A 72,089-nucleotide genomic window follows, 5' to 3' on the forward strand; every position below is an offset into this window, starting at 1 on the left:
GTTGAAAGATCACCTCTGCTCGACACCAATGCTCACATTACCAGACTTGCAACAACCATTTGAGGTCAAGACAGATGCCTCTAACTATACTATTGGGGTATTCCTTACTCAACATGGGCATATATCATAATGAGACACTTTCAGACACTATTCGGAAGTATCTCACTTATGACAAAGAGATGTATTCCATTGTGCAGGCTTGCTGAAAACGGAAGCATTACATTTTGGGGAAGGAAATAGTCATCCACACAGACCACTGACCCATGCAGTTCATACAGACCCAAGGGAAATTGCAGAATAATCACCATCAGAAGTGGTCCACATACCTGCAACGGTTCCATTTGAATATCAAGTTTAAGAAGGGAAGCACCAATAATTCTGCAGATTGCCTTAGTCGACCACCGATGATGGTGTTAACCACCGTGCTCAACTCTTGCGGGCATGAGACTTCTGATTGGCCACTTCTCTACAAAAGCAACCCAGAATTTGGCCACACATACCAGACACTCTTGGAGGGTTAGCATGTTCTAGATTTTCACCTCCAGGATGCCCTGTTATGCCACCTGGGTTACCTTTGTGTTCCTTCAAGCGAGTGTGCCAAGATGATTTGGGAAGCACATTGCAGTCAGGTTGTTGGGCATTTCGGGGTCAAGAAAATGGTGGCAATACTGTAGAAGTATTTCTATTGGTTGAATCTTCAACAAGATGTCGGGAAGTACATCAGATCATGTGCCACCTGCGCCATTGCCAAACCGACCATCAAGAAGCAAGGCCTCTATACCTCGCTGCCTACCCCTAGTCGACCTTGGGAATCCATCTCCATTGATTACATGCCAGGCCCTCCTTACACTAAGCATGGAAATGACTGTGTTTTTGTGGTCGTCGACAGGTTCTCAAAGATGGCCATTATGGCGGCCTGCAAGAAGAATATCACAGCCGAAGCCACTGGTAAACTCTTCTTTGAATGAGTGTGGGTACACTTTGGGATCCCACAGTCTATCATCTCAGATCGGGACAACAGGTTCCTCAATAAATTTTGGTCCAGTCTCTGGTCAATGCTGGAAACCAAACTCACTAAATCCATAGCCTTCCATCCTCAAACTGATGGCCAGACAGAGGTTGTCAACAAGATGATCATACAAATTTTGCACATGTACAACTCAAAGCATCCATGCACATGGGACGAGAGCCTCCCCTATGTTCATCACAGCTACAACTAGGCTCTCCACAACTCGATTGGCCACAACACTTTTCAGGTGCACTTGGGATTCCAGCCACTATGTCCCATTGATGTGGCCATGCCATTTGCAGCTACTCACGTAGATTCGGCTTATGTCCAGTCCGAAACAGATAAAGCAAACAATTTCATTGAGCACATCCAAAATATTCGCCATCAGGTCCATGACATTCTAGAGAAATCAAATGCCAAGTACAAGCAGCGACATGATCAACATCGGGTGCCACACAAGTTTCAGGTGGGCGACAAAGTCTGGTTTAATTTGAAAAAGGAACGCCTGACCAGAGCCTATCAGAAACTCAGACCACTCCGATATGGTCCTTACACCATTACCAAGGCTTTGGGAGACAATGCATTTGAGCTCAGCATTCTCCCACTCCTTGGCCTGCACGCAGTGTTCAATGTGGACCGCCTTCGGTCGTACTTTCCACCATTACTAGACACATCCAACATTGCAGAACAACTCACACCCACAGAGTTAAATCCAAATTGCATGGAACAAGCTGCAACTGATCGGATCATGGACACATAGATCAAGCACACTCGCTAGCAGAATATCCAACTGTATCGAGTTTTCAAAGCAGGCCAACTCCTTCACCAGGGCAAGTGGCTCACCAGGGACCAAGTTCAGCAGAAGTTTCCTCATCTCATGGAGGAACTCAACGCAATGGGGACCACTACTTCCTAAGGGGGGAGGAATGATCCAGGTGGATATCAGTGGCCACCTGCCAATTCCACTTGGACCCCCACCATTGCTTCTTTCAGTTTTTCAGTTTCCTTAATTGTAGCACAGCTTACTATTTTTAGCAACTTTTTCGGGTCCTAAACTTCCGGAGCCATTTTTAGGCCCTAAATGACGTTTTTTTGAAAATCTACAGCCAACAAATTTTTGTCTAAATTTTCTTTTCTATCATAGTCCTCGGAGATATCTTTCCAACGGGTTATCATGCGCTTCAAACAGAGATAATATGACCAAGTCACGACCCCGGGAAGTTGGTTGTCCAAATCACCCCTACGGGGCCCATAAACTCTTGGTGTTACATCTCCTTGGGTTAGGGTTTTGGTTTTTTATGGTTTTCTCTTATTGTTCAATAATGAAAAAGGCCCTTGAGCCTCATTGTAAGGTAGTTCAGAGGCATGTAGCCACCACATCTCTTCTCAGAGATAAGCTACCATCGCCTTAGCTGGTTTATTTCCATTTCTGTTTGTAAGCATATTTTAGTGTTTTACATTAATGAAATGAAGTATTATTTCCACTGCATCTCTGTGTTTATGGTTATCTATGTAATTTTTTGTGTTCCTATTTAAATCCGGATCAACGAGCATGCTAGACAATTATTGATGACCAAGGCGTCGTGGGGTCAACAGGATAGTTTCTTACTACGCTGGGCATGGGGACCTATCATCACTGTACTTAGTGGTTCAGCTACACATAGGGGTGAGATGGTCTCTACAAGAGAGGGTCATCCAGATTTTCCATCGGCTTTTCATGATTCGCTGATGGCGTGGGAGACTTCATCAACATGGCAGGATGGCCAGCAAGGGGATTTCAGGAGGATCTCATGCAAGAGAGGCTTCATTTGCATGGGAATTGAGTTGTATCTTCAGGGGGACACAATCAGAGTGCATGGGGTGGTTTATTTGGTAGGGCATCTTCATGAGGATTTGGATGAAGTTTTACATTATCGGGATGCTCTACTTATTGGTAGTAGACAAAGGGGTTCTAACGCCCCTATCTGGTAGGATAGTGAGTGAAGCAAGGGGTGATTCATGTTGATCAGGTTGGCTTGGGATCCTGGTATCGAGGGACTCCTTCATTATAGGATAGTACAATGATTAAGGATGATCCAATGGAATATTTAGGACTCTTGTGAAGTTTGCAGAGATAGTTAGGATCCACACTCAGAGAGGGAACTTGTTTAGGCACTACTCGAGGACAAGCAATTCTTGTTGCATTAGAGGAGCTTGCCAGATGAGGATGCTACTTGGGAGGACGAGCACATACTTGAGCATCCAACACTAAATTTTCTTAGGGACAAGTAACATTTGGGAGGGGAGGATTGTAATTTCCCTTCCTAAATTATTTTGGAACTAGATTAATTTCTACATTTTGGGGCCAATTTTGGAGATGACGAGCCCCATTTCATTTTTATTAGAATACTTGGGAGTTAGAATTAAGTTACTTTGGGAATTTTTTAGTAGCATGTGGGGCCACCCACATAAGAAAATACTCACTCCCTAAGCCAATGGCCTGAAATGCATGAGAGGGAAAATCAAAGGCTTGGTGAGGGACCCACGAAGGAGGGAAAAAGGCTCCACAAAATCTATAAAAAGGAGGAAACACTCTTCATTTGACATCTTTTGGCATATCAAATTTCTCTTTGGTTGCTTGGGCTACTTAGCCAAGTTACTTGTTGTTTAGCAAGAGTTATTCAAGCAGAAATCTCACCCTTTCTTCCGGGGACTTCGAGTGCCACCCTAGAGAGGTTCATCTACATTCTTTTGGTGGAGGTTTTCATTGTGATTTCCAGCAGTTTCATCCATCATCTCCAGGTCATGCGTATTTCTGGAGGACGTAGTGAGGAGAGGCCGAGTTGTGATTGTGCATCTTTCAGAGGAGCTTTGGTTGGGGGAAATTCCAAAAAGGGGGCTTGGGTGTTTGGCTGCCATTTGGGTGAATTTTGAAGCTGGAGGAGAAGGCTTCTATTCAGTGTGTCTTTCGCACTTCATGGGCCAGCGTAGAGGGAGAATATTATGCACATGTGGTAGGTGGAGACTCATCGTTTGTGGTTGATCCTTGTTGGGAGAGATAAGGGAAACATGTCTGGAGGAGATTGCTACTTTTCTGGAGCCTTGGAGGAGGATTTTGTTGGCATCTTTGTAGGCTATGTGCTTTAGTAGTTTGGAGGGCATAAGGCCTCTAAGGGGTCTATTTTGGGAGGTCAAGATACTAACAAACCATTTTTGGTCTTTTCTGGGTTTTCTAAGAGGATTCCATGGTTAAAATTTCAAAAATTTTCGGATGATATTCAAGCCTGAAATCCTAATTCTTATAACATATCGTATTGCTAGTTAACTAGGGAATTTGCACCATTTTGTGGGTTCAACTTTGGCTTGGAATCAAACCAAACCCTTTCTGGGTTTTTATGGGTTTTGGTCAATGATATTGGGGTAATTTTGCAGCATTTTATGAGCACCGGAGATGCGGTTTCTAGCAGTGCCTTTCCACCCAGCAGTGTAGTTTTCTAAGCTGCGTAGAGCATTAGAGGAGTAGTCATTATCAACATTTGAGATCATTGTCTTATCACTTTGGTTCTGTCACACTTGCCATTGAGGCAAGCTCAAGTGACATACTATTGTACTTGCTCCATTGGATTAATAAAATGGATCAATTGGTTCTTACTTTTGGATTTTTTATGAGTATTTGTTGAATGTTTAAAATTTGTGTGTTGTAAATCAATTTTTCTTTATATATCACTATTTATCCAAGTTTTGAACATTATATTGGTATTAGAGCATGATCTTGGCCTAGCTTTAGGTAACTAGTAAGATCATGGAAGAATTGGGCATGTATGCACATGACGAGTTACATCGTACACCACCCATGGCTCAAGGGAGATTTAGTATGCAGGAATTTTATGGTGGAATCCGTTGAAACAATGAGAGATTGGCTCAGTTGAGGAACGTGTCAGACCAAATCCATCCTTGTCCTTACATCAGAGACACTAGAGGTGCACAAGCCGTGGGAGTACAACCATATACACCCATAAAGTCATATGATGATGTGATGTTTGTCATTGATGAGGTGCCATTTATTGTGAGGTATCCATTGATGAGGTGTCCAGGACCATGTCTGGATTTTCAGGTGATGGTAGCCCACAGCAGATTAGGGAGGAGTCGGGAGACACATCCATTAGTGGGATGTTGATGGGAACAGAGGCACCCAGATCCGTGACAAAGTTCTCAGACGACAAATCAATTACACAAAAACCAGGTGGAAAATCTGGATGACCCTCTGGATGAGCGTGCTAGACAATTAGTGATGATGATTAGTGAAAATCTGGATGATCTGGATCACCATTGCATTCGTATCTTCAAGATGATTCTGGCAACATAAAATTTTACTTCAATCTAACCTCTAGATAAAGAGTCATGGCTCTTCAAATTTTCCTATTGTCTCATCCTGCATATGCCAAGTGTCAACCACATGGAAGCCCAGTCAGGCCTTCACCGCCACTTGGAGTGGTCATATATATATATATATATATATTATTGACCAAACTCAATGGGATGTCATCTATTGTAAGTTGGCTCTACCTTTCACCAATAACTAAACTATCAGGCTCATGTGTCTGCCAATGCAACCTGGACTTAAGTCATCTCGCTTAACTTTGAATTTGCGACCTTTGAACAATCCAAGTAATCTCTTGCCCATTAACCCACTAATTTTTAACCTATTAATGCAATAGGCATTGACTAATGACCTATTAACCTTCAATTCATTATTCCACTAAACCAACTTCAGCTTTCAAAGAATGATGTATGATTAATAGCACTTTAATTAAAGCCAAGAAGTTTAGGTTAAATGGTGGATGTCCTGCATTGGAAGGTGTTTGTCAACTAATATAGGGGTTGTGCCCAAGTTTGAAACTAATTTACCTATCTATCAAGGCTTGTGGGTGATTGCGTTAGGTTCAGCCGTATAGTGGTAGTCCCACTGACTCGATCATTGAGGTAGGTCTCATTGGTGATAGGTGGTAGGTCTGTCGATTCTCTTAATTAAAAAAAAAAAAAAAAAACAATAACAAAAACAAACAAACAAAAGACAAAAAAAAATAAAAAATAAAAACAAAACAAAACAAAAAAACAAAAAATAAAAACAAAAACAAAAACAAAAAAGCAAACTTATTTTAATTGATTATCTATAAATCCACTAGGGTTAAAGTATGTACACCTCCATAAACGTTAATAGTTAAATCACTAGTTACACAGTAAGGTGCTCCTTTGGGAAGAACTCGCTAAGCATACACTCCACATCGCTTTGCACCGCCAGATCTATTGTTAGATGATTGAGCAATGATCTGTAGTCAGATTGATTGCTGATGGGCCGCCAAAGTATTTGTTATTGTTAATGTTAATTATTGTTAATTCTTTGTTGGTTATTAGTTACAATGGCCTCCTAGGGTTTCATTTTGGGTTTTGTTTTTCTTTATTTTTATTTTTGTGCATTAGATCTCTAGGTGGTCCCAGTTTCTATCCGCATTGCATCAATTTTTTACAACAATGGATCCCTATGTTGTGATAAATAACGTTAGGTCAACCATCGAGAAAAATACGACGGCTAACACTCCTAGCATATTCTCCAGGACCCCGACCAATTCTGTGAGTTGTATCACATCCAAGGAAGAGACTGAGGTTGTCGAGAAAGAACATATGTAACCCTGGCCAATCGTTAAAACTTTGAATTCCTGTGACAAATTCATCGAGAAATCTAAAGATGCGAATGAGCCAATTGCCAAAGCCTAGGTAGAAAAAGAAATTCTGGTAGAAGATGCCAATAAAGAGGACAAATAATCCACCAAGGGTGTTAATAAGCTCCCTACAAAAGGTATAAACTAAGGTAGGTACACACTTATATGCAATAAAATAGAACATATTTAATTTGATTATAGTTTACGCAATCTCGTTTTCAGTCTTTCCTTGTTTTTTTTCCAAGGATTCAATATATTCACAATGCATCTCTGGTTACTTTTTGAAGTCTCTATTATACTTGGTTATAGTCCCTCATTGGTTTGGTTTTCTGTGGTGTGATCTAGACTTAACTCAACTTCTTTCTTTTTAAAAATTATGTACCTTGAGTAGGAATTAGGTTTTCCTTTGCACAAGGAGGAAATGATTTAACTCCCTTTGCATCCATATTTGTTGTTATAGAAATATTGTATAAAATGATGTGTTTATGAATGTCTCTGGTTTTCCTATTCATGAATTTTATTTTTTATTTGTTTTTGTGGCAGGTGCCCTCATTGAAATGTACGTGAAATATGGGAGTTTACAAGTTGCACACCAAATTTTTGAGAATACGCCTGAAAAATATTTGGTCTCATGGACTTCTATAATAGAAGGCTATGACATGCATGGGTTTGGTGATGTGCTCTCGACCTTTTTCACCAAATGAAATAGTAAGGAGTGCTTAAGCCAGACCATGTGATTTTTGTAGTTGGTTTGCTAGTGTTGCTTAATTATACCTTTGGATATCTATTTTATTTCTGTGATGAAATATGTGGGAAAAACTTGTTTGGGATTGGGAATTTGTTATAAACTGGAACTTCTGAAATGCTTTGGCACTCTTTAATTTATTTTTCATATGCTATATCCTATGAATCTTTATAGAGTTAAGACTATTATTGATGATTGTCCTTATTGCAGGCACTTGATATGGAGTCTGAGTCACTGTCATCACACATTTTTTCATGCAAAGTTTTCCTTCTAACACCAAACGCTCTAGTAAAAGAAGGTATTTTTAGTGTAGATACACAATTTAATTAAAATTACTTAGGTCAATGTCTAATTACTATGCATATTTGACTTATTATTGCTTGGTAAGTGAACTACCCAACCACCTGCCTTTTTAATGTTGGGCTCCTCCCACAGTATTTTTAATGTTGGTCTCCTCCTGCTATATTATAAATAAAGGCGATCTCCTTGTAATTATATACCTGATATACAACATATATGTAGTTATAATATTTATGGCAGTTCCTCTTTTGTTCATATGGAATTCATGCTAACACATGATCTTAATCAATTCTCTTTTTTTTTTTAAACAGATATGGTAGTGATAGGTATGGAATAATTTTAAGAGAGAGTGTGCAAAAACAAGTAATCTAGGTTTCCCCTTGTTGAAGGAAATGTAACTAGGTTCGGTCTTCATAAATGTACTTTTGATATTTGTACTTATTCAAGAAAATAAATATTATTTTTATAATATATGTAAATGTGTTTCTTGCTCATTGAAGTAGGTCTAGCACATGTCAAAGTGCTATAGGTGAGTCAAAGATTCAAATTAATTATGTTGAAGACCTTAAGGGCATGTTACACCATGTATAAATATATACTAAAGTCAAAGGGAAAACCTCCAAGAAAAGTCAATTCTACTCCTATGAAATGGCACCATCAAGAAGATCCTTCAAGCATGTTACACCACCATGGAAACTATCCAAAGTCTGCTCAACAAATCAGCCTCCAAACAACACTCAAAGTTGGCCTACAAACAAGGTGACTAGTTGGCGTTCTAGACGGCCTAAATGGAGGGACAGTCCTTTATTTATAGAGGTTGTCCACTCCAATACAACACATTCTATTCAACTCTAAAATATGAAATGTAAAAGAGGCAAAACATGAACAAATTAAGTCAAAATAAAGTGTCAACTAGGGCAGGGAAGTAAGGAGGAAGAACAATGAAGTTTGAAGAACTGCTTCTAGGGAAAACCGCAGTCACACGTGTGATAAAAGGAGGGATTTCTATGGACATATCAACAATAATATAATAGTACCATACTTGTCATTGTTTGGGCTTGAAACTTACGTCTATAAGGCCTCTCATTAAAGTGAAGAAGAGACTCTCACATATGAAGGAGAAGGGAACAAAGAGCACCACGAAACCTCCCACACATGGGAGAATTTAGGGTTGTAGTGCTACCACATCAAGTCTGCCATCTTATATGAAGAAGAAGCTTGATTGGTGAAGAGAAGAAAGGAATTATCCTATGTGAGAGGGTTCACTTAGGATCAAAGAGAAACATATCTTCTAGAGCTAGCATAAGAGAACCTATCATCAAGGAGTAGGAGAACAAAGTGTCAGAAGGAGGACAAAGTGTCGAGAAACAAAGTGTCGGAAGATGTGTCGGGGTATAAGGTGCAGAAAGGAGGGAAGACTTGGCTTGTGCTTGGAGGATATTCTTGTTAAGGGTCTATGGTTTGGCATTGATCAATATAAGTTTCAATAAGAGAAATTCACGAAAGGGTTTTCATCTCAAGAGAAGAGAGGTTTTGGCCCTAGCAGAGAACCAACATCTTCTGTTCTTGTTTTTATGTTTTGGTAGTAGTTTGATGAAGTACACACATATGCATTAATAATAAGAAGAAGAAGATTAAGATAACAAGAAAAGTAAAAATAATCCACAAATTGTTATCAAGTAATGAAGAATCACACTACACCACTTTTCCCTAGATTCTTCAACATGGTATCAAAGGCAAGTTGACACATCAAGGAAAGGGCATCTCAATAACATTCATTAAGGAGAAGAATTTACAAAGTTGAAGCATCAAGCCTAGAAGTCTCAATCACTTCAAGGACCAGAAGGGTCTACAATTCATCATTCATCAAGGAGATCTATAAAGCTAGAAGAAGAGCCTTACATAAAGGCACCTACAAAGAAGAGCAGATTGAAGCAAGACCTACATCAAGCTACAAGTCATCAAGCAAATCTCATCATCAAGCAAGTCCACTTGAAGAAGGCAACTTGAAGAACATCAAGATCCTAGGAAGGCAAGCCATCAAGTCTTCAAGGAGGAAGAAAATCCATTACATCTCAAAATCTATCAAGTAAGTACATGTCCCCTTTTGAATATACATCAATGTCTTTTTGCAAGGAAAGCAATAAATTGGTAGGTACCAATAACTTTCTTGCATGGAAGAAGAGGACTGATCTACTTCTCAAGGAGAATGAACTCCTAGAACATGTCAAAGGGAATATCACTATCCATGTTAAGGAACAAAATCAAGCCTTATTTAAGTACAATAAGGATGAGACAAGAGCTCAAAGGATTCTGATAGAATCAATCAAAGACTCTCATTCCCTATGTCTCCAAATTTGAGACTTCGAAAGAAATTTATGATAAGCTAGTAGAGATATTCTTGATATCCACAACCGAAGAAGTGGTATCTCTAAGGAATTAATTATACAATATGAAGATAACAAAGGAAGTAATAGCTCCATACTTCATGAAAATCTATGAAATGAGAGATCAACTTCAAGAGCTTGGTAAGTCATGTCTGACAGAGAGATGACAATTGTAGTACTCAATGCTCTACCTGAGGATTGGGGCAACTTCACCTCAAGCATATATGCCAAGAAGGAAGAAACCACTCTCAGTGAAATGTGGTCTTTATGTAGGATAGAGGAAACTAGACTCAAGGCAAAGGAAGAAGTGGGATCAAAGGAACAAGCATTTGCTACCATTGCCAAGAGAAAGGGTAAATTTGGCAAGTTTGGTCCATGAAGAACAAACAACAAATACATGTCCAAAATCCAATGTTTTGGATGCCAAGAATATGGACACTACAAAAGGAATTCTCCTAAGCTTAATAAGGACAACAACAACAAAAGAAAGAGGGAAGAAGCTCACATAACTCAAGAAGTGAAAGAAGAAGGAAAGAAGCAAAGGAAGGAATATCCTCCAGATCTCTACTATGACTAGGTCAAACTCTTTACTTCTAAACTTCTTTCAAAGTTTTGAGTAGTATAGGAGCATGTAGTAATAGAATAAAATTGAATGGCTAGAAACATCCTCTAGAATCTAGAATCATGATGTACATAGAGTTCTAGATACTCATGAAGATGTAGCATTTATGATAAGAACAAAAATGCATGAGTAGAAATATCTTCTAGAATATAGGAGCATGAAAAATATAGCTCAAGATATTCATGTAGAAGAAGCTTACCTAGTATAGGACCTCATCCACGATGAAAGGAAAAATTGATCATGATTAACAATCTTAGAAGACCTCCATCATAAAAAGAAAAGAAACATTTGCAAAGTAAGGATCTTTAAGATCCTATGATGGAATCTTCAAAAGAAGGTTCATGGACCAAAGCATATGTCTCATTGGGAATCCCATTCATGGGATTCAAGGAAAGGGATGATATTCAGGCAAGCTAACATGAATCAATAAGGGCCACACCAAAGGATGATCAAAGGAGAATCAAGATGAGGTATGTATGCATCAAATATTAAGTCATGGATATAGTTCTATAACATGATCAAGTATGAAAGAATATCTTTCACCAAGAACATGTTCAAAGGCATGTACTACAATGCAATAAAGGACAACAAAAGAATATGCTCACATGAGAAGTATAAGATTGCTAACTAGAAAGCAAGAAGAAATGTTGACTAGACTAGGAAGCAAGGAATGAAGAAATTCTCTCGCAAGAAGCATAAGATGGTTGACCTATCTATCTAAGAAGGAGAAAATCAAGAAAGAGATCAAGCATGTGAAGAACACCATGATCACTGAGAATCACTATCTAACAAGATACTTTGAAGACATCTCCCAAAAGAAGGCAGGACAACTCTGACAAATGAAGAAAGGACCCTTGACACTTATGAAGGCCTTGGAGATATAAAAGATGCAGATAACCTATTCTACTTTACAAAGATGTCATGATGAAGAATCCATCCAAAAAAAAAAAAGCAATGATGAATCAATATCAAGATGAAGTCATAATGGGATACTAGGTCAAAGCATGTAAACAAGCAAGTACAACGAAGCATCCATGAGAAGAATATTCTGAAGCAAGGACAAGATGACAAAGGAGTAGCCAAGATGATAAGAAAACCTGATGTATGACATGAAATCCACTTTCCATGAAGGAAGCAAGACATGACAACCCAGGAAGTAAAGTAATCGATGGATGGTTCCCTACCTAGAAGAAGTTTGAACAAAGACTTCATGACATCAAAGAAAGGAAGGAAATCAAGCAGTTGAAGGACCCCTGAAGAAGAAGTTGATGATGAATGAAAGAGTCCCTAGTTAAGAGGGATCCCTAACAGGTCCCTGATCAAGAGGGATTTTTGGATCACCCCTTCTTACAAAGGAGTGACAATTGTGTTTTCCATTTCATGGGTCATGCACTAGACCAGGACTAATAGCCGTAAGTCTAGATGAATTCCATGAATGGAAATATAGACACAAGATAGACACAACATTCTTGTCTTCACTTGGGAAGAAATAATGGGAGGATTGGGTAATCATCTGGCATCTGATACTCTTTGAGGATGTGTAGGGCATCCAAGATGAGAGTAGGCAAGAGGGCTAATATTCTTTGAGGGCTGGGAACCCAAGAAAAGAAGAGTCCTAGAAGGTCATACTCAGAGAACACCCAGGTGGGTATGTACTTTGAGAGACAATGATGAACATGTCTATAAATCATTGGTCTCGCCAGCATTTCTCTTATGTGAATTCTTCAAGATTGATAATATCCAAACACCTTGTAATGATGTTTGAATACCTCCGTAGTTAAGAGGGAGTGTTGAAGGACATGTAACTAGGTTCGGTCTTCATAAATGTACTTTTGATATTTTTACTTATTCAAGAAAAGAAATATTATTTTTATAATATATGTCAATGAGTTTCTTGCTCATTGAAGTAGGTCTAGCACATGTCAAAGTGCTATAGGTGAGTCAAAGAGTCAAAAGAACTATGTTGAAGACCTTAAGGGCATGTTACACCATGCATAAATATATATTAATGTCAAAGGCAAAACCTCCAAGAAAATTCAAGTCTACTCCTATGCAATGGAACCATCAAGAATCTCCTTCAAGCATGATACACCACCATGGAAACTATTCGAAGTCTGCTCAACAAATCAGCCTCCAAACAACCATCAAAGTTGGCCTACAAACAAGGTGACTAGTCGGCCTTCTATTTGGCCTAAATGGAGGGACAATCCTCTATTTATAGAGGTTGTCCACTCCAATACAACGCATTTTATTCAGCTCTGAAATATAAAAAGTAAAGGAGGAAAAAGCGGAACAAAGGAATCCAAAGTAAAGGGTCTACTAGGGCAGCGAAGTAAGGAGGAAGAACAATGAAGTTTGAAGGACTGCTTCTAGGGAAAACTGCAGCCACACGTGCAAGAAAAGGAGGGCTTTCTGTGGACATATCAGCAGCAATATAACAGTACCATACTTCTCATCGTTTGGGATTGAAACTTAGGTCTATAAGGTCTCTCATTAAATCGAAGGAAAGACTCTCACATATGAAGGAGAAGGGAACAAATAACACCAAGAAACCTCCCACACGTGTGAGAATTTAGGGCTGCAGGACTAACACATCAAGTCTGCCATATTACATGAAGAAGAAGCTTGATTGGTGAAGAGAAGAAAGGAATTATCCTATGTGAGAGGGTTCACTTAGGATCAAAGAGAAACAACTCTTCTAGAGGTAGCATAAGAGAACCTATCATCAAGGAGTAGGAGAACAAAGTGTCAGAAGAAGGAGGATGAAGTGTCAGGAAATAAAATGCTGGAAGAAGTGTCAGGTATAAGGTGCAGAAAGGAGGGAAGACTTGGCTTGTGCTTGGAGGATATTCTTGTTAGGGGTCTAGGGTTTGGCATTGATCAATAGAAGCTTCAATAAGATAAATTCACAAAAGGGTTTTCCTCTCAAGAGAAGAGAGATTTTAGCCCTAGTAGAGAGCCAACATATTGTGTGTGTGTGTGTGTGTTTTTTTTTTAATGTTTTGGTAGCAGTTTGATGAAGTACACACATACGCATTAATAATAATAAGAAGAAGATTAAGCTAACAATAAAAGTAAAAAGAATCCACAAATTGTTATCAAGTAACAGAGAATCACACTACACCACTTTTCCCTAGATTCTTCAACACCCCTGAGGTGTATGATCTAAAGTCTTTTAAAGGATATTACTCGTTGTCTTCTTCATCATTTTTTTCTATGAGAGGCCAAACCTAAAGGGCAATGATAAGAAGATTGGATCAAATGAATGTGATTACCCTATCATTGAATGAATGTATATATAAAAAGTGAGGAAGCCCTCTATTTGAAGTAGAGCATCTTATTGTACCAGAACTTCATCCTGGAGAAAGGAATAAAATAGTGAATAGACAAAGAAAAAGATGACAAGTTGTTCTACAGCTTCAAGCTTGATCAGAACCAGGTGGATAACCAAAAGAAGATAAGAATAAGAATAAAGTGTTAAAACAGAAATTGGCTTTGTCTTTATATGATTTTTATCGGTTTTTTCACAATAGTTTGTACTATCATGGATGCTATATGAGTTGTTTCAGAGTCTATGCAATTTTCTTATTCCAGATATGGACCTTTCCCATTCATCAGAAAAAGGAAAAAATAATTTGTGGCTAATAAATCCAATTATGCATGGTTAGAGGTGGAGGTAGGGTCTACTTAATATATGCATTATATTCCTTAGTATACACATTCTATTTCTGCAATTAATAATCATTCATTTCATACATGCACTCACTAATGTCGTTTACAATCTCACAATTAGGTATTGTGTACTCTTTAGTTCTTGTGAAGTCAGGGAGAACCTGTATGTGTCTGGGCAGAAGTGATGACATGAGTGATACTTCAAATAAAAATAATTCTAAGATAAATACTAAGTATAATAACCCAAATATTAAATATGATCTATCATTTGTTTCAGAGTCTATGGAATTTTCTTATTCCAAACATGGACCTTCTCCATTCATCAGAAAAAAGGAAAAAAATAATTTGTACCTAATAAATCAATAAATAGAAAGTTAGGTGTATACCTATTTTATATATATTGTTTTATGTCTATGGAATTGTAAGGATTGCTTAAATCATACAGTTTCTAACCCAGAAAAGAAGTGTGTACTCATTGTTTTAATTTCCATATTTGTTTGACATTTCAGAGTATATTTCATTTAGGTTTGTTTCATTCATTTGTAGCTAAGTCACATGGCACGAGGACATGATACATAGAAGACACGTAAATACAAATGTTCGACACAAGACACAACAACGCTATTTTATAGTCTATGGAATTGTCTAAAAGATAGTCTATAAACCATACAGAAAACTTCGGGTGAGATAATGCTATAGACAACTTATAAGGATTGCTTAAATCATACAATTTCTAGTCCAGAAAACAAGTGCGTACTCATTGTTTTAATTTCCATCTTTGTTTGACATTTCAGAGTATATGTCATTTAGGTTCATTGCATTCATTTGCAACTAAGTCACATGACACAAGGACATGAGACACGAAGGACACATAAATACGAGTATTCGACATGAGACACAGTAACCCTAGAAACAGGACACTAGGGACACGCTATATATATATATATATATATATATATATATATATATATAGAGAGAGAGAGAGAGAGAGAGAGAGAGAGATATATAATACTGGAATATATTGCCTAATCCATATGTTTTAGAAATTAAAACATCTACATATATGAGTCGTGATGATATCTATTTAGTACGAAGATATGCATTCATCTAGAAGAAAACATATCTTCTTGTTGAAAAGCTCTAACAATTAGTAACTTATTCTTCCAGTGGACAACTATCAATAATCTACTCTCTTGAACTTGTTTCCTTATGATGACATCATGTTGGTTGATATTATTTTATGTAGTTATTTTCATATATCATTTTGCTTGTTTTTTTGAAAACAATAATAATGGGACACTAAATACTGCTCCCAATTTCACAAGTAGTAAGATCTAGAAAAATACTAGCATCTCTTTGTTTCAGGCAAGAGAGTGAAAACAATCTCATGAAAATGAGTAGATAGAAGTACATCAATAGACAATAAATAGAGTGGTGAATTTGTTAGATACAAGTAGACTAATCACATGGTGTATGGTGATTCTTTTGAAATTGATCTCTTGTTATTCTAGGGGTTTCTTCATAAGCGACGATTTGAAATTAGAGATGCAAATTTTGTGAGGATATACAAATCACAGATAAGAAGTGTTTTGAACAATTATCACTCCTGTGGGGTCAAAATGGATCTTCCATAGAGTCATTATGGAGAAACTGCTGATTTATCCCACTTTTTAATTTATGAAGAACTCAAGAGTGCTTTTCATCTATAAACAAATATGTAGATACACATTCAGACATATGCTTATGCATATGTATTCAAATATGAACACAAAATATATATGTATGCTACAATATAAGAAAAAAAAAGGACAAATTATGACATCGACAAAATCATGTACATTGAACCTTTATATTAAAATAACTTTTAAAAAATAATAAAGTAAATACAAAATTGTATCAAATTCTATTACAAAATAATGATCAAAGACATGACAACGAAAAACTCAATGAGGCTAGAAAGTAAGAGTATGACATGGACTTGACAAGAAGTCGGCAAAAACATGGTTGATCTCATTAGTTATCCAGCAAAATTCCTCACACTGCACAATAAATTCAATTTTGGCGGTGAGAGAACTCGACTTCAACGACGAACAATGACAAAAAAAAAACCCAAAAATAAATTGTGTAGTGGTTTTAAATGGCACTTTTCGTGGGACACGTGTCCTAAGAGCCAAAAATGTTAGGGCACATTTTTGACACGTCCAAAACACATGTATCAATAAGAGGACACAGTAAAAAACAATTTTGAAACTTCTTAGGGCATGTTTCATGTCCAACACGTGAAATATGGGACATGAGACCCTGAGGGATGTGTCCTATGAATTTTGTAGAAATATCACTTAACTCTCTCAGTGTCAACTATTTATTACCATATTTGGAACAATTTCCCTACCTGTGGTCTTTACGTTGTTTCTAAAAGATCCTATCTACAAGGATTATCCATGTAATTCCAGTGATCTAAATTCCAAAGGTTTTAATTTCAATTTGACATTTTTTTATAAATGACCTCTTCTGAAGTTACATTTGGCATGTATTGTTCTTTTAAGGAGTATTGGTAATGTTTGATTCAAAGTTTCAAAACTTTCCACCTATAACCAAATCCTATAGTCCAAGAACATATGTATGCAATAATTTTAGCAGAGAGTGATAGTAACATTACCAACAACTCCACATGACCTCAAAATTTAAGATAAAGCTACTTTTCATGAACTTTATGGGGAAAAAAGCCAACAAAAGCATGCAAGATCGTCTCTTTCAAAATCCATAGAAGGATTTGAATGTCTATTGGGAGGCATATAATGCATTTTATTGAAAGAAATGTTTTATGAAAGGGGAAATAGAGGGGCAGAGTAGTGAGAAACGTACAACGAAAAATAGAACAATGAAAGGAAGAATTATTTACAGGCTGTGCACATATTTTGAATCCAATCTTGGCCCATTGTTTTCCTTGAGTATGTTTATTTTTGTGTCAAGTGGGTTGTTCTAGTCTAGGTTGTTGGGAAGGTCTATGGTCAATTTAGGTTGTGGAGTATAAAAATTAGTGCAGGATCCATTTAATTTTGATTGGTGGGAATCTATTGTAACCAGTCCAAGTTCAAATTTCAGGGCATTCCTATAAGGGCTTTACCTGGAAATTATTAAAATGAATCTTATTTACAGTAGGTATCTATGATCAGTGATTCAATCACTTCATGCAATATTAATGAATAACAAGTCCCAATATCCATAAGAAAAAAAAAAGGAAAAATGTGGGTGTTGCCAGTGATTAAGAATTGTGGCAGTTCAGTTCATGTTCTTTCTGGTTTCTAAAATGACATGCAATAAATTTTGAACACAGGGAAATTACTAGGTGATATTTGCTAAAGATATCACTGGCACTTGGGGAAAATAGACTTGATCAGAGAGTTGTGTGGCTTCCAACTACTCATTGTTGATAGGGATGCATAAGTTAGGGTGTTGTGGTAAAGAGAAGGAAAAGGAAAACTGCATGGATCTAGAAGATGATGAAAGTAAAGATCTCTCTGAACTCTCAATTCATTTGATGCCATTGTTTAGTTTAACATTAGCTATGATTTATATGTTAGTGACCACATTATGGTAATTCACTAGATATAAAATTTGGTATAAAGCATTGAGCAACCATAGTATTCATTATGGTCCTCTAAAATTCCTATCAGTAAGGGATTATTTGAACCTCTTTGAAACTCATCTACTACAGCTAATAGTGAGTACTAACATTGCTTAATTTTATTGGGGAAAGGGGAATTTGATGTATGTTAAAGTAAGACCTTATGTAAATATTCCCATTCAGGAGTTCTTTGTCTATGATGAAGGTTCATAATGTTGGGTGAACGACTCCAGTGATCTGCGTTAACCAAAAAACCCTTGCAACGTGTTGTTCTCCCTTTAAAAAATGATTCGATCATAAGTTGGATGCACAATATTGCAATATGATTTTCATCTAAACTTCTCTTGCCTATATGATTTAGGAAAACCTATATAAACACATATTTGTCAGGGTCTCCCAAATCCCCATTGAAATGTAAGCCAAACATTCAATTGCATTCAAATTTCAAACACCATGGTGTTTATCAATTATTAATCTCACTTTCAAGTTACACGATAGAATTCACTTAAGAAATCAACATATAATGGAATTCTACATGTTTCAAATTCCATTTTTTTAATCTCTAAAGACTCTTGAACTCAAAAAGGCATAGAGAAATTCATTGCATGTGTCTGGCACTCCAGGAAGACACCAGTGGTTGCAATACTACCTACTAAAGGAAAGATGTCCAGATACATTACCTAAATAATATAGAGATGAGTGACCATCTTTCCTCAGCTAACTCAAATATATTATGTTTCATAGTTGAACATTCTTTTTGTGATTAAGTTGCTCTAGTGCTTTTTAGGTGATGAGATTGTTTCTCCATGGATGCGGGTCAAGGAAATCAGCTTGATTCAGTACTAGTTGGGTTTGTAAATGGCAATTCCCACCATTTTTCCATGTCCCTCCCCTTCATGTGAAGCACATAACATGTGATATTGGGGGGATTCAACACCCTCGTTTATTTGGATATTCTACCATAAGAGCCAAAATATTTAAGTGCATAAATATTATCAAATCAGTAGATGGAGTAAGAAGTGACACAAACCTCAAATGAATAGGAGCATTGGTACGAAAGAATACATGTGCATTTTCTATATTTACTTCTTGATGAATCCATTCCATCACAATATTCATAGATCTCTCAAATGTTGTCATCACATCCATTTTCATGTTTATTGTTTCTCCTTCCTGGAAATAGCAGCCCTAGTGAAACTCTCTTTGTCAGTCCATATGGAAAAGCTGATGCGAAAATTCTAACAAGGAAAGAAGCTTTTAAACTTTAATAAAACATAGAAATAATAGAAAGAATTGTGATGTTTTGAATTAGGATTTCTTATTTCCAATGTAATTTTTAGAAAAAATACCAAGAAATATCCCCAAAAACATTTTATGTCACTTTGTGTCAGACAAACTTAGGATAACCATTAAGAGATTCTTATTTGTGGGTATGAACATACAACCAACATCAACTTTGTAGTCTTCCATGATTAAGGCCTCCAGTTGAATACCAAAGAATCCAATTTAGCAATTAAATTGTCGTCAAAATGCAAAGTAAAATCTTAACCTCTAAAGGTCTTCTCAAAGTTCCACCAATGCCCTGTGTTGAAGACTAGAATATCTACATCCTTCCAATACCAAGATGTCCAGTTAACCACATATAATTTTAGTGTAATTCTAACTCTGGGGGGGAGTTTTTAGGAGGGCAACCTTGCAAAACCAAAAATGGTGCCCTATAATATTCCACACTACAAATGAAATCCTAGAATTTAAAGGAAAAAAATCCCTTGTGCTTTGAAATGGGGCTTCCATTCACCTCATATATTTGGAGTTTGTTAGGAACTTCCTCTACTAGCATACAAATGAGTGATTCCAATTGGTTCTTCCTATTGAATCACCAACAAAGACTACTCAACAATTTGGTATCCTATTTAACATGTTTCTTGCATTGAATCTGATATCAAATAAAAGGAAATTGGTTCAGACACAAAATATATATCCACCCACAAAGGTTACCAGATTGTTCTCAATTCTATATAACATTCTAATGATGTTAAATCTGAAACTTTGTGAAAATTTGACATCAAAGAGAACAACACGAGTAAAAGACTGCCAGTCAAACTATAAAACAATGACAATAAAAGAATGTCATTGGTCTCTCTCTGAACTTTCTTGAGTCCCATAAAATTAGTATAATATAAGATTGACATGGGTCTTTTTTGGATCCTTCTAGGATAGGACAACACAAGTATGAGACTTCCATGTGACTCTTTCATATTATTCTTGGTATGAATATCAATTTTGATTTGTAATTCGCAAAGCTGAAGGCTCAAATGAAACTATATTCTTGTTAGGCCTCCATTTTCTTATTGTGCCTTGAAATATAACTTCAAACTAATTGAAATTCTAGATCAAACTCAGACAATTTACTTCTCAAAAATAATACTAACATATAAAATCTAAATAATGTTTGATGTCGCAGTCCATGTATATTAAAATCCACATGGATCCCAAGTTCAAATATAAGAGCCCAATGCTGATATAATACTTATTTGGCCTTTGTTTCTATCCATGATAGGTTTGTGGAACAAATCCACATCCAATGCCCATATTGAAAACATTGTCTCTAGGTGGCCTTTTCGTGAGTTCATTCCTAAGCCATGACTATTGGAATTCTCCTTTTAACTACTTTTCTCTTGTTGATATAACAAAGGGTTTGTAAGCTTCTTATTATATCCATGGATTGTTAAATATTCTTTGATTAGTGCTATATTGGAACATTATCCTTGGGCATTGGTGAAATTCCATGGATCATAATGTCAGAGGTAAGCACTGAAAAGGACTTGCACTTAAAGGAAAAAGAAATATTCTGCTCTTTTTTTATTTTCAAACACTCCATTTAAATGTTTTGTAATATCATTTGTATCATTTACTCAACACTTATTTTGGATGGGTTCAGATAATTCCAATAAATATGAAAGGAATTGTTGGAAGTTTGGTAACCCTTGTCAGTTGGCTTGGCTATGTTGGAAATAATACTGAGAGGAGGGGTGAATCAGTATTTACAATTCAATAATTTTTCATTTCATAATCATATTTATATACACTACTTCAGTGCAGTGAACTCGCGTGTGCACGCAACTGTTATTAAGGAAACCAACGTATATCCAGTGAACTTATGATCCAGTTAATTCATCATGCCTTGATCTTTAATCAGTGCATAAATACTTTATTAAACAGTCAGTATGTGTAGTGAGAACAGAATAAACCATCACACATAAACAACACACATGAACACCAAGATTTAAGGTGGAAATCCAATGTGGGAGAAAAACCACCTGTTGTTGTCATATTTGTCTTCTTTTTAATATAAAGAAAATATGTTTACAATATTGTATCAGTGTAGACTCATACCAGTACGCAAGCACCCCCCCTGCAGAAGGCTACAACCTTCTCTCATTCTCCAGCTTCTACTAGAATGGAGCTACAACCCCCTAGCTCTTGTACTAGCCGATATGTTTACTTCTACATAGGCGTCGACCTACAGAAGGCTACGACCTTCTCTCTTCCTCCAAGGACCATGTTTCATAAATTTTCAAACTGGATACTCCTGGTACACAACAACACAAGGCCACGTTTCATCAAATTTTCACACTGGACCCATCAGTAACATTGAATCTCAAACTCAATAATAACTGCATCAACCAACAATCAGTCAATCTGAATAGTCAGATCACTATCACCAGAACACTGTGCTGAACCTAGAAACCTATATCATCATCTAGAACCAACTGCAACCTTAAAAATCATATGGCAGAATGTATATGCTACTTCAGTGAAGGCAACCTGTGTGTATACGCTACTTCCTTTAACCAAACCTGTGTGTACCTCCAATATTATTGAATCATAGAAACCTTTGAATCAAAATTGTATCAACTAGTAACATTCTGAAGATCTACTGTCAAATTACAGAGATCTATACAGACAGCAGCAAAGATCACCCTTCTCACTTAATCAATCAATCAATCAGACTCAATATCCTTATGCATTCAATTCTACTTTCAGATCTAAGAAGACATCATTGATAGACAACATTAAAATAGCAACACTAATCAGATAGATCAGTCATTTCTGAATAATAGGCTTTTCATTTTCATATGCTACTTGGAAGAGTTGAACCAGTGTGTATACACGCCTTCACCAAGGCGAACCAACATATAGATCTACAAATACTAACTTAAAACTTCACATCTATTCCAGACTTCAGTCATACCTAGATCATAACATTTATAGGATAAAACATGCGTCAGTATTCAGATCTAGCCCAGCAATTATCAGATCATACAATGATAAGTCATTTCAGGTCTCATGATCTTAATCCAACATTGTATCAAAAGGTGCACAAGATATTTCAGATCATATCATAACCATATCCCTTACAACATAAGATATACTTCAGATAGAAGTATTCATGAAAAACTCTTTCACTTGCACACCTAGCCCTTTGATCTTCTCCTCTTTATATAGTTTTTGGCCTTTCTCAATGCCTCGGACCAAAACAACACTTAGAACCTGTGGTATTCTTGGACGGGATCAAATAACCATGGTATTGACCCTTGGTATTCTTTAATCTTAAATTTCCTTGATTTTCCAACCCATATGTGTTTTTCCTCTTGTGAAAATGCGTGCATATGTATACTCTCCTCTTGTATAGCGAACCCTCTTGTATACGCTATTTTGACAAGGTGAACATACGTATATAGCTTTAACTACCTTAAAATATCCTTTTCCTTCAACTTCTTGATTCTGATCAGTAGTCCTTTGTTCCAACTTCCTGTTCTTCTATACCATTTACCTGTTACCTCTGAATTGACCTGTTACATTGTGAGTTTCCCTTTATCAAATCTGTACTAACTTTTGAGTGATTTGTCATCAAGGACAACACCTGTATCATAATGCCAACAATCTCTATTGAAAATAGCAACAAGAAATGATAAAAAATAGAATCCAGAATATTCCAATTTTAATTTGTCCTTGAATTAAAATTGTGAATTAAAATTAAAATTTAGTCTCATCAGCTGCTTGGAAATAATTAATTAACTCATTATGGATTAATTAGTTGGAGAAATTCAAGTTATAAGTCTTTTTGAAGTCATGCAACAGTTATCCCTTAAATTAAGGAAATTATCCCTTAATTAAGGAGATAAGATTGAGTTATATTTGAGTTGTAACTAGTTACCTCAGTTTACTGAGTTAAGTCCAGTTAAATTAGTTACAAACTGTTTGAGGAACGAATTGTGAGTTATCAGTCAGTTGACGCATGCATGCACTCAACTAGTGTACTCCAGATAACTAAAGATTCTCTCATCAGAAACTCATGCATGTCTATTATGAGAAAGACCAAGTTGAGCTAAATGTCAAGGACAATGTACTATCAGTTGCATGTGTTTTCCTATAAAGGAAATTCATGCATGCAGTCAAGGAAAGGTTCCTTGATGATTGCGCAGTTCTGATAGTGTGTTAGAGTAGTGTGTGAGAGCAGTGTTCCACTCGGTGAAGGAGATCATCCCAGAGGAACTGCGCAAGGAAATAGGAGCTTGAAGGGCAAAGAGGAAAGCTTGTGAGAAGCCTGGATTGCCTATGAGCATCTGTGAGGATTTTACTGAGAGCTAGCTAGCTGTGAGAGCTAAGGCTTTGTATAATTCTTATGTATTTACACCTCGTATGATAATACAGATAGTGGGGTTTTTAGCTGACGCTTTCCCCTGAGTATTTTTTGTGTTTCATGTGCATTGATTCTTCTTCTTCTGGTTATATGTGTTCAGCTCGATCTTGCTCAATCTTTAAGCTTCCACAAAGAAAATTGATAGTAGAAGTATGTTATGAAACCAACTCACAAAAGATAGAAAATATAGATCAACGCCTTAGAATTCAGCCTCTTCGAGGGGGCAACCTCCTTTACATTACATAAATGAACAATTCTTCGATGCTACAAATGAAAAGGCCTCCTTCCTATATATAGGAGTCTAAGGAGTCATAATATAATCAAAGCCGACATAACAATAATAATTTAAAGGCACAATAATAACAATACTGGGCTTCTATGGGGCACAATAGTAACAATATAGGGACTACATGGGTACAACAATATAATAAGGGGGTTGTACTAATAACAATAAGGGGTTACACTAGTAGTATAGGGGCCTAACATGCCCCTCTCCTTCAAAAAGTGTTTTCCTCAACACTTGAGTAGTTCTTGATGCTTCTGTAGAATATTCTTGTCCTCCCATGTGGAATCTTCAGCGGGTAAGTTCTTCCACTTGATGAGATACTCTGAAATTGATCGATTTTGTAGCTGTCGGGTTCTTGTTTCTGTGACTACTCCAGGTTCCAATATGATTTTTCCTTCCTCTTCAAGTTCTGGCAATATTGTTTGAATTGGGATCTTCTGCAACTTTTGAATGAGTGGCCACACTTCTTCGTCCTTCTTCCATTCATCCCTTGCTTCATTTATCCAATCTGGTTGGATAATAGAAATAGCACAAAAATGCTTCCACATCCTCATCCTTTCTTGAGAGTGCATCTGCAACAAAATTTTGCTTCCCTTTTCTATAGATGATGTCAAACTCATAACCCAATATATTTGTGACCCATTTTTTATGTTCTTCTATAGATAATATTTTTTCTAAAAAGTATTTAAGACTGTCATGATCCATTTTTACCTTGAAGTGTCTTCCCATTCGGTAAGGTCGCCATTTCTTAAGTGCATGTAGTATTGCCAACATTTCCTTCTCATAAATAGCTTGCTTGAGATGTAGCAGTAAAAATGCCCAATCACCTACATCAAAACATTTTTCACTATGATGTTGATCTACCTATTGTTTCATTCGATTTTGCACCAAAGTGGCGTTATCCTTTAAAAGTTGGAGAACTTGTTGTTGATGCTCAATGTGATCTTTCACTGCTTGAACCTTTTTCTTCTTGATATGTCCTTTTATCTTTAGAGTTTGAGGAGTGGTAATTTCTTCCAGTCCTTTACAAGATATGGTTGGATTCATTTCTTGATGCTCGATGTGATCTTTCACTTCTTGAACATTTTTCTTCTTGATATGTCCTTATATCTTGATAGTTTGAGGAGTGGTAATTCTGACCAATGAATTACAAGATATGGTTGGATTCATTTCTTCTTTCTCGATGTGATCTTTCACTTCTTTCACCTTTTTCTTCTTGATATGTCCTTCTATCTTGAGAGTTTGAGGAGTGGTAATTCTTTCCAATGCTTTACAAGATATGGTCTGATTCATTTCTTCTTTCTCTAGGGTTGGGTCCTGGCGTATATCCTCTTCTTTTGATGTTTCTTGATCCTTTTCTTCCTCCTCTTCATACTCTATGTAAAATAATTTCTTCTCAGTACACTTATGACCTTTAGTGCATTTGCTATCACAATTGTAACAATGCCCTTTTTCTCTTTTTTCTTCCAATTGTTGTGGTGTAACCCTTGTAGGTTGTGGAAGGCTAGGAAAAACAACACTTCCATCTTTATAGTTGTGAGGTATAGACTTCCTTGTTGCCATAATTTTACTTTCCACTATGTCACAAAGCCCTTTTACTCTTTCCAATTGTTGTGGTGTTGCTCTAAAGAAGGTGTTGCTCTTTGTATCCTCATAATGTGCTATCATTTCCTTCATGAGAATTGACCACGTAACAAGTTGTTTACGAGAACAAAGCCCTTTATACCATAAAAATTGATCCGATTCTAAATATGAAGATGCAGTACATACCTTTTGTAACAGTGGTACACCATGTAGATGAAAATATTGCTCCATATGAAGTATCCAATTTACCGGATCCTTGCCATCAAACTTCCTCATATCGCCTTTTCTTGATTTTAGGAGCTCGATCTTGAAATGACTATAACTCTATAATTGCGGTTCTTCCAGTTCCAAAATTATGACTTGCAGTATCCCTCTGTGTCCTATTTCCAATGCCACCAGTCTTATCCAAATTGGGTTCTTCAAGGAAGAGTTACACACAATCTCCCCAGATGACATAATTATAGACCTTTCTAGAAGAGCGAACTTTTATGAAGTGCCACGTGTCACTATTTCAACCTTTGGCTCTGAAAAATATATAAAAGAAACTATAGTCCATCCTCTTTCTGTACTTTCTTACAAAATTTCAATCCGATGCTCAGAGAGAAAGTTATGATGATTTTCCCTAGGTCACCTGTTTGGAATGTAATTCAGGAGTTTGCAAAAAGACCAAATTCCTCAGATCATGTCTCCGCAAATATAGTGCGAAAAGCTTTGAAATTTGTACCCGAGGTTTAGCGTGATTTCCTCTAAAATGGGTTTTTTTTTTTGCTTCTGAAATGTCGCAGAAAAAAAGTTATAGCGAAAATGCCACGATGACCTATTTGGAGTAGTGAAACCCTAGAATCTAAAGCTCTGATACCAATTGTTATGAAACCAGCTCACAAAAGATGGAAAAGATAGATCAACACCATAGAATTCAGCCTCTTCGAGGGGGCAACCTCCTTTACATTACATGAATGAACAATTCTTGGATGCTACAAATGACAAGACCTCCTTTCTATATATAGGAGTCTAAGGAGTCATAATATAATCAGAGCCGACATAACAATAATAATGTAAGGGCACAATAATAATAATAGTGGGCTTACCCGGATGTGGGTGTTCATCCCAGGCATTAAAATGACAAGACAACAAGGTGGCGGACGGGCTGGCCACATGGCCCCCTGCAACTTCCCCCATGCCACACTGAATGGCATTCATAGCACCTTACAAGAGCCATTAAATGACTACACAGGCCGAGGCAGAGCCAATTCCCACATAACCATGGAGCCTGTGAATTTCTCTGTTATTCCTCCCCCCGTGATTCACTGTGCCTATCCTCCACAGGTGGGAGAGCCTAATGTCCGCACCGTCACTGGTAATAGATGCTAGCTATTAAGCTGTATCGATCTGGGTAATGGATTCCACCATTCCCGCACCAACCTCTGCAATCTTGCTCATGACCACAACTCCTTTGTAATTTCCCCGCACTGCTCCTCTGTCAATTCATCCACAATCCTTGCTGCTTCTCCCCCTGTTTCCATCCCCATCATGGTCTGCCATCGTATGCGCAGTAGAAGAGGAGGCACAAGAGGTGGAAGCTCTCGCTCACCTGCAATGCCTAGCCCCGATTCAGTTTCCCCTGCCTCCTCAGCCGATAACCCCAACCCGATTAGTTTCATGGGGCGATACCTAGAGACCCGAAGCGGAAAAGGCAAAGCATAGCTCCATGGCAAAAGTTGTGGAAATGCAACACTCCGCACTGCTACCTTTCCCCTTCCTCCGCACCCTGCTCCTCACACCACACAGTTCCATTTTCGCAGTCTACTGAATAGCCCAGTAATCGTCGCCACTGTCTTAATTACCTTCACAGAAGAAATTGAGCTGCCAGTTCCTCTAGCTAATCACGCTGAGGAGGCAACTAGAGTAGGACCGAGCAGCAGGAGACAGGACAACACTAGTGATCGGGAAGCTGATGAAGTTCAGGCCACCTTGCATGGCCAAGCAGTTGCTGGCAGTCAACATGTTGAGAAGGGCAAGCTCAGTTACACGCAGGCTTCTGGTAGTTGATGAGCCCCAAAAATGGGTAACTTATTGGGCTCATTTTGCCTACTGTTCTTCATCAATCCACCATTTTTTATAGATTATGCATTTTTTTTAGTATGTTTATGTTATTTGAACGAATAAGGGTTGTTACACAAAATATTGTCACCATGAATATTTGCAGTCAGTATGGGTCTATCATCATTCATACTGTCCTCCTAAGCAAGTCTCAAACCTCAGCTCTTCATGTCAAGCTTTGAAAATGAGAGAAATACTTTGAAAATCAATAAAGCTCTGGTTCTGTACTTTCTCTCACTGTTGCATGCGGTCCTGCACCCCTTGTTCATGTTACCTGCGAACCTGCCCGCTCTGTCTCTAAAGGAGTGGGTGCGGACCCCTGTGAAAGTAAAAAAGGCGCAAGTTTATTCTTAAAAACTCACTTTGGGTTAATTCTAGATGATTCTAGAAGGAATCTTGACGTGGATGGTTCGCTCCTAGGTGGTTCATGCATCCCAAAAGTGAAGGAGCTAATCCATTGATGAGAGGAGCTTATCCCTTTGAAGGAGGGCCTAGTAACTTCCCTCCATTGCACTATAAATTAAGGCATTGGGCTGGTTGCTAGGGAGGTTAGAAGCTGAACATTTTTTAGGGTAAATGCTGTTGGAATTAAGACTTCCTAGTTAAGCTTGAGAGGAGAGATCACATACCTTTTGGCTTCATTGGGAAGAGAGTGAAACTTGTCAAAGTAGAGGAGACTTCTTGCTGGACCCTGGGAGGAGCTTGTACAACATCAAGGCATAAGGTTGTAAAGTTCTTCTTTGATTTAAGTTAATACAATCAGATTCATTTTTCTCAACAAATTGTCTTATGTGATTTGTTTCATGAATTCCTTGATCATCATGATAAGTATGCTTTATTATATTGTCTTTTCAGATGCTATTTAATTTGTGTGCTTGTTTGTGTTTGCAGATTCTCTACAAGGGAGCTCATTTGGATCAACGGAGCGAGGCTTCCACAAACTTGCATTGGACCCAAGGTAGGCCTAAAACACTTGTTTGCCTTTATTTATAAATTGCATATTTAGAGAAAGATAGAATTTGTTTGGTTTTCTTGTCGCTAGATATCATTAGATACTAGGGAGTTCGGTCTTGTCCGCAAGAACAACTCATCCGGCCGACAAAATGGCGACTCTGCTGGGGACTTGATTTTTTGATTTGCTTTTACTTTGACTTGAGAAACTATGTTTTTGTTTCTGTTTTTGGCTTGATGTGTGTGGAATTGGGTAGGTTTGGTAGATCTTGAATTATTTTTTGTTTTTCATACTTTTGGGAGACGACCGCACCCTCTGCTTGTAACACAGTGCGGACCTATCCGCACTTTTGCTTTACACACAGAGCGGTCCTGCACCTGTGTGAACTGCGGGCCTACGGACCCTGTCAAAATTTTGAAAAACTTAAGATTTTCTCTTTTAGTCAGCTTAGGATTTGTTTAGGTGTTTTTAGCCTCTACCCAGATCTGCACATGAATTGTCAGGAACTTTTCTTAGGTTAATTCCACTGGCATTAGGGTTTTAGGTGAAATTCCTAGAAGTTTTGGTTGCCGGGCTTGATTTTCATTTTGGTCTTGTAGTAGCTCAGATCTTAGAAGCCTTAGAAGCCTCATATCACCTTGGTTTTTACTGGCCTTCTTATGAGTTTGACCGTTTCCAAAATCTGCCTTTGTTAAGGAATCCATCTTGTGTTTCTCTTTGTGAAACTTCAAAAGGACTTGTGTTAAAAGTTTTGGATTTCATTTTTAGAAAAGAAAACAAAAATTGGTTGTTTTTTGACTGATTTGTGATTCTGGACAAATTATTCCTTAGTTTGCTTATAGCTAAGTAAAAAATCCTTGAAAAGAAATCTTGTAAGATTTTACTTCAAATAGTTTTAGAATTTATAGATCTCAAGATTAGATTTTTCCATAGTTTTGAGTGTTTTATAAATAATAAAAAATAAAAAAATCTCTTTTGGAAAAAGTTTGTTTTTGTAGTGTTTGAGTGTTTGAAAGAAAAGGGAAATTTTCGTGAGCATAACTAGTTGTCTCATTTTTGATGTATTGGAAAAGACAAAAATCTCTTCTTTTGATTTGTTTGTTAAAGAAAGATTTGTTTTTACAAGCATTTGCATTCTCAACTCTTTCCTAGCTAGAAATTCATTGAAGGGAAAAGATTTCTTATCATCTTAAATGCATTTTTTAGTGATTTGGAGTCGAGTCTTCACACCATAAGTTTCATCTCCGCACCTTTTGACTTAAGAAAAACCAATAAAAATAACGCTTAAAGTAAAATCTATCTAGTAATCTTTTTATTTCTAGGGCTCTATATCACCAACATAGCTTAGGCTAGTATCTTGGAGTAGGGAGTAATTAACTCTCCAAGATAGTAAAACAAACAAGTAGCTGTATCTTGCGGTAGGAGATAAAATCCAATTGTTACATCTATGCTCTGGGAAAGCTCCTATTAAAGGAGAAGCACGAGATCATATCTGAACTAGTGTGGGAATCAATCCTTCCTCATTGGGAACGATAGAAGATATTTACGTATTAAAAATGGTAAACCTCGGATTAACCATTGTCGAGGAGTCTGGGGTCACTTGTTGGTAAACCTTGGATTATGTCAAGGAGCCTTCAAGGGGATTGAGCTTGTTACTCTGCCCTTGCGTGCGTATCGGATCGTAGACTGTTCCCCTAGGTATATTTGTTTCCGTTGGTAACCATAGTGACCATATTCTATAGGATTCTTTCTTAAGGTGACGGTGGAGGGAAGATCCCACTGTACCTGGAGCAGACGTCGGCTAGACTCACTTGGATTTTTTGGGGGGTTATCTTCACTCGAGACGGTTTAGTGGAGAAACTTGTGCTAGTATATTCATTAAGCAGGTTGCCAGGGTAACTGTTCCAACCGCCATTTCTGTATTGAACTTTGCGACATTGGATTTCATCACCAACTAGTGTTTTCAGTACGGAAAGTTACTGTTTTTGTGTGGTTTGATCTCCTAGATTCTTTAGGCGTGTGATCCAAAATTGTTTGGTTCTTTAGAGGCTTTAGGTGGTTTTCATTGAGATTTTTCTTTGTTTGTGTGTGAAGTAGTTAAAATATTTAATCATGGCTGAACTACCGAGGAAGTCCCATAGACTTCGGGGCCAACCTCCTGAGTTTTCACCGAGCCAGCCTGAAGGGTTACGAGCCCTTGTAACTCCTAGAGATAGTAGAGTTGGGTCACCTGAAGAAGGAGAGTCTTCATTGGTTGTACATCCTGATTATTAAGCTCTAGTAACAGATTATAATCCGCAATCTATTTCATTTTCTGAAATTACTGGTAGTTTTTCATCTACTAGTGATTTAGGTGAGGAACCTGAAATATCTGAACCCGAAACTGAATTGCTGCTACTCCAACATCAGAATTTTCCTCTCCAACTTCTAGTGGTCTTGGTTCACCCAGGGTAGAAAGAGTAATTACCCAAAATCTTCCTTCTGGACTTATAGTTATTGAAGAACTTGCTACTCCGGAAGAAGGTATCCCTATCCCTGAAAATCAACCAACTATAGAACTTAGGGAGCATGAATCAATCTTTTACAGTCCACCTAGGAGCAATGCTTGGTATCTTTCATTGAACAATTTTTTGGAAAACCCGAGACTAAGTTTTTCACCACCTCGCATTCCTTTTCACCCAACACCTAGGGGTTACTATCCTCCATTAAATATGTCAAGACAGTTGTCCATGTTTTCTCAATCTCTAGAAACCTTTTTATACGGCGGTCCTTCTGTTCCCTCTGGGTATCAGTCACTTACTGGTATTTTTTCGGGAGCATCTCCTCAACCTATTGAACAAGGGTTATTAACTAGTAATGACGGAACTAAGCCGTTGAGTGTAGAAGATATTCTTATGATGTCAGGTACTATTCCTAATCCGCAACCTCAAGGTGGCCAGTTACCGCCTGGGGGGCAACCTCAAAGTCCTCAATTATCGCTTGGGGGGCAACCTCAAGGTACCCAATTTCCGCCTGGGGGGCAACCTCAAGGACAGTACATACCCACAGGACAGTACATTCCTCAAGTTCAACCCCAGACTCAGTATGTACCTCAAGGTTAACCCCAGTATCAATATGTACCTTAAGGTCAACCCCAGTATCAGTACGTGCCTCAAGGTTATCAACCTCAAGGTCGGTACCCAACCCAAGGTTTCCAACCACCTTCCAGTCAATCATTTGTCCAAGGAGCTGGAAATGTACTGTTGAATTATCAACCCTACCCTCAACCCGGTTATGGTCCTCAATATTCTCAACCTGCTATGGGTCCATACCCCGGAATGAACTTCGTGTGGGATCCATCTCAATCTCAATAGATCTTGCAACCGAATGTGTAGTTGTCATCTCAAACTGGACAACCCTTGGTTTTTGGTTCACCCCAGCAACCTATCCAGTCTACTATTCAAACTTCTGCACCTTCTGTAGTTTCTCAGCCTGGGCCTAGTACGCCTCATACTCCGCCTCAAACGACTGTCGCAACTGCTGCAACATCCGTTCAATCTACCCCACCTACTTCTGGAGTATCGATAGCTCCGGTTTCTACTATCCTTGTATCAACTCCTCAGACATCTTTACCTCACTCTGGATCCACAATTCAGACATCGGTTCAAATGCCTATAGGACAACCTGGTCCAAGTACGGTTGTCACAAGTCAACCTCAATTTACTTATCAATCATACCAGGGACAGTACCAATTCGGTCCTGCTGTGCAGCATCCAGTCTATCAGTATCAACCATACCCTAGATATACATATCAGTAACCTCAACAACCCCAGTATGGTCCGGTTAATCCTGGTTTTCCGGGAGGATATAATATCCCAAATGCAATTCCAATTCCTAGTTATCCTGGATATCCTCCTCCTAGGGCTGGTTTCATGACCTAGGGTCTCAGGGACCCTAATCATCGTTTGTCATTCATTGCAACTTTGGACTTTCCTGACTTGTCGTGCTTTACGAACGATCCAATTAACTATCTTCCGTTTTGGCCGCCAATGCCAAATAAGTTGCCTAGTGATATTCCTAAGTTTGAAGGCAAATCAGGAGAGGACCCGTTGAACCATGTGATGACTTATCACCTCTGGTGTGCATCTAACTCCATTTCAGATGATTCAATCCATTTAAGGCTTTTCCAGCGCACTCTAATTGGTCTTGTGGCCAAGTGGTACATTGAGTTACCGCGAGCCACTTTTTATAACTTTAGTCAGTTAGCTACTTCGTTTTTAACTCATTTTCAGTTGCCAGTCAGATATGACAATGGCACGGAATTATTAACTTCATTAAAGTAGTCAACGTCCACTTACATTTCAGATCACATTCATGAATAGAGACGTCGACGGCGTTTAGTGAAGGTTTTTATCCCAGATTAGATCTTAGCTGAATGGTTTTTCAAATCTTTATTACCGAAGATCACTGAGGATGTAGCTAAGGCAGGAGTCGTTACTGAAGAGCAAGTAATTGCTCAAGCTCAGTACCTTGACTTAGTTTATACGTAGTCAGGTACGTTACACGAGAAAATCCCCGACCTTCCTAAACAAAATCGAATAACTGCAGCTCCTTCAGGGTCTCATGCTGCTGATGGTATGATTGGTACGGTTAATACCAAAAGTAAGAAGAAATCTTCCAAGAATTCTTCTCCTATCATAACTTTTCCAGATTCCTCGACAGGAGATTCTTCCGCGGAAATTTCCGCTGATATTCATGTTGTAGAGTCATCTACAGCCAAATCAAAATTCAACGGTAAAAAGAAAGGGAAGAAGAAAAATAAAACAGATAAAAATTCGAAAGAGAAACCAGAAAAAACGGAATCAACTGATGAGAAACGCAAACCTTGTTATCCTTGTCTCATTTGTGATGAAGAGCATTTTACAAGAGACTGCCCTCATCGTGCAGAGGTTGCGAAAATCGTCAAAGGTTCCCAAACGCTTGCTTTTTTGAAAGATCCTTTTCCTAGTCAAGACAGTAAGATGATAGGTTCTTCCTCAAATGCCTCCGAAGAACCCATAATGATGATGTCCCATGTTAGGATTGCGACTCGATCGCAAGATTATGGAAGTAAAAGTCCTGTTGATGGTAAGGAAGCAGAATCTTCTCATTTGTACCCATCAACTTCAACTCCTGGTTCTAATCCACTACAAATCGAGAAACCTAACCCAGACTTAGTAATCAAACCACCCGCCAAGGGTATACTTCGAAAGTCAGCTTTCAATCCACATGCGAGCGGCTCAGAACTATAAAATTGCTGAAGATTTGGCTATTTCACCTTCAGCAATGTCGGCTTTGGAAGTGCTGCAATCATGTCCAGCACAACGTAAATTGCTATTGTCGACTATAGGAGCTATTGACGTTCAGGACTCAAACCTTAGAATTTTCGATCTAGAAAATAGTACACCGTGCTTACCTCATCAAATGGCTTTCGAGATTCCAGTGTTAGTAAAAAACAGACCTTGTTATAAGACTGTGATTGATGAGGGAGCCTCAGCGTGTATTATGTCGATCGAGTGTTGGAGATTGCTTGGTTCTCCTACGCTTAATCAATCCCCGATGATTCTAAAGGCCTTTGATGGTCGTGGGTTTCATCCTTTTGGCATTCTACAGGATTTACCTATAGGGGTTAAAGGCAAAAATTTTAATCTAGATGTGGAGGTGGTTGATGCCCCTCTAGATTACAACCTTCTCTTGGGTCGTAATTGGTATTACGCTATGACATCTGTTGTTTCATCGGTCTTTCGGCTTATAAAGTTTCCTCATAATGGAAAGATCGTAAATATAGACCAGCTGACTTACTTTTCATCCGACCCAGCCTCTTCTGAAAGTATTCAGCATGTCGGCAAAACAACTATCCCGTATAAGGATGTTGGAGTAGGACTAGTTAAAGATTCTGGTTTACTAGGAACTTTTCCTTTTCCTCCTATCAACGCATCGTCTTCTACTGCAACCATTCATATGATTTCGTCAGACACTATTGTTTATGATGATCCTTGGATCGTACCTTCCGAATCTGAGATAGATTCATTTAGTGATGTTATTCCTTTGAGTTTCGTGGCACAGTCTTGGACAAGTGAAAATTCCTTCAAGTTCAAGGGACACACATAGATGCTTAGGACGTGGAGAGAGTCTTAGTCATAGGACGTGCAAACAGGAAACCCAGGCTCCCATGGGATTACTCCTAATATTCCAAAGCGGGGAACATTAGCTAGATTAGAAAAAGCTCGTGAAACAGCATATGAAATTGCGTATTAGGCCGTGCAGTCGTTTTCCGACCCTTCTTCAACCGAAATTGACTTAATGAATGTGGTCCATGAGGAATCACTTTCAACATCAAACTCAGATTCAACAACGTTTTCCGAACTTGTCCACACTGATGAGCAAATTAGTGAAATCCTATGTGTCGATGATTTACCATGGGAAGATCTTCATCATAGATCTTCGTTTTTACCTGAGATTGATTGCTTTGAAAATGATTTTTCATCTATTTTTACGACTGAATATGTCAAGGAACCTCAGAATCCCATGAAAAATCTTGATTCTGAGTTAAATTTGGGAAACATTTCTCGAACTATTCCTATTGATATTTCGGTTAAGCCTGGAGTTGTTGAAAACATTCATATAGGTTCCTCTTGTACGGAAGATGAAATTCAAACATATAAGGCCCTATGTCAAGAATTTCACGACGTGTTTGCCTCGTCATATGAGGAAATGCCAGGAATTGACCCAGTAATTGTTTTTCATGAAATCAAAACTTACCCGGATGCTAAACCAGTCCGGCAACATTTGCGTCAGATTCACCCGCGAAAAGCTGCTGCCATTAAAGCAGAAGTTGAAAAATTACTTAAAGCAGGTTTCATTTATCCGATTCTGTTAACGGATTGGGTATCGAATATTGCTCCTGTTAACAAAAAGCAAGGGAAAATAAGAATATGTATCGATTATAGGGATATTAATCGAGCCTGTCCAAAAGACAATTACCCAACTCCCTATATCGATCAAATCATTGATGATTGTGCCGGCAGTGAAATATTCTCCTTCATGGATGGTTTTTCCAGATACAATAAAATAAATATTCTACTTGATGATCAACCAAAACGGCTTTCATTTGTCCATGGGGGACATTTGCTTATTGGAAATTACCTTTTGGGCTCAAGAACGTCCGGGCAACTTTTCAAAGAGCCATGTCTTACGCGTTTCATGACATCAAGCACATTGTGCAACCCTATCTCGGTGATTTACCAGCTCATTCATTACATCGAGCTGATCATCTCATCCATTTACAAGCAATCTTTATGAGGTGTAGGCATTATCGAATTAGGTTGAATCCACACAAGTGTGTTTTCTGTTTAGAAACGGGTCGGTTACTGGGGTTTGTTTTTTCGAAAGCCGGCATTCGCGTTGATCCCTCGAAGGTTGAAGCTATTGTCAAATTGCCTCCTCCTTCGAGTCTTCGCCAACTCCAAAGTTTGCAAGGGAAAGCAAAATTTTTACGTCGATTCATTCCTAACTACGCCGAGATCACAAAGGGTTTTACCCGGTTGTTGAAATATAATACTCCATTCTTTTGGGATGAGATAGCTGACAAATCTTTTGATGCACTGAAACACGCGTTGACCCATGCACCGTTACTACATCCTTCCAACTACAACCAGGACTACTTCTTGTATATTGCCGTCTCGCATTCCACCATTGGAATGGTGTTAGTTTAGGAAGATGAACTCGGTAGTGAACATGTGATATATTACCTTAGTTGCACTTTAAAATACTCACATGTGAGAAATTGGCATTGGCAGCTGTTCAAGCTGTCCAACGTTTTCGTCATTACATCTTACTACGAAAAACTACAGTAATTTCTGATTGCAACCTTATGATCTATATTTTGACCAAACAATTGCTAGGGGGAAAGTACTCCAAATGGATTGTAATCCTGCAGGAGTTCGACTTGGAATTTGAAATATCTAAGTCGAAGAAATCTTTAGTTTTTGTGGAGTTGATGTGTGACTTCCCGCATGCTCACACGGAAACTGTGGCGGAGGAGCCCATTGCGGATGAATCCTTGTTTCTCATCAACACTTTAGATCCATGGTATGGGGATATCATAGTTTATCTCCAGACCCAATCCTTTCGGTCAGAAATTTCAAGGTCAGAATGTCGAAAAATACGATGCTAGTCCCAACAATTCAAAATTATTGGAGCTACACTTTATCGTCGTGGGGCAGACTTTGTTTTCCGATGTTGTTTAACTCATGAGGAAGCTGGAAGGGTTCTAAATGACTGTCACTCTGGAGCGTGTGGCGGTCATATATCTGGGTTTGCCACAGCCCAAAAGATATTGCGCGCTGGCTATTTTTGGCCGTCTTTGTTTAAAGATTGTATTAACGCGGTTCGAAAATGCCACAACTGCCAAATTTTTGATTGAAAGATGCACACTCCACCTGCTCCTCTCCACCCTATAATTGCCGTCGGTCCTTTTGCGAAATGGGGTATCGATTTTATTACATGTAACCCTCACTCGGCTGGGGGGCATGTGTATATCATCCTTGCGGTAGATTATTTTACCAAGTGGGCCGAGGCGATGCCTACATTTGAGGCAGATGGCAAAACTGCTGCGATTTTCGTGTTCAATCATATAATTGCTAGGTTTGGTGTTCCACAAGCGATTATCACTGATCATGGGCGTCATTTTTGAAAAATTATGATGACTTAACTTACAGACCAACTTGGCTTGCGTCATGACAGTTCAACTCCATATTATCCACAGGCTAATGGTCTGGTTGAAGCCATCAACAAAGTTCTAGTCATCATGATCCGACGAATCATTGGGATTCATAGGTCGAATTGGCATAACATGCTATTTTCAGCGCTTTGGGCGTATCGAACCTCAGTAAAAACGTCAACCGGGTTCACTCCTTTCCAACTAGTTTATGGTCTGGAAGCTGTGTTACCCATTGAATGCGAAATCCCGTCATTGCAAATGGCCATCGAATTACTTCCAGCCACTTCCGAAGAGGAAAAACGTTTGTTATACTTGGCTCAGCTAGATGAGAATCGATGTGATGCTGCATTAGCGATTGAAACTCATGCCAAACGTATTAAAGCTCAGTATGATCGAAATGTTACCCCTCGAAATTTTTCGGAAGGAGACCTAGTCTTATTGTACGATCAAGCAAATGATAAATTAGGTGTTGGAAAATTCGTACCCATGTGGCATGGTCCTTATGTTGTTAAGCATAAGCTGGCAAAAGGGGCCTATGAATTGGTAGACTTTGACGGGGTCTCTTTAGGTAAACCCAGAAATGGTCTTTACCTGAAGAGGTATTATGCTTAAATCTGGGTGTGGAGATTTTTAGTTAGGGTTAGTTTTCTTTCTAACTGGTGTGTTTTAGTTTAAAAGTGTGCTTAGCTTAGAGAGTGTTTTTTGTCATTATTCCTGGTTATCTTGATTTTTCTCTTGATATTGCAAATGTCAACGCCTCTCCAAACATACATTGGTTTTGCTGATGGTGCTTGTCGTAATACACGGAACATTTCTTCCGAAGCTTGGGTTATCTATTCACCCTCTGACGAGTTCGTATCTATGCATGGGGTAAGCCTCGGTCAAACAACGAACAACATCCGAGTATAGTGCAGTGATCGAGTTATTATCTAAATCTATTTCATTTGGGATTCGGAGTTTGATAGTGAGGTTAGATTCTGAACTCGTTGTATTACAGCTTAATAGAATATATGCCATTAGAAATCCAGTGTTATTGAGATTATTTTTTAGAGTTCGTCTCTTGGAACGTGAATTTGACTATATTGAATATCAGCATATTCCAAGATATTTAAATACATTAGAAGACGCAATTGCTTCTCGAATGTTAAGTAGACATTTTCAATAATCATACAAGTAAATTTGAAAACATTCCATAACATGTTTTACAAGATAAGCCAGTAATAGTGATATAGTATAGCATAGAAGTGTGTCAAATATACATCGTCTTTGATCATAGGTTGAAAAACACCTTATGATCGGAAAAAATGATAGTACAAAAAGCAAAAAATGTCATATGTGTCTACAATAGGCGATCATCCTATCACTGGTGATGATCACGATAAGAAACCACTGTACAGGCCACCTTACAAAGGAACCTCCAGAAAGGTCCCAGGACCCCAATCACATAGCGTTGTAGCCTAAGAGGAATGTCATCTATGCTGGTCTCTGGAATGTCTACTGTCAAACGCTCTAGATGGCTCTCCAATTCGGCCAAGGTCTCTGTGGATTCGTCCTGTGGGGCTGGTGCTGCTGCAGCTGGTTGTTTCCTCTCATAGGGCCGGAGAGTGGCTGGTTGCCATGGACCTACATCTGCATTTAAAACTTTTACTATCAATTTTGGGACGAGATAAAAACAAAAAAAAAAAAAATTAGAAAATGTTGAAAATGATTTTACCTGAGTCATCCCATTGCTCTCCTGGTGGAAGAGCCATGTCTGGGTCACCACGATAATCTACCCCAGCATAAGGAAAGTCCTGAATAGCAAAAATTTGGTTCTCCAACCAATGAAAATGCTCAGGAGTGAATCGAACGACTTATGTCCCCTCCTCAGGTTGACGGGCCATAACTGCAACCCAACGCATCAGTTTGGGCTCTCGGGGAAGTCCAGCTCCAACAGTGGGATGCTGTGGGACCAACATTGGGACCCTCTCCAGACCAAAGCTGACGACTAAAGCACCATATCCAAAGGTCTTCAATTGTCCGTTCTTTGCTCTAGTCAGTTGGCCTTTTATATTAGCCAACACGGCATCGCACCAGTTGAAGATGGTGCCTTGAAAGCAGTCTACTGCCATCCGCATTTGGGATCTAGTGGCTATATGTAGTGTTGTGCTTCCGCAGAGCCTGGTAACAGTAAATGCAATCACTTTCAGTTCAGGAAGGGATATGGTTTTGATATCTATCCCTTTGTCTCTAGTTTGGTCGTTGCAAAACTCTAGCCGAAGGCTATCGACAGACTGGCCACCTGGCCTAGTCCCGAATAGAGTCAAATGTTCACCTCTCTTAGGCAAGCTAGTCAAGAAGTAAATGTCTTCCAGCTCCATTTCGAGCTGGTGACCACCAATAAAGAAGCATTGGTCCTGTATGCTCCACCTGTCTACCAGCCACTGCAAAAAGTCCACCTGGGCCCTCATGCCAGGTATGGCCTAGAATTTGTATAAGCCACACGCCTTCAATGCATCAATCGAAGGTTGATGATTAATCGTGGCAAGATCTACATCCTCATGCTCCCGTTCTCGCCAATCAAGCATGATGTATACCCTACATTCAATAAAAAGGCGAATTAGAATATCTAAAACCAAAATTTTTGGGTGGAATTTGAGAAATTTAGGTTTAAAAACCCTTGCTGTGGGGACCGCAACCTCTCTGTTAGAGATAGTGAGTGGGTCCGCACTTTGTCTTCATGGCAGGTGTGGACCCCTGACTTTTTTCCTTTTACGAAAAAGTCGGGGTCTGCAGGTTACCTGTGCCATGCCTGCAGGCCCCCATGCGCGGGTTTCTAACCTAAAAATTCCTTAAAAAATGAAATCAAAGCCTAAAAACAAATTTGAAATGGATGAAATGAAAGAGTAGGATGATGTAGATTACCTGGAGGAGACGGCGTTCGATTTCAACAGATGGATTTTCCGCAATCTTCACGGGAAGTTTATGACCAAAAGCTCTATTTTCTCACTATGAAGTCAAATGGTAAAAATGAATTTACAAAAGCCCTTTTTATAAGATTTTTTGAATAAATGAGTTTTAATTTGTTTATTTTTCACTTTAAAGAGGTAACTTTTGCAGCATTTTTGTCTATTTTAAACAGGTATGAGTAATGTTTGAGTTTTTGTGCAGGATAACGGATTTTTCAGGCAAAATTGGTCATTTTCGACAAAAAACATTAGAGTCACCTTTAAGCTCTTTTCTGACTCCTAAAACATGAAAAGATTGCCGAATTTTTTCTTTTTAAACTCGTTAAAATGGAACTAAAAAGATGGTCCACTTACAGCCCTTTTCTGACCATAAAAAGATGAAAAGATTGCCGGGATTTTGTCGTTTCAAATTCAATATTGGTTATAAAACGATGTGTCATTGATCGCTTTTTTACTTTTTCAGATCATAGGCACTAATTATGAAAAGTAATCCTTGGTCGTAATGATCAAGCGGTTCTCTCAAGTATTATTTTATACTTTTTCGGGCTTGAAAGACACAAATTTACGAAAAATGACAACCACGAAGTTTTCTTAAGTTTTTTCAGACTCTCTAAAATTAAAAAACACCGAGTTTCTCCTATACTGGACTCGTTAAAATTTAAAAGTAAAGGACCTGTTCAATTACAAACAGGAACGGACCACTCCTTCTTAGGGTTCGAATTTAAACTAAGTTGGTCTCATCCGAAGGATGAGCTTATAATCAAGCAAATGTTATCCTCCTCAAGCTTGTCAAAAATAAAGAGGTACTTGCCAAAAATGGTGGGGGAAAGAGAGAAAGATTAGCCTGTTTGTCATACTTTGTAACCACTCTTGAACATGACACTTTTATTCGCCTGGGTTGGGAAATCCTTTGCCTAACAATTGATCAAACCATATTGAAAGTCTTTAGCTGGTTTCTGGGTATTAACTTTGGGTCAATTGTCACCAAACCATCTGTTGTGTCGTTATGTGTTCAAGAGGACAGTGCAAATAAATCATTCATCTGCAAAATATTTGTCATCCATCTTAACCATCCCTGAGTCAGTCCTTGCAACTAAATTTCTTCAAACTTGATCTATGATTTCGTGTTGTGGGCTTGCCTACGATGGATCGCTTTCTATCGACTTCAGCTCATTGAAAGGTGATCTAGAAATCGTCAGTACCTTGGGATCTGCATGCCTCAATGGCAGGTTTCTCGCCTTCGATGATAGGTTGCATCATTGACCTTCGATCAAAGGAATCCGTGACATGTTCGACATCAACACATCTATTCACATTTCATGGATTGTACTGAGTACTTTGAGAGCCATTGACATTACTGGTGGTTTCTCTCGCACTTGTTAACATTTTACATCATTGACTGGTAATCAAGTGGTTTCTACCATGTTTGACTTCGACACATTCATTCACATGGTTAGAATCGTACTATTTCGGGAAGTAGAAATCAAGACCCTGGATCTAGTTTCCACCATCCAGGCTGCGAGGAATTTTGTATTTATTATACAGTGGACTATTTATAAACAAATGGCTGCGTCCATACTGTGTCTACATGTGTCTATACTTGTGATGTATTACAAGATCATTCCTATATCAGAGCAATAGTTAGTTTTCTAGTTAGTTTTGATCTGAGTATGGGAATGCCTACCTTAGCGATGATATGCTCTCATATATATATTTTGCATTGAATGTTTTTACAGGTTCCAACCGGGCTCTCCACAAGATGATCCTCGAAATGATAAAGTACTTCACTCTTCTTAGATGATAAATGAAATCCTCATCTACTACAAACTTCGCACTTTAGGGGGCAATCTGTTACACAAAATATTGTCACCATGACTATTTGCAGTCAGTATGGGTCTATCATCATTCATACTGTCCTCCTAAGCAAGTCTCAAACCTCAGCTCTTCATGTCAAGCTTTGAAAATGAGAGAAAGACTTTGAAAATCAATAAAGCTCTGGTTCCACACTTTCTCTCACTATTGCATGCGGTCCCGCACCCCTTGTTCATGTTACCTGCGGACCTTCCCACTTTGTATCTAAAGGAGTGGGTGCGGACCCCTGTGAAAGTCAAAAAGGCGCAAGTTTATTCTTAAAAACTCACTTTGGGTTAATTCTAGATGATTCTAGAAGGAATCTTGACGTGGATGGTTCGCTCCTAGGTGGTTCATGTATCCCAAAAGTGAAGGAGCTAATCCCTTGATGAGAGGAGCTTATCCCTTTGAAGGAGGGCTTTATCCCTTTGAAGGAGGGCCTAATAACTTCCCTCCATTGCACTATAAATTAAGGCATTGGGCTGGTTGCTAGGTTGGTTAGAAGCCGAACATTTTTGAGGGTAAATGTTGTTGGAATTGAGACTTCCTAGTTAAGCTTGAGAGGAGAGATCACATACCTTTTGGCTTCATTGGGAAGAGAGTGAAACTTGTCAAAGTAGAGGAGACTTCTTGCTGGACCCTGGGAGGAGCTTGTACAACATCAAGGCATAAGGTTGTAAAGTTCTTCTTTGATTTAAGTTAATACAATCAGATTCATTTTTCTCAACAAATTGTCTTATGTGATTTGTTTCATGAATTCCTTGATCATCATGATAAGTATGCTTCATTATATTGGCTTTTCAGGTGCTATTTAATTTGTGTGCTTGTTTGTGTTTACAGATTCTCTACAAGGGATCTCATTTGGATCAATGGAGCGAGGCTTCCACAAACTTGCATTGGACCCAAGGTAGGCCTAAAACACTTGTTTGCCTTTATTTATAAATTGCATATTTAGAGAAAGATAGAATTTTTTTGGTTTGCTTGTTGCTAGATATCATTAGATACTAGGGAGGTCGATATCGTCTGCAAGAATGACTCATCCGGCCGACAAGGGTGGTCACTTTACCAAGGAGGCTAATACGTGGTTATTTCAGGTTTTTTGGACAAATTTTAGAACAAAGCCAAGCAATTATGAGCCAGGTGACAGCCAAGCATGAGCAAGCAAGGGTGAGGATTCGTAGGAAAGGTTGTCTTTTGCAATAAATGGCCCTTCCTTGAAATCTCCACCCTCAACTCGGAGCTCAGCAGGCCACCAAAACGAATCCTAAAGGCAGTCGAGCAACTTTGTGAAGAGTGACTGTTTATTGTTCAGTTTGAACAGCCGAGCCCCTTAAGTTAAGGAGGGCTGCTAGGACCATCATAGGGCATAAATAGGAAGGCTTCAGCCTTCGTAGTTTACTTTTTGGAGCTGTTGGGTTTTGCACTATAGTGCTATCATTATCTCAGCTCATTTTTAGCTATTGCTGTATAACTTTCTTGTGATATGATTATTTTTGAGTAATGAAAAGCAGCTTTACTTGGCATCAATTATGAGTTTTTCGTAGGAGCCTATAGCTCTTGGGGTTGGGCCCAACCCACGTGCCAAGGCTTCCTTTATGTATTGTTATTTGCTTTTTATGTCTTTGCAAAATAATTTATGTTAAGTAGATTAAAATCTTGCTGATTATCTAGGTCATTGTTGATGATTAGAAAGGCTTTTTATGTTCAGATTGAGTTGATAGGTTATTAACAGGGAAGATATCCAGAAAAATGCCATCAAGGACCTCTGATCTCACCTCTCCCTCAGTGGGATCATGAGCTGGGACAAAGGAGACCTTGCTGCCAACAAAAACACTGTCATTGCCTCACCATGCAATCATTAGTGTTAGACTCTCATTTGCAGAAGTTGATACCAGTTGTGGTTAAGCATTCAGATTCATGATTGCGTAGTTTGCATAACTATTTCATGTAATTTCATTGCAAATAAACTTATGTTCATTACCTTTGCTGTTACTTAGGCTAGATTAGAATAAAGTAGCTAGGTCATCGGTTTTTTCAAGTCATTGTTTGTTCAGTTAGAGAAGAAACTTGCAGAGCACCTGTAACACCTATCCATCTACCTATACTCCATCAATCCCAGCTGCTCCATCCCCTACCTCTGATTCTTGCCTCATATTTGCTACACCTTGACTTAGTTTCCATATTTTTGTGCAACATTGCTCCACTTCTCCTTGAACAAATCCAGCCATCCTCATCTCTCCTCAGCTCCACCACCAAGTCCTGGACCTCCTCATACCCTTATCCTACCTCCATACTCACTCCTTCACCTTTCTCTCTCCATCCACCCCCCAAAATCCTCTTTTCGGAACATCCTTTAGAACCCCTACAGACTTCCTGTAGAAGCTCACAAACGTGGTTTCTTGATAGCCAAACTTTGTGAAACTCTCTGGAAGGGTGCTAGGGACCCCTTAGGCCCTCTTCGAACCTTCCCAACCTTTTGCAAGAATTTCCTCTCGCAAATCCACCTCTGCACAGTCAAAAACCAGTTAAAAGCACATGCATGATAATTTTGACAACTTATCCAAAAATACAAAAAGATGTTTTTCTCAGATGTTACTGTAGAAGCAGCTTAGACACATGCATTTTACCTTCCTAGAAGTCAATGTCATCTCTTTCAGTAGCTTGCATCCTCTTTCTTGCATCAGTAGGGCTAGCTGGTAAAATTAGGGTTTGCTAGGGTTTACGTTTCCTTTCAGCTTTCCAGTTTCTTTCTGCAAGTAGATCAACCTTCTTTGAGTTAGCTTTTGTCCATCAGTTAAAAAGATTCTTCTCAGAGCTCATAGAAGTTGGCTTAAGCTCCTAGCGGACTTGTGCCAGCTGACCAAGTGACAGCTGCGGCAAGAGCTAGTACTTGTGCATACAACACCATCGCTTCCAAGTTTATTACGAACTACTGGTTGATAAAAGTAAAGAAGGGAGTCCCAGGAGTTGCAGCATGATTGCTGCAATACTAGAGCCCACCATCTTTTTGGCGCCGTTTCTGGGGAAGCGTCAGAGTATTTGTAATTGCTGCTTTTCTTCTATTTTTTTACTCCAACCTTCTGCTAAGTAGTTTATTTCAGTTCCATTCTGCAATTTCATTTCTGCAAAAGTAAATTAGACATTTCTTGCTTTCATAGATTAGCCTTTCAATTCCACAATTTCAATTCTGCAAGCGTAGAATAGCATTTCAATTCTGCAAGCGTAGTCTAGCATTTCATTCCTGCAATTTGATTTCAGCAAAATAGATTAGTCCTTTCCTGCTTTCATTTCAATTCTGCATTTTCATTTCCGCAAGATAGATTTTAGTTAGTTGCAATTCCATCTGTTTCAATTTTGCAGGTACAAGTAGAAAAAAGCAAAAGAAACCAAAAATCTTTTCATGCCTCATAGGAACATAGATAATACCGAAAAATTCCTACCCAACACCGCCACCACTTCACTGAGTCACCCTTCTCACTTCTTTGGTGGCAGTGACCCAGAAGAACCTATAGGTGAACCTCCTGAGATATACGAAGATCCTATAACAGAAGAAGAGCAAGAAAACATTCCTTTTGAGACCATGGCTGAAAACAAAAATGGTAGAGAAGATGATGAGAGAATAGAAGGTACCTTCCCCATCCGAGAGACCAACGGGGACATGAAGATGAAAAACATACAGCCTTACCTCATTTCCATGGATTGACCACTGAAGACCCTGATACCTTCCTGTTTGAGTTTGTTGTCCTTTGTCGAACTTATGACTATGCTGAAGACGAGCAAAAGTTGAAACTCTTTCCCTCTACCCTCAAGGATGCAGCATTACGCTGGTTCATGGGGTTACCTGGAAACAGTATCACCACTTGGGCTCAGATGCAGCAAGCCTTTAACAACAAATACTGGAACTACTGTAGGTCGAAGGAAAAAAAGGGAGAAATCTTCCAGATGACCATGGGAAATGATGAGTCCTTAGAAGACTATGAGGAAAGGTTCCAACTTAGCTACAAACGGGCCAGGTGCACACTTGACCCTGAATCTCTAAAGTTGGTTCTGCTCTGAGGAGTCCCTTAAGACCTTTTAGATACCCTCCATTTGCTAGCTAAAGGGGACATCTACCAACTACCTTATGAAGACATAAAGACTGTGTTTAGAAACCATTCTAGGGTAGCCAGGAAAAGAGGTAGGGGGAATCCGCTTTCAGCTAGTATCGCCTTCTCTAAGCATGAGTTTTCTAATCAGATGGAAGACCTCAAAAGTGAGGTGAGACAGAAAATTGCCATGCAACTTGATACTTTCCGAATCCAACAAAAGAAAGAGGAAGCTGATAGGGCTTTGGCCATTTTCTATCCCAGATGTACGAGGAAGCACCCTAAGAATGAGTGTCCATTGCACTTAGTAGAGGTATGTTTCGTTTGTGAGGAAGACCACCCCACAAACCAATGCCCAACCTTACCTGGATTTAAAGCCATGTACCAAGGGACTGAGGAAACCACTGAACCTCTCAACCTCCTCAACCAAAGGAGGCTGCATGGGCCCAGACCTTACCAGCAGGGGATGCAAGGGACATCCCAAGCTTATTATAACCCCAACCAATCTGCTCACATACCTTCTTAGGCTCCCCCTGCTCATCCTTCCTAGTCCGCACCTCCTCCGTGGTCTTATCCATCTCAATACCATACTCAACCCACTGCTCATTCGTTTCACTCACATGTCCAGCCACAACCTCAGTGGAATGCACCTCAACCGGGCTAGAGGCCCCAATACAACTCTCCTCCCGCCATTCTGCCTCCACCACCGGCTTAGCCACAACCATTACCTCCCACTCCTCCAAGACAACCCCAAATGCCTGCTCAACTGAACCAGAATCCCAACAACAGACAGGCCCAGCAGGTATACACTGGGGAGACAACATGCCCTACCTATGCTGTGGAGATCCAGGAGATCAACCTGCGATTTGGGAATGTCCTTCTAGATCGCCAACCCCCTACCCCGAAGGATGAGGAAGAGAAACAGGAAAGTGAACCCAAAGCCATCCCACCCTTTCCTGAGCAACTAACGGTAACCCTGCAACGAAACCCAGAGGAGACTGAACTTCTGGGAGAACTTAAATAGTTGTGTGTGAAAATACCACTTCTCCAGGCCATAAAAGATGTACCGATATACAACAAATTGATTAATGAGAAGTGTTTCAGGCACCCAGGCAGGCGAAAGAGAGATGCCTCGACTATCAATGTCATAGGACAACTGTCCAATCTAATGTTGGGGCAAGTAATCTGTCCAAGGTATTTGGACCCTGGGAGTCCTGTAGTTGATGTCCACATCAATGGCACCATAATCCCCCATACCTTGATTGATCTAGGTGCTACCATTAATGTGATGACTAGGGACACCATGCTTAAACTCAACCTTCAGAGTTCCTTAAGAAAGATCTCGACAGTCTTGCAGTTAGCAGATCGCTCCACTGTGACTCTCGAAGGGATTATGGAAGATGTCTTGGTCTCTGTTGACTCTTGGGAGTACCCTGCTGACTTATTGGTCCTTCAGCCAAAGGAAAAGCTCACTGAATACCCCCTCATTTTGGGAAGGCCCTGGTTAGCCACTGCGAATGCTTACATCAGTTGTCGAGCTGGAAGCATGACCATCAAGAATGGGCCTATGTCCAAACAGCTAGTTCTATACCCTCTTGCCCAACCTCTGCTAGAACATGAATTACCACTCTGGTTGGAAGAGGGAGATGAGGATGAGGTCTACTCTGCACCATTGTGCACAGTGGAAACCACCAGGGGAGGCCCTCAAACCGAGGATGACTTGATTGAGAATTTGATTCAAATTCCACCTCCCAGTGCACTGTCCTTAGAGCAGTTGGTGGAAGATACCCAAGCCAACGCTTTAGTGGACCTCTGTGTGACCGATCCGACCTCTCCCAGAGTTAAGAATGTGGAATTTGGCCCCAAAAGAACCTTAAAGATCAGCTCCTCCCTATCTCCCTCCCAGGAGAAGGAGCTGTGTAGCTTACTGAACAGTCATCTAGATGCTTTCGCCTGGAGCTATAAGGAGATGAAATGAGTCCACCCTTCGGTCTGTACCCATCACATTTACATTAAAGAAGATTGTAAACCAGTCAGGCAACCTCAGAGGAGAATGAATCCAGCCCTTAAAGACATTGTCAAAGAAGAATTTCAAAAATTGTTGGATGCAAGATTCATCTACCCCATCTCCGATAGTGAGTGGGTCTCACCTCTAGTGCTTGTGCCCAAGAAGAATGGGAAGTGGAGAATCTGTGTAGATTACCGAGAACTTAACAAAGCCACCAAGAAAGACCATTTCCCTTTGCCTTTCATAGATCAAGTGTTGGATGGACTGGTAGGGAAGAAGTTCTTCTCTTTCCTAAATAGGTTCAACGGGTATAACCAGATCTAAATCAGCCCGAAGGACCAAGATAAAACCACCTTCACTTTTCCATGGGGTACCTTTGCCTACTGAGTCCTTCCCTTTGGGCTATGCAATGCTCCTACTACTTTCCAGAGAGCAGTATTGAGCATATTTTATGAGTTGGCCCACGATTCGATAGAAATCTATATGGATGACTTTACTCCTTCTGGGTCCAACTTCCGAGAAGCATTGACTAACCTGGGAAAAGTATTAGCCAAGTGTATTGAGATGAACCTGTCCGTCAGTCCCGCAAAATGAGAATTCCTGATGACTGAAGGGACTGTGCTAGGTCATACAATTTCCCAGCAAGGATTACAGGTGGATCCTAACAAGATTGCTATCATCCAGAAGGTCCCACCTCCTCAAAAGGTGAGAGATGTTCGAAGTTTCCTAGGCTTAGCAGGATATTATAGAAGATTCATTAAAGATTTTAGTAAGCTAGCCTCGCCATTGTTTGGTCTCTTAGGGAAAGATGTTGAGTTCAAATGGATTGACGACTATCAAGGGGCTCTGGAAGAGTTGAAAGATAAGCTAATGTTCGCCCCGATCTTAAGAGGTCCAAACTGGGCCCTACCTTTCCACATCCACACTGATGCCTCAAACAAAGCCATAGGGGCAGCCTTAGGACAAGTTGAGGAGAAACTACCATATGCCATATACTTCGTCAACAAAAGCCTGTCCAAGGCAGAAATGAACTATACGGTAATCGAGAAAGAATTCCTAGCTGTAGTACATTCCCTAAACAAGTTCAGACACTACATCACTGGTTATCAAACATTAGTACACACTGATCATGCTGTGATTAGATATTTAATGAATAAGCATGATATCAATGCTCGTATCATTAGATGGTTACTTTTGTTGCAACAATTTGATTTGACTATTGTCGACAAGCCAGGTAAAGAAAATGTTGTTGCTGACTTCTTGTCTAGATTAGATTTGTCTGCAGGTGAAGAAGAGACAGTGGACGACCAGATGCCAGATGAACATCTGTTTTCTATCTCAATACTCTCTCCATGGTTTGCTGATATAGCGAATTACTTGGTCTCAACACAGTTCCCTCCACATCTATCCTCAAAGGAGAAGAGCAGAATTGTGAGGAAGAGTGCCCCGTTCACTTGGATCGGGGGCAACCTGTTCAAACATGGCCCAGATCAGATCTTGAGGTGTTGTGTTAGGGAGGAGGAAGTCTTTGACATCCTCCTAACCTGTCACGATGGGCCTTGTAGAGGCCACTTTGCAGCAAAAGGGATTGCCTTCAAAATTCTACAGGCAGGCTACTATTGGCCTACTCTTCACCAAGATGTCAAAAGATACATCAGCCAGTGTGACCGATGTCAGAGGATGGGGAAACTGACTCCAAGAGATGAAATGCCTCTCCAACCTCAAGTGACCTTCGAGCCATTTGAGAAGTGGGGCATGGATTTTGTGGGTCCTATCAACCCTCCTTCAAAGCAAAGGTCTTACATCATTGTGTGCACCGACTATCTGACAAAGTGGGCAGAAACAAAGGCAATCAAAGCAGCAAAAGAAGAAAAGGTGGTTGAGTTTTTAAGGGAAAATATCTTCTACAAGTTTGGCTACCCAAGAGAGTTAGTCACCGCTCAAGGAAGCCAGTTCACCTCTAACCTGATTGAAGACTTTCTCACTCATCACAAGATCAAGCACAGGACTTCCACTCCATATCATCCACAAGAAAATGGGTAGGTGGAAGTCACTAATAGAGCATTGGAAGGGATTTTGACTAAGGTGGTGAGCAGCAGTAGAAAGGTTGGGCAGATCGCCTGGTTGAGGCCACCTGGGCCTACAACACCACTTGGAAGACTACAATAGGTTTCACACCTTATGAGCTGGTCTACGGGAAGAAAGCTCTGTTGTCCATAGAGTTCGAGTACAACACATTGAGGGTGGCAGCTCAGCTGGACTTCTATCTCAGCCATGCTCAACGTGACAGATTACTGCAGTTGAATGGATTAGATGAACACAGAATGCAGGCCCTCCTCCACTCAGAAGTAGTTCAACTCTAGAGGAAGATATGGCATGACCGGCACCTTAGTGAAAAGCAATTCCAACCGGGAGATTGGGCGCTGCTGTATGATTCAAGATACAAGGATTTCAAAGGGAAGCTGAGGAAAAGATGGTTAGGACCGTATACAGTGGAAAAATGCAATGACAATGGTTCAGTCCTTATCAGGACCATTGATGAAGAAGCCATCCCCATGCTTGTCAATGGGCATCGATTGAAAATCTACAAGAAACCCCTTTCAAGGCAAGAGTTCATTGAAACTTTGGAAAAATCAGTGTTGGTAGTAGAGCAGGGCTCTCCCTCTATTCCACCCACACCTTGATCATAAAAAAAAAAAAAAAGGGAATAAAAATATCCTTGGGTGAAAACCTCTCTGAGGCGCCTAGGGCAGATAGTGAGGGTGAAAACCTCATGGAGACGCCTCAGCTATCTCTCAAAAACTAAAGAAATGGAATAAAAAAAGAATTAAAAAAAAAAAGATCCTTGGGTGAAAACCTCTCTGAGGCGCCCAGGGCAGATAGTGGGGGTGAAAACCTCATGGAGGCGCCCTAGTCGTCTCTAAAATAAAAAAGATAAAAAAGAAAGAAAAAGGAAAAAGAAACATGCCTAATCTCTGTAAAATTATTGCTGGTTGCAGGGAATACATTGCAGATAAAGAAGGTCACGCAAAATGAGGACATGGATCCGTACCAGGCTACAGGACATCCTTACAGACACTCCCTCCATAGCCACTCACTTTTCCCGGGATTTGATCACATTCAGGTCGAGATTCCACCTCCTATAGGAAGTTCTGGGCTTTCTACAGGTTGTTCTGCATTTCTACAGGAAACATCCTGTAGAGCCTTCGGGCAGGACAAATTCGATTTTGGAAGGGGATTTGAAGCTTGGAGTCTATTGGTTAGGCCTGCAGCCACCCCTCTCTTCCATCCATCACTTGTTTCATCTCTTTCCACCGCCATTGCAACCACCTGGTTATGTGTTCCTGCAGTCATACAAGAAATCCTGTTTTCTTCAGATGGATAGAAAATTTTCCAGTGACAAATTAAGCAGCGAAGACCCGCAACTCTACCTGTTCAAAGTTCCATCTAGACTCTTCATCAGCGAAGTTAGCCCTGCTCATTTAGCCTACATCCCAGGAGGAGAAGCAGCTACAGGACATCCTACAGGAGTCCTGTAGCCGCTGATCCCTCTAGAACACACACTCTAGAGGCAGGGGCAGCCGAAACCAACAAAAAGGAAAGATGTAAAAAGGCTCCTCCTGGACGTGAAGACATCCTCGACGGCTGAAACCAAACACCACCTATGCATGCAGCGTTGCCAACCGAGGATCGGGTTCCAAAGCCGTGAATACAACATCAACCAATGACAGAAGGAGTTCCAGCACTTGTGCACGAAGCAGCAACGAGCGAAGTAGTCGTTCCAAGTCCCAAAACCTGCAAAACACGTCCACGGCCACACAGGTAAGTGTCTAACCTTATTTGTCAAATTGCATAGACTATATTCCGAAAACTACATGTCTGTGAAATGGTTCGGATTGAACAAATTCGGTGGCTAGTCAACTGGCCACCCACAATTAGTCAAATGGCTTCGTGGGATCCGAACAAGCTCGGTTACGTTCGAATTCGCCAACGAGACGTGCGGCCGACACGTGGGAAGTGTCCAGTTGGGGAGAATCGGCGGGATTGGTAGGGTGGTGACGGTTAATGGCAGAGGAAAGGTAATGGCGGTCAGATACACGCAGAGGAATGATGGCCGTGACGTTGGCTAACGGATCGGCCTGGCCACCTCACCCCCCACCATGAATTGTGCAGTAATTCAAAAATGCTCGGCCGAAGAACTCACGTTAACCACTGTTCATTTACACTTGCAACTGTTCTCAGCGAAGTATGCATCCTCCTCCTCCGCAGTCTGTTAACCCGAGCTTCTCGGCCTATTTCAAAATTCTCCCGCGTCCCAGGCTTGTTCAGAAGCGTCGTAACATCCTCCAGAAGCCGGCAAAGCATTCTACAGGAAGAAGCTCTACAGGAAACACAGCGTAGCCTTCCGGAGCGGAAAAGTCTGGACTTTCCTTCGTCAAAATTGGAGTTTCGAAGAGAGGTAGGCTCAAAAACACCCTTCCAATGCATGGTATATGTCAAAAACATGGTGAATTGAGCTGTCTTGAATTGGAGGGTTAGAGACAAGTCTGCCTGTGAGTCAAAATAACAGTTTACTTGTGGTTGCATGAAATTTCTTCGTTGGTTTTGCGTCCAAGTTTTTCTCCACGGTTCCTGGAAAAATTCCTCTTGTAGAAAAGTTAAAGCACTGTCCGGGCTAACCTGTGTAGGAAAAATGTGAATTTTACATGGTTATATGTATGCTAGGGGTGGAAATTGAGCTCTGCACTCTGTCTGGGGAAACCCAAGTCTTCCTTCTGTACACGGACAGTCGAGTTTTTAAAACCAGGGAATTGGTGCAAGGTTAAAACATAAACACCTGAGGGATACTGTCTTCAAGTTCGAAGAAGGAAACCATAAAATAGCAAGTCCTCTCTGCTCAGAGCACAAAACAGAGCACTCTCACCATGCCAGGGGGGTTTATCAGGAAGGAACCCTCGGATTCCAGGAAATTGCGTGAACATCCCGAGGTGGTGAACCTCTTCACCCGTGCCAATTGGATGACCTTTTGTGACAGAATTCAAGGTCATGACGATGAGGTAACAGAGGAGTTCTTAATGTCCCTGCAGCCTAAATCAAAGACACTGGCCACTGTGAATTTCAGAGGGTTGACCCTAAAGCTTACCCCACAACTCATTAGTCGAGTTACTGATCTGCCATTAGGGATACCCTGGAGCAAAGAGGAGAGGGCATTGGGCCAAAAAGCCAAGAAAGAATTCTTCCTACTAGAGGAACAGTTTGCAGAAGACAAGAATGGGGTCCGGAGAGCTAGCCTACATCCTTTTTGGAGCGAAGTCAGCTTTCAGATCATGAAATACATTACCTGTGAGGGGCGGTTTAGTATTGTCTACGGCTATCACTTCCGGTTGCTGAGTGAACTCAGACATGGGATGGATTTACCTCCAGAACAGAAGTTAAGCATCCCCTATTTCCTCCTACAATCATTAATTGAGTGTGGCACAAAATTGAAGGAAGGGACACCGGATCAGCTAGCCCATCATGGGCTTATCAAGCTTCTAGTGGAAGATGCCCTCCATACCTACACTGTCCCTCTCTCCTGGGAGATTTTCCGCAACATGTCCAAGGATGATGATATTCAAATTCTGGCCAAGGAACTCACTTCATCCAGTAGTGAAGAAAGGGAACACACTGAGGTAGAAGAGAAAGTCAGTGGTAAAGAAACACAGGACAGACCACCACAGAAAGAACAAGAAGAGAAACGGGGGAAAGCCCAAGCTGCTGAGCCCAAAACTATGGGTGGAACAAAGGAACAAACACCAAGGGAGAAACGATTGTAGAGTAGAGTAGAGAGGACTGAAAAATTCTAAACCAAGGAGGGCACAACCAAGGCAACCGCACAGAAATTAAAAGGAAAGACACATCTAGCCAAGCAGACCAAAACAGTTGCAACATTTTCTACAGGAAGCATGAAAATTGTTTCTATAGGAAGCATGAAAACAGTCGACACAGGACTTTCTATAGGAAGTCTGGAAACAGAGCAGAAAAGAGAGAAATTGCCTAAGATTTTGGCCAGGGAGGCGGCACCAGTGTTGGCTGCCCTAAGCACATCTCAAAAGCAAATAGGGAAGCCAAAAAGGGAGCCTTCCATGTATTTTAAGGCCAGAAGGAGCATGCAAATAAAAACTGGCAGACCCCAGCCACAGTCAAAGGAGCCAATTACGATTTTGGACACCCCAGATAAACAAAAGGAAAGGTCGCCTTCAAAGGCATCCATCACCTATGAATGGGGAAGCCCGAAAACATCCACCTGGAGAGAAAGGATGAAAATGCTGGACACAAAGACCTCCCTACAGGATGTTGAGACTGTTCTACAGGAAACACTGGCTAGGCTAAAGGAGACTAAATAAAGGGAAGGAGAGGCAGCTAAATCACCACAGGAGGAAGAAAAGTCGGAGAACATTGTGGAACCTAGCCCCTAGCCTAGCTTGGGCTCCTACTATAACTTCTTAGAGGTCGGAAAGATCATTCCCCAAAAATTCACATTGTCACTTTTCCTTGCACTAGAAGAAGAGAGAGTAAGGACCCACACTTGGATGAAGATCGCTAAGTCCAAGGGTGTGGCAGATATAGGTCCCCTAGAGGAACAACTCAAAGAGGCGAGAAAGGAATTGGCTATTGTACGACATGTGGAAAGTAGCCAGCGAGCCAAGCTACAGGAAGAAAACGAGCTGCTTAAACAGCAGCTACAACTACAAGGATAGTACAAGGAAGACAGGCCCCACATCTTGGGAGAACAACGACAACAGAAAGAGCCCACAACAGACAAAGAAATCCCTGATGAACAGCAAAAGAGAGATGGGTTGTAGGCTGAAATTGAGACACTAACTAGACAGCTACAGGAGAAAGACTTGCAAGCAGGCCAGGAGATATAGTCTCTGAAACAAAAGGTACAAGAAAAGGAGGCCCAACTGGCCTACATGGCCAGCTGGGCGATGGAAGCTCTGCAGTGTAGGCAGCCTGCCAAATCATACGCCCTATACCTTAAGGATCAGTGATTGCAGTTTCAAATTAACACCTTGGCCCAAAGGGGCATCACTCCATTTCAAAATTATCATCAATTTGTAGCTTTATGTGATAGTAGCTCCTCAGAGGACAAGGCCAAATTATCAGAGTTTTATTTGCACAACTTAGCCCTTCTAAACATGAATTCATGGGATCCCAACACTGTGATAGGAGATGTCCAACTTATGGCCATGGCCTCTTCGATGAATCATGAGGAAAAAAGAGCAGCAGAGGTCCGCAGTATTATGCCCAGAGAACTCAATGAGCCACTAATGATCAGAGCAGAGCCGGATGACCCCTCAGCAGTGATAAGCGCCCACCAACACTTGGCCAACATCCCTCAAGATTTACCAGAATACATCAAGCAACAGGCTCAAGCTATTGCCCACTTTGAGGACCTAGAGATACTGTTGGGGGATAACTGCCTTCATGCCTGCACAAGGCGGTGGAACACACTGCCTCACAGCTTGAAGATAAGAGAATACCACTCTCCCACCAGGATGAGGGAGGCCTTGGCAAGGGTACCTCTCTACAAACAGTTGATGCAAAATCTGCAGGCCAATTGGATCGGCCTGAAATTCAGTCCTCCCTTGCTTTTGGGATTGCTAGAAGGAGTTAAGGAAGAGGAGGAAAACAAACAGTGGGAGGAAGTGGAAAGGAAAGCAGGATTCCATGACTGGGAAGAAGATATCACCGCGGAGGCTTGGGACGTGAGGGAGGCGGTCAAAGCTATAAAGGATGATGAGCTAGATTAGTTGCTCAGAGGATGAGCAACCCATTTAGCAGGGGGCGATGATGAGCCCCAAAAATGGGTAACTTATTGGGCTCATTTTGCCTACTTTTCTTCATCAATCCACCATTTTTCATAGATTATGCATGTTTTTTGAGTATTTTTATGTTATTTGAACGAATAAGGGTGGTCACTTTACCAAGGAGGCTAATATGTGGTTATTTCAGGTTTTTTGGACAAATTTTGGAACAAAGCCAAGCAATTATGAGCCAGGTGACAGCCAAGCATGAGGAAGCAAGGGTGAGGATTCATAGGAAAGGTTGTCTCTTGCATTAAATGGCCCTTCCTCAAAATCTCCACCCTCAACTCGAAGCTCAGCATGCCACCAAAACGAATCCTAAAGGCAGCTGAGCAGCTTTGTGAAGAGTGATTGTTTACTGGCAGTTTGAATAGTCGAGCTCCTTAAGTTAAGGAGGGATGCTAGGACCCTCGTAGGGCATAAATAGGAAGGCTTCAACCTTCGTAGTTTACTTTTTGGAACTGTTAGATTTTGCACTATAGTGCTATCATTATCTCAGCTCATTTTTGTAGCTACTGTTGTATAACTTTCTTGTGATATGATTATTTTTTAGTAATGAAGAGCAGCTTTACTTGGCATCAGTTCTGAGTTTTTCGTAGGAGCCTATAGCTCTTGGGGTTGGGCCCAACCCAAGTGCCAAGGCTTCCTTTATGTACTGTTATTTGCTTTTTATGTCTTTGCAAAATAATTTATGTTAAGTATATTAAAATCTTGCTGATTATCTAGGTCATTGCTGATGATTAGAAAGGCTTTTTATGTTCAGATTGAGTTGATAGGTTATTAACAGGGAAGATATCCAGAAAAAGGCCATCAAGGACCTCTGATCTCACCTCTCCCTCAGTGGGATCATGAGCTGGGACAAAGGAGAACTTTCTGCCAACAAAAACACTGTCATTGCCTCACCATGCAATCATTAGTGTTAGACTCTCATTTGCAAAAGTTGATACCAGTTGTGGTTAAGCGTTCAGATTCATGATTGCTCAGTTTGCATAACTATTTCACGTAATTTCATTGCAAATAAACTTCTATTCATTACCTTTGTTGTTACTTAGGCCAGATTAGAATAGAGTAGCTAGGTCATCGGTTTTTCCAAGTCATTTTTTGTTCAGTTAGAGAAGAAACTTGCAGAGCACCTGTAACACCTATCCATCTACCCGTACTCCATCAATCCCAGCTGCTCCATCCCCTACCTCTGATTATTGCCTCATATTTGCTACACCTTGACTTAGTTTCCATATTTTTGTGCAACATTGCTCCACTTCTCCTTGAACAGATCCAGCCATCCTCATCTCTCCTCAGCTCCATCCACCAAGTCCTGGACCTCCTCACACCCTTATCCTACCTCCATACTCACTCCTTCACCTTTCTCTCTCCATCAACCCTCCAAAATCCTCTTTTCGGAACATCCTGTAGAAATTACAGAACATCCTGTAGAACCCCTGCAGACTTCTTGTAGAAGCTCACAAACGTGGTTTCTTGATAGCCAAACTTTGTGAAACTCTATGGAAGGGTGCTAGGGACCCCTTAGGCCCTCTTCGAACCTTCCCAACCTTCTGCAAGCATTTCCTCTCGCCAATCCACCTCTGCACAGTCAAAAACCAGTTAAAAGCACATGCATTTTACCTTCCTAGAAGTCAATGCATCTCTTTCAGTAGCTTGCATCCTCTTTCTTGCATCAGTAGGGCTAGCTGGTAAAATTAGGGTTTGCTAGGGTTTACGTTTCCTTTCAGCATTCCAGTTTCTTTCTGCAAGTAGATCAGCCTTCTTTGAGTTAGCTTTCGTCCATCAGTTAAAAAGCTTCTTCTCAGAGCTCATAGAAGTTGGCTTAAGCTCCTAGCGGACTTGTGCCAGCTGACTAAGTGACAGTTGCGGCAAGAGCTAGTACTTGTGCATACAGCATCGTCGCTTCCAAGTTTGTTACGAACTACCGGGTTGATAAAAGTAAAGAAGGGAGTCCCAAGAGTTGCAGCATTATTGCTGCAATACTGGAGCCCACCAGTAGTAGCCGAGGAGACATGTCAAGACCGCATGTTGGAGCATGCAGCACTGAGGGAGGCCAACTGGCACATGGACATGGCGCGTCGGACGAGGATGACGACCCGGACACGTACGCGTGTTCGATTGTGGAGGAACCAGCCCCGGACGATTGAGTGCCAAGTGTTGAGTTAACCAAGTGGACGTTTTGTCATGTTGATGGTTCAGTTACTGTTCAGTCTTATGTGTCTTCTGGTTAGGATTATGATTTGGTTCAAATGTTTCTGTTATGTTGTGGTAAAATTGGTTACCCCTATGTGGGCTATTTTTGGACTCATACTTTTTTGGACTGGTTTCCCCTCTGTTGTGGCAGTAAAAAATAGTTATTTTGACTGTGTGATGAATTATGTTAGGATCCTCTGTGGTTGAGCCTCACTGTAATCCTTTTTGTATCATATTAAGAGATTAAACTTACTTAGAAAAAAAAATAACAATAGTGGGCTTCTATGGGGCACAATAGTAACAATATGGGGACTACATGGGTACAACAATATAATAAGGGGGCTTTACTAATAACAATAAGGGGTTACACTAGTAGTATAGGGGCCTAACATGTAGATACATCAGATTCAATATCAAGCTCCTACAAAGTGAAAAAAAGGTGTGTAGTTTTTTTTAAATTTTTGCATAAGCTTGGTTTGAAAAATTAGTTTGAAGGAATTTGAAGGGCATAGTAAAGTATTATTATCGGTAATTTATTCCCCGAGGAAAGAAAATGCAAACACCTAGTAAGCAACCTGAAAGCTCTGATACCAAATGTTATGAAACCAGCTCACAAAAAGATAGAAAAGATAGTTGAACGCCTTAGAATTTAGCCTCTTCGAGGGAGCAACCTCCTTTACATTACATAAATGAACAATTCTTGGATGTTACAAATGACAAGACCTCCTTTTTATATATAGGAGTCTAAGGAGTCATAATATAATCAGAGCCGACATAACAATAATAATGTAAGGGCACAATAATAACAATAGTGGGCTTCTATGGGGCACAATAGTAATAAGATGGGGACTACATGGGTACAATAATATAATAAGGGGGCTGTACTAATAACAATAAGGGGTTACACTAGTAGTATAGGGGCCTAACAAAGTAGATTATAGTAGGGAATTTAGACTTCTGTGATCCATAACATTGTTAAGATAGTCTTCGGCAAAATCACATAACCAATCTTTTGTCGACGCGTTTCGAACCAACCAGTGTGGTTCATCGTCAGGATAAGATTATAGTATTTTTCTTTGGTATATTGCATTATAGGGTTAATCTACAGTTAGATTTTCTACATAGTCTTAGAGTGATAGAGAATTTGCAGAATTTCTACATGGTATCAGAGCTAGTTGATCTATAGAGAAATTTCTACATGGTATCGAAGCCAATTTTATCAGAGGCAAGGTTATCGGAGCCAAGTTTATCGGAGTTGTGAACAGTATACTGATAAGAGAATTCGAAGTTTGAAGTTCAGGGTTGCAGGTGCAAATCGAATTCATATCATACTTCAATTGAAATGGGACATTATGCGACTAATTGCCCATCGAGGAAGTCCATGAATGGATCCTCGGAAGGATCGAAAGGTGAGGCATTGGCCTCTCAGTTCAAAATGGACTTTACCCTCATCGCATGCATGGTGTAATCGATGATGGGTTGTGTCTGGTATATTGACATTGGAGCCTCATTCCACATGACCGACGATAAAATTTTATTCAGTACCTTGGAGGAGAAAGACCTCAAGATGCACATAGAGATGGGTGACGACAGAAGGTATAGTGTTTCAGGAGTGGGCACGATTGCTTTTCAGAGGGAGCATGGATCTCTTATCACCTTGACAGATGTGAATTATGTGCGACGATAGAAGGTATAGTGTTTCAGGAGTGGGCACGATTGCTTTTCAGAGGGAGCATGGATCTCTTATCACCTTGACAGATGTGAATTATGTGCCTACACTAAATAAGAACTTGGTATCAGTTGCGATGTTGGAGGACAAAGGCTACGATGTTGTCTTCGGTAAGGGAAAGGTTTCCCTTAGACACATCACCATGAGACAAGTGAAATAGATCAGTTCATTAATCAAGAACCTGTATGCTCTTGAGGTTCAAAATGCATGAAAAGCCTTGAGGAGAAAGGCAAATGTTAGAGACTTGCTGGTTGAGAGGGAGAGTAAATTACCTCTCAACATGCAGTCCCAGAAGAAGTCTCAGACAATTGTGGAGGAGTCACAATTGGAGAAGTGGGCAGAGGGATCACATGCAACCATACCTCTAGGTGTGAGGTAGGGCGATGTGAAGTGATAGTCCCATGAAGGCTGAAATTGGGCGGGGTCCATTGAGAGGCTTTATCTCATGGACCGTACCTTGCTACAGGAGCCCAAAGTACATAGTAGCGGGAGGAATCAGTGGGATTGATGCAGTCAGAGATCAAAGTGACAGAGGCTAGAGCAGTCAGATACTGAAGAGTGCATAGAAGGATTAACAACAGTGCAGAAAGGCAGAGTCAGCTGAAGTGCAAAGTTTTTAGTTGACAGAGGCAATAGTAGTCAGAGACTTTGATGACAGATGCATCATACTGATTCAGGTTGGATGTTTTTTTTGTTTCTGGAGTTGTTGGAGCAACAACACTAGAGAGAAGTGTTGCATGCATAACATTCCAAAGGTTCACGATCGGGATCGAGTTGAATTCCTTTTGTGTTGAGAGGGAGTGTTGAAAATAGCAACATGAAATGATAAAAATAGAATCTAGAATATTCCAATTTTAATTTGTCCTTGAATTAAAAGCTGAATTTAGTCTCACCAGCTGCTTGGAAATAATTAATTAATTCATTATGGATTAATTAGTTGGAGAAATTCAAGTTAGAAGTCTTTTTGAAGTCATGCAACAGTTATCCCTTAAATTAAGGAGATTATCCCTTAATTAAGGAGATAAGATTGAGTTATATTTGAGTTGTAATTAGTTACCTCAGTTTACTGAGTTAATTCCAGTTAAATTAGTTCCAAACTTTTTGAGGAACTAATTGTGAGTTATCAATCAGTTGATGCATGCATGCACTCAACCAGTGTACCCCAGATAATTGAAGATCCCCTCATCAGAAACTCATGCATGTCTATTATGAGAAAGACCCAGTTGAGCTAAATTTCAAGGACAGTGTACTATTAGTTGCATGTGTTTTCCTATAAAGGAAACTCATGCATGTAGTGAAGGAAATGTTCCTTAAGGATTGCATAGTTCTGACAGTGTGTTAGAGTAGTGTGTGAGAGTTGTGTTCCATTGGGTGAAGGAGATCATCCCAGAGGAATTGCGCAAGGAAATAGGAGCTTGGAGGTCAGATAGAAAGGCTTGTGAGAAGCTTGGATTGCTGTGAGCATCTGTGAGGATTGTACTGAGAGCTGGCTAGCTGTGAGAGCTAAGGCTTTATATAATTCTTATGTATTTCCACCTTGTATGATAACACAGATAGTGGGGTTTTTAGTTGAGGCTTTCCCCTGAGTATTTTCTGTGTTTCATGTGCATTGATTCTTATTCTTCTAGTTATATGTGTTTAGCTTGATCTTGCTCAATCTTTAAGCTTATGCAAAGAAAATTGATAGTAGAAGTAGATTATAGTATTTTGCTTTGGTATATTGCATTATCGGGTTAATCTATAGTCAGATTTTCTACATAGTCTTAGAGTGAGATTTGTAAAGAATTTGCAAAATTTCTACATGGTATCAGAGCTAGCTGATATATAGAGAAATTTCTACAATCTCCCCCTTTGGACTTGATGGCAACCATATTGGTGTTTATTACATCAAGCTATAGAACCTGTTAGATATATCAAACAACACCAAGATACTCTCCCTCTTTGACATCAAGGGCAAAGGGCGGACCAAGATCTTCTCCTCCTTTGAGATACATTATGTTGTCCAGGCTCCCCCTGAGTACATGCAGAATCTGCAGAGATATTTTTCAAAAGAATAACATGACTTATGTGAGTATGACCTTCCTATCACCAATGACTCATACATACATCAATCACCCAACCAAGTGTGGATATACCAAATGTTCATAAATTATTGAAAAATTGCAATTATTACATCATCTTTCCCATGCATAGTGGGAGTACAAATTACATCATATGTCCAAAATGACTCATTAATAGACTATGACAGAAAGAGACATATTATTACATCATAGGCCTTTACATGACCTTTACAACAAATGATATGAATATCTGAAACCATAGCTAAATTCAGCAAACATGATGCCAACAATGTATAGTGTTTTTGAAGGCTAATGCTCCCCGTGAACCTATGCTACATGTGCATTGTCAACAAATCATTCATCAAGGCATATTCATCAGTAAAATAAACAACAATGAACAAAGCATATCAATAGACTGTAATCAATAATATAAGACTAAACATCCATGTCAGAAACTAATTTTGAGTCTGACCCACTGTTTTTCTATCAGAAAAACATATATGCTCCTGTAGCCACAGAAACTCGCGTATATACGCGATTCTTCTTCATGAAACCCGCGTATAGGAACCATTCCTCTGAAAACTAGATTTAACAACAGGATGATGCAAAAACTACTCCCATCTTTTGTCTGAGATATTCAAATGTTTCTATGGGAAGTAGTTTGGTAAATATATCAACAACCTGTTCTTTGGAGGGAACATACTCCAATTTAACTTTGTGTTCAAGCACCTGTTCTCGTAGAAAATGGTACTTAATGGGTATGTGCTTGGTCTTGGAGTGCATGACTAGATTTTTTGAAATACTAATGGCACTTGTATTATCACATAGAATGGAGATGGGTGGAGAACATGTGATTTGAATATCTTGCAATTTTTGCATCATTCAAAGTAGTTGTGTGTAGCAAGATGCATCAACCACAAATTTTGCTTCAGTTGTAGATAAGGCAATCGAACTTTGTTTATTGTTGAACCAAGACACTAAAAATGATCCCATATAGAATGCATTTCCACTAGTGCTTTTTCGATCATCAATATTTCCTGCCCAATCTGCATCTGTATATGCATGAAGAGTGAGATATGTATCTTTAGGATACCATAGACCAAAGTCTTGAGTTCCTTGGAGATATTTGAATATTCTTTTTACAGCCTAAAGATGTGATTCCTTTGGATTTTCTTGGAACCTTCTAACAATTCCTACTGCATGCATGATATCAGGTTTGGTACCTGTTAGATAAAGTAGACTTCCAATCATAGATCTGTATGTTGGTTGATTTACTGTAGGTGATTCATCGTTAGAACTGAGACTACATCTTGTTACCATTGGAGTACATACTGGTTTAGAATATTTCATTCCATACTTCTTCAGAATCTGCTTGAGATATTTAGTTTGTGAAAGAAAAATACCATCTTTTGTTTGTTGTACTTGTAGACCAAGAAAATAAGTTAGTTCACCAAGTAAGGACATTTCAAATTCTTGCTGCATAACAGAAGAAAAGTTTTGACTCATAGATTCTTCATTGCTACCAAAGATGATATCATCAACATAAACAACGATAATTAGCAGTTTGTCATTCTTAATCTTTGTGTATAAGTTGTTTTCTGTAGATCCTTTTGTGAGACCTTGTTGTTGTAGATATTTGTCAAGACGATAATACCAGGCCCTTGGACCTTGTTTCAGTCCATATAGAGCCTTTTTAAGCGTGCATACAATTTTTGCATCATTTCCTGGAATGAATCCTTCTAGTTGTTCAATATAAACTTGTTCTTCTAAATCCCCATTAAGAAATGTAGATTTTACATCCATTTGATACACTTTGAATTTTTGAAAATTTGAAAGAGCGAGAAACATTCTTATGGCTTCAAGTCTAGCAATAGGTGCAAAAGTTTCTTCAAAATATTTACCTTCTTGTTGAGCATACCCTTTACAAACATGTCTTGCTTTGTTTCTAATAACCTCTCCATTTTCATTCAACTTATTCTTAAATATCCATTTTGTTCCTATAACATTTTTATCATGCGGTCTAGGAACTAATTCCCAAGTATCATTCTTTTCAATTTGGTCAATTTGGTCAATTTCTTCATCCATGGCCTTAACCCAACATTCATCTTTGCTAGCTTCATTAACATTCTATGGTTCTATGGAGGATAGTAATGCTAGATAACTAGAAGTTCCTACAAGATTTCTTCTTGTCTGTACTCCAGACCCTTTTTCTCCTAGAATTTGAGATTCTGGATGATTCTTTTGAACATACTTGGATGGAGTCTTTTCCCTGTCAGTTGTATCTTGTTCTGATGCTTCATTGGTTTCTTCCTCTATATTATTTTGATTTGATACGGGAAAACATTCACCGCCTTACTCATTGTCATCTTCCTTTGTTGATTTCATTTGTTCCGGATTTCTGCATGCTTCATAAACTACTGCATCAATGCATCGAACAATTTTTCGAAGTCTCCTATTATAACATTTGTATCCTTTACTGTAGATGAATAACCAAGAATAATTCCTTCATCTGCTCTAGGTTCAAACTTACCAAGTTTTTCATTAGTCTTTTTGAAGAAGCATTTGCTTCCAAAAAATCTGAAGTGTTTTACAGTAGGAGGCTTACCATACCAAAGTTCATATGGAGTTTGATCACTATTTACCCGACAATTAGCTTTGTTGAGAATATTTACGGAAGTATATGCAGCTTCACCCTAGAAGGTGGCAGGACTTCCAGATTCATCAAGCAAAGATCGATCCATTTGTTGAACATTTATGTTCATTCTTTCCACCACACCACTTTGTTGAGGAGTTCTGGCAATAGAGAACTATCCTTTTATTCCATGTTGTTCACAAAAATCAAAAAATTCATTTGATATGAATTCTCCTCCTCGATCAAATTTCAGAAATTTGATTTTTAGATCTGATTCATTTTCAACTAAAGCTTTGAAGGCTTTAAAATTTTCAAATGCTTCATCTTTATGCTTTAGTAAACCTATCCAGCACATTCTAGAAAAATCATCAATGAATAAAATGAAGTATTCTTCTCCACGGGGTGACTTTTTCCTTGTTGTGTTGATTTGGGGTAGCATTGTAGGTGCTCTAGCCGTGAAAATTGGTGGAGAGGCTAAGGCACATGAGATCTCCAATACCCAGAAAGGGTTTCGGCAGATTCTAAACAGTTTGGGAGATATTAAAATAATTAATATTTGTCATGAAGTCCCTAAGTCTAAACTTAGGGAAAATAAAATATTAATGTCAATTAATATAAAACTGTGTTAGAATGGTCCAAAAGTCATGGATCAAGCTAGATCTTATCTTAGTAGTTGATTAGGGACTTAATCTCGGTCGTTGATTTGTCAACGAGAAAAGTATAAAAGGAGGCTTGAGGGTCACTTGGAGAACATATTGAGGGAGACCAGTCAGTTCAATTTCTGGAGCGCGGTTAACTGAGAAATTGAACTAGTGTTCTAGTGAGCAGTCAGGAGGCAGCAAGTACGGAGTAGAGAGGTGAGATCAGCCACTGGAGATCAGAGCTGAGGTAGGAGAGGCAGAGGCAGGGCTTTTCAGGTAGACGCAGAGCCAACAGAAGACTGCGCAGTCACTAGTTGGGCCTGTGTGGGTGATGTAGAGAGGCCCAAGGTTGACGCAGTCAAGTAGGGGCTGACGTGGAGGGTTTGAAAGCCAGGCAGAGATTAGTTGGGTTGATGCTAGGATTGGGAGAAGTGATGGAGAATTATTTCTCTCTGTGGGTAAGCCAGTTTGGCACCCTATTGTATAGAAGAATTGTTGAATAATAAAATCCTCCCTTGCTCCATCGATTTTCCCACATTGGGTTTTTCCGGGGACTGTTGTCCAAAATATCTGTGTCAATGTGTTAATGGTTGTGCATATGTTTGTTTATTTATTATGATGTGATATTTGCAGCAGTATTTATTTTAATATTTATTGAAGTAATTTCATAAATAACTTATTGTGGAATAAGTAGGAAAAATAAATCAGTTGCTGCAGTGATAGAATTTTCACATGGTATCAGAGGGAGTAATCAGAGATAGAAAGGGAAAATCAGTTATGGGTCAAGACCACAATGCATAGACATCAATGTTAGGGGACTCACACATATTTTTAGAATATTGCACAAGAGAAAGAGATTTCGATTTCTCTATGTTAGCTTCTAGGCTGGAAGAAGAAGTGGCGTGTATGACTAATGTTACATCATCAGAAGTATGGTATATAGATAGTGGAGATTCATGGCATATGACAGGAATCAGGAGTGTTTCTCAGAATATCGAGAAGAGAAGATGAACTTTCAGATCACCATGGGGAATAAGGCAAAGTGTACTCCAGTAGGGAAGGGTACCATAGTTTTTCAAACAGAATCAGGAGAATGGTTCTGTGCTACAAATGTGCTACATGTACCAGTATTGGGGATGAACTTACTTTCCATGTCACAACTACAAGGCAAGGGCTATGACATCTACTTCATCAAGGAGAAGGTATACGTCAAACACCCGAGTTGGAAAAAGAAAGTGCAGATTGGGATCAAAATTAATCGGTTGTATAGATTGCAACTAGAATCACCAATGGCACTAATAGGTAGTCATGGATACAAGGACTTGAACTAACTATGGCATAGAAGAATGGGTCACTTGCACCATGGAGCTCTGAGAATTCTCATGAGCACTATAACAGGATTTCTGGATCTGAGTACAAAACGAGATGATGTATGCAGGGGATGTGCTCTAGGAAAGTATGTCAAGGTAGCATTTCCTAGGAGCAAACACAAGACCATGAGTGTACTAGGATTGGTACACTCTAATATCTACGGACCTATATCCATCAAAGCTCTCAGTGGTGTCGAGTATTTCCTTACCTTCATTGATGACCACTCAAGGAAAACTTGGATTTATTTCTTGAAAACCAAGGATGAGGTTTTATGTCAATTCAAGGAGTTCAAGGCTTTGGTGGAGAATTTGACTGGGAAGAAAATAAAAGTTTTGCACTCAGATAATGGTGGAGAATATGTTGATAAGGACTTCACTTATTTTTGTGCTAAGGAGGGCATCAGAAGAGAGTGGACAACTCCATATAATCCGGAGCAGAATGGGGTAGCAAAAAGAAAGAACAGGACTAATGTAGAAGCAGCTAGGGCCATGATGTATGATTAGGATATGCCAAAATTCTTGTGGGAAGAAGCATGAAACACAACATTCTATGTTCAGAACATGATTCCTCATTGAGCAGTGGGAAATATTACTCCAGAGAAATTCTTCACAAGGAAGACACCTGAAGTCAGTCATTTCAAGATATTTGGGAGTCTAGCATATTACCGCATACCCGAAGAAAAGAGGAAGAATCTGGATCAGACTGCGGAAAATGGATATTTAATAAGATATAGCAAGAACGCTAAGGCATACAGAATCTATCTTCCAGGGAGCAGGAAGGTAGTAGTACGATGAGATGTAAATCATGGAGGACAAGGCTTTCAGAAGATCTCACAAGATGCCTTCTAAGGGGCAGTTGAAAGAGGAGCCGTTGGTTAAGCCTCTTCAACCAACAAAAGCAAAGAATTCTTCCTCAGGATAGGAATATTCTTAGGATGAGGAGGAGGAACGAACATAAGCACCTATTGGTAGAGGAAGAACTAGCAGGGAACTTCGTCAGATTCTATGAGATGCAGAGGACTTCATCAGTGCGCCAAGAAACAATAGGAGGGAGCAAAAACAACCAGATAGATATTAGGCATTAGTAGCTCAAGATAGAGAGCCTGCCAGTTTCAAGGAGGCAGCTCAACATCAAGTTTGGTTGGATGCGATGGTAGAGGAATACAACTCCATAATGGTAAATGATGTATGGGATGTGGTGCCAAGACCTCAAGATAGATCAATGGTAGGTTCAAGATGGATCTACAAGATCAAAAACGTTGCAGATGACAATGTTGAGAAATTAAAGGCCAGGTTTGTGGCTAAGGGGTATGCTAAAAAAGAAGGGATTGACTATGAGGAGACCTCCCGAGTAGCCAGGTATACATCTATTGAGACCGTGATATCTCTTGCAGTCCATATAGGATGGGATATCCATCAGATGGATGTCAAAACGACATTTTTGAGCGGGGTAATAAAAGAGGAGGTATACATTGAACCACTAGAGGGCTTTGAAACTCATGAGAAGAAGTCTCATGTATGTAGATTGAAGAAAGCCTTGTATGGGTTGAAACAGGCACCGAGAGTGTGGTATGGTCGAATAGATGGCTACTTGCAGAAGATGGGGTTTGTCAAGAGTGACGCGGATCCGAATATCTACTATTTGGTTGTAGAGAATGCTCCGCTAATCTTATTATTGTATGTGGATGATCTCTTTCTGATAGGATCATCTAGACTCATTGGGGACTGCAAGAAGAATCTAGCCACATAATTCGATATGAAAGATTTGGGATGAATGCACTACTTCCTAGGGTTAGAAGTTTCACAGTAGAAGGGAGAAATCTTCCTTGGGCAAGGGAGGTATGCTACAGAAATCCTGAAAAGATTCGGGATGGAGGATTGTAGACCTATGGCTACACCAATGATCACCAACTAGAAGACAATTGATGCATCAGAAGACAAGAATGTCAATCCCATCGTATACATGCAGCTCATAGGGTCACTGATGTATTTGGTCAATACCAAGCCAAATATTTGCTACGTTGTCAACACCCTCAATCAGTTCATGGTGGAACCGAAGAGGGCGCATTGGGCAGCAACCAAACATGTTCTCAGGTATTTACAGGGAATAGTCAATTATGGACTCTTGTACAGCAGGAGTAAGGATATTAGATTGAGTGGATTTACTGATGCAGATTGGGCAGGAAGTTCAGTGGATCGGAAAAGTACCTCTAGGTATTGTTTCAACATTGGATCAGGAATGACCTCTTGGTGCAGTAGGAAACAGAAGTCTATGGCTCTGAGCTCATCTGAGGCAGAATATATAGAGGCAAGCACAGCTTCGTGTGAGGCCATATGGCTTAGAAAACTGCTTGTGAACCTATTCAGAAGGAATATGGAGGTGACCAGGATCATGTGTGATAATTAGAGTTGCGTCAAGCTCTTTGAGAATCCAGTGTTTCATGATAGGTCAAAGAATATTGATATCCAGTGTCACTTTTTCATGGACTGTGTCCAACGAGGAGCTGTACAGTTGAGCTATACTCCTACAGGAGAACGGGTGGTGGACATCCTCACCAAGGCCCTTGGAAGGAAAATGTTTGACTACTCCAAGGAAAAGATGGGGATGGTAAAGAACCTGTTTCAGTAGCATAAATGGGAGTGATAACAACAAGGATATAGAGGGAGTTGTAGTGCAGATGTAGTGTTGGGAGAAAGGACCAGTAGTAGCACGAATCCAGAGGGATTTTTTGTACAGATGCAGCAGTGGCGGTAGCAGAGCCATGGGCAGCAGTACAAGATGTAGCAATGCATAGGATGTTGAGCGTGGAGGCTTAGCATCAGCACAGGGACCGATGCCAGATGATCAGGGTGATACTTAGCGAGGAGTATTACTAGAGCACAGTCCTCGCTAAGAGGGAGTGTTGATTTGTGGTAGCATCGGATGTGATCTAGCCACGAAAATTTGTGGAGAGGCTAAGGCACATGAGATATCCAATACCCAGAAAGGGTTTCGGTAGATTCTAAACAGTTTGGGAGATATTAAAATAATTAATATTTTTAATGAAGTCCCTAAGTCTAAACTTAGCGAAAATAAAATATTAATGTGAATTAATATAAAACTGTGTTAGAATGGTCCAAAAGTCATGGATCAAGCCAAATCTAATCTTAGCCTTTGATTAGGGGCTTAATCTCGGTCGTTGATTTGTCAACGAGAAAAGTATAAGAGGAGGCTTGAGGGTCACTTAGAGAACACACTAAGGGATACCAGTCAGTTCAATTTCTGAAGCGGGGTTAGCTAAGAAATTGAACCATTGGTCTGGTGAGCAGTCACGGGGCAGTAAGTATGGAGCAGAGAGGCAGGATCAACCACTGGAGATCAGCGTTGAGGTAGGAGAGGCAGACGCATGGCTTTTCAGGCAGACGTAGATGCAACAAAAGATTGCACAGTCACTAGCTGGGCCTGCGTGGGTTACGCAGAGAGGCCCAGGGCTGACACAGAGGGTCTGAGAGCCATGCAAATGTCAGCCAGGCTGACGCTAGGATTGGGAGAAGTGCTGGAGAATTATTTCTCTCTATGGGTAAGCCATTTTGGCACCCTATTGTACTAAAGAATTGTTGAATAATAAAATCCTCCCTTGCTCCATCAGTTTTCCCACACTTGGTTTTTCTGGGGACTGTTGTCCAAAATATCTATGTCAATGTGTTGATGGTTGTCCATATGTTTGTTTATGTATTACGGTGTGATATCTGCAACAGTATTTATTTTAATATTTATTGAAGTAATTTCATAAATAACTTATTGTGGAATAAGAAGGAAAAATAAATCAGTTGCTGCAGTGATAGAATTTTCACATGTTGGCCCACACATATCAGTATGAATGAGTTCAAGAGGCTTACTTGTTGATCCTTCTTTTTCATTGAAATGAACTCTAGTTTTCTTAACGACTTGACATGGTTTGTAGATGGTATTTTCTGGGATGCTGATATCTAGAAGATCACAAACCGCCTTGAGCCTGCATGCTTTTATTATTTGAGAAAAGCTTAGATGCCCCAATCTTCTGTGCCATAACAAGTTCTCTTATGTTTTTCTTATATAGTATTGTTTTTTACCTCCTTTTAGTATATATGGATTGCTTGGAGTTCTTGTACCTTTGATTACAGTCCTTCATGTATCAAGCTCACGAACCACACAACCATTTGACCAAAACACAACTTCATTTCCTTGATCACACATTTGACTGACACTCAATAAGTTATGCTTTAAACCATCAACATACATAACATTTCCATCTTTAACCTTTTCTTTCAAATAAACAGAACCTTTACCCTTAATGACAGTTGGTGTGTCATTTCCAAAAGAGACATTCTTTTCCTTTTCTAAAGCATTATATGAAATGAGTTTATCTTTATCACCTGTCATGTGTTTAGAGCATCCGCTATCAATGTACCACTGATTTTCTTGTCCTTATGCAAACATAGCTATGGCACATCTTTCTGATTGAAATTCCTTCTTTCTCCATACCTTGGAATTTGATGATGTTTGCTCCTTTTGAATTGTTGGCCGAAATTTTCTCTTGCATTCAGATTCTTCATGACCAAAGTTATTGCAAAATGAACATTCAATTTCATCTTCAAGAGGAGAAAAGTTATTATAATAAATTTTCTTTATTCCTATCACGCTCCTTTGTTTTTGTGCTTCTCTAGTCATGATAGTTTTGTAAGAAACACATTGAGCAGCCTTATGCCCAAAGTTATGGCATGAAAAACATTGTCCATTAAAGAAGTTTTTGTGATCATAAAATCTTTTGGTATTGTTTACCTTTTGGTTGATGCTTCTATTGATGTTCACCCTTGGAGTGAAATGAGCATGATTTACCTGAGGAGTACTTTTAGGCTTTTGTTGAAGATTGATGCATTGTTCACTGGTCTTTGTTGCATCAAGATAGCTTCTGGTGATAGCTAACGACTTTTGTGATTGGGATATTTCTTCAGTATATCCAAGACCAGTATTTATAAAAGGAGAATGCTGAACGTTGATGATTTCATCTAAAGTTTCTGATCCTTTAGCAAATCTAAGATTAATAGATTTTGTCTTCTCAAGTTATTTTCTTAGACCCACTACTTCAAATTCTAATTTTTTATTGTGATTTTCTCTTTCAATGAGTTGATGTGTCAAAGTGTCTATGACGATATTCTTTTCTTCCAAACAGATTTTGAGTTTAGTGATTTATTTAAGAAAGTCTTCCTCTTCTAAGGAATCCATAAAATCATCATTGTCATAAGCCATGAGTATTTTAAAATCTTGT

At 39.7% G+C, this 72,089-nt stretch overlaps 1 pseudogene; it reads right to left on the reverse strand.

Annotated features, from left to right (window-relative positions):
- Positions 1-18,617: 18,617 nt before the first annotated feature.
- LOC149179906 (protein trichome birefringence-like 11) lies at positions 18,618-52,811 on the reverse strand (annotated as a pseudogene).
- Between the last annotated feature and the right edge of the window lie 19,278 nt (positions 52,812-72,089).

Source organism: Pinus tabuliformis, chromosome 3_2, assembly GCF_031772625.1.
Source record: "Pinus tabuliformis cultivar Carrire ecotype Pingquan chromosome 3_2, CPIR1, whole genome shotgun sequence".
Lineage (NCBI taxonomy): Eukaryota > Viridiplantae > Streptophyta > Pinopsida > Pinales > Pinaceae > Pinus > Pinus tabuliformis.